This window comes from Leucoraja erinacea, chromosome 12, assembly GCF_028641065.1.
Source record: "Leucoraja erinacea ecotype New England chromosome 12, Leri_hhj_1, whole genome shotgun sequence".
Classification (NCBI taxonomy): Eukaryota; Metazoa; Chordata; class Chondrichthyes; order Rajiformes; family Rajidae; genus Leucoraja; species Leucoraja erinaceus.
Genome location: NC_073388.1, coordinates 21,622,795 through 21,694,883, shown reverse-complemented (window position 1 = coordinate 21,694,883; position 72,089 = coordinate 21,622,795). Strand labels below are relative to the sequence as shown.

At 40.8% G+C, this 72,089-nt stretch overlaps 3 protein-coding genes across 5 annotated transcripts in view; 1 reads left to right on the top strand and 2 right to left on the bottom strand.

Annotated features, from left to right (window-relative positions):
* Positions 1-22,940: 22,940 nt before the first annotated feature.
* LOC129702157 (BTB/POZ domain-containing protein KCTD8-like) lies at positions 22,941-50,026 on the bottom strand. Of its 3 annotated transcripts, XM_055643772.1 has the most exons (4): positions 49,972-50,026; positions 35,949-36,002; positions 26,429-26,701; positions 22,941-24,002 (listed from the first exon to the last, which is right to left on the bottom strand). In XM_055643772.1, the coding sequence occupies exons 2-4, from the start codon at positions 35,977-35,979 to the stop codon at positions 23,542-23,544; spliced, it is 765 nt and encodes a 254-aa protein (XP_055499747.1). In that variant the 5' UTR covers positions 35,980-36,002; positions 49,972-50,026; the 3' UTR covers positions 22,941-23,541. The 3 variants fall into 3 exon arrangements, with proteins under 3 accessions (XP_055499747.1, XP_055499746.1, XP_055499745.1); XM_055643771.1 differs by lacking the exon at positions 49,972-50,026 and having other exon boundaries at positions 35,949-36,145; XM_055643770.1 differs by lacking the exons at positions 35,949-36,002; positions 49,972-50,026 and having other exon boundaries at positions 26,429-31,216.
* On the bottom strand, positions 42,329-44,967 carry LOC129702156 (BTB/POZ domain-containing protein KCTD8-like). Its single transcript, XM_055643769.1, has one exon. It carries the CDS (start codon positions 44,073-44,075, stop codon positions 43,227-43,229), a length of 849 nt encoding a protein of 282 aa, XP_055499744.1. The 5' UTR covers positions 44,076-44,967; the 3' UTR covers positions 42,329-43,226.
* An 8,885-nt stretch (positions 50,027-58,911) lies between the features above and the next one.
* The window catches only part of LOC129702153 (exocyst complex component 1-like), a 41,882-nt gene continuing 28,704 nt past the window's right edge, over positions 58,912-72,089 (top strand). The window contains exons 1-3 of the mRNA XM_055643766.1: positions 58,912-59,367; positions 69,050-69,180; positions 70,297-70,456. Coding sequence (XP_055499741.1) covers positions 59,244-59,367; positions 69,050-69,180; positions 70,297-70,456 — 415 coding nt within the window. The 5' untranslated portion in view covers positions 58,912-59,243. The remainder of the gene's footprint in view (positions 59,368-69,049; positions 69,181-70,296; positions 70,457-72,089) is intronic.

Sequence of the window (72,089 nt, the reverse complement as noted above, 5' to 3'; positions counted from 1 at the left end):
ATACATAGAGATAAAACAATATTCAATATTCCACTCTTTTTTTGATTTCTGTAAATATTTTTTACTTAGTTTGGAATTTTTATTCTGCCATACATATGAAGAAATTTTGGAGTCAATAATATCAAAGAAAGATTTAGCAATAAAAATTGGTATCATCTGAAATAAAAACAAAAAATTAGGTAAGATAAACATTTTAATAGCATTGATTCGGCCTATTAAAGATAAAGACATTGGTGACCATTTAGTGAACTGTTGTTTGATATGGTCAATTAGAGGCGTAAAATTGGCTTTAAATAAATGTGTTTCTTGGCAATCTTAATGCATAAATAAGTAAAACATTCGGGAGTCAATCTAAATGGAAACTGTCCATAATTCGAAACTAGATTGTTTAATGGAAAAAGCTCACTCTTACTAAGATTTAGTTATAACCAGAAAAACTACTAAATTGATTAAGTAGTGCTACTATTGCCGGAATAGATTTCTCAGGGTTAGAGATGAATAATAACAGATCATCTGCATAAAGAGATAGCTTATGTGTCATATAGCCACAGACAATACAAAAAATATTAGGGGATTCCCTAATAGCGGTGGCCAAAGGTTCCAAAGCGATATCAAACAGTGAAGGACTTAAATGACAGCCCTGTCTAGTACCTCAAAAGAGCCTGAAAAAAGGGGATCTCTGATTATTGGTAAGTAAAGAAGCCTGAGGTATATGAGATATCAGCGTGATCCAAGAAATACATTTCGCACCAATCTTAAATTTTTCAAGTGTATTGAATAAGTATTCCCTTACTACTCTATCAAACGCCTTCTCAGCATCAAGTGAAATGACACATTCTGAAGTTTTATTTGACGCTGTATATACGATATTCATTAATCTCCTAACGTTAAAGTATGAGTAACGATTTTTAATAAAACCTGTCTGATCTTCAGAAATAATTTGCGGTAAAATATTTTCCAATCTCATAGCTAATATTTTGGAAAGAATTTTGGAATCTACATTTAACAGTGATATAGGTCTATATGATGTCTCTTCAGTAGGCCTCATCAGCAACAATGATGAGTCGGCCTATAGGGAGGAGGTTCAGCTCCTAGCAGCATGGTGCCGTGACAACAACATGGCCCTTAACTCCAAGAAGACCAAGGAGATCATTGTAGACTTCAGAAAGTCTAGGGGCGGCACGCACACCCCCATCCACATCAATGGGACGGAGGTGGAACGTGTTTCCAGCTTCAGGTTCCTGGGGGTCAACATCTCCGATGACCTCTCTTGGACCCACAATACCTCTACTCTGATCAAGAAGGCTCACCAGCGTCTCTTCTTCCTGAGGAGACTGAAGAAGGTCCATCTGTCTCCTCAGATTCTGGTGAACTTCTACCGCTGCACAATCGAGAGCATCCTTACCAACTGCATCACAGTATGGTATGGCAACTGCTCTGTCTCCGACCAGAAAGCACTACAGAGGGTGGTGAAAATTGCCCAACGCATCACCGGTTCCTCGCTCCCCTCCATTGAGTCTGTCCAAAGCAAGTGTCTGCGAAGGGCGTTCAGCACCGCCATGGACTGCTCTCACCCCAACCATGGACTGTTTACCCTCCTACCATCCGGGAAGCGCTATAGGTCTCTCTGTTGCCGGACCAGCAGGTCCAGGAACAGCTTCTTCCCTGCGGCTGTCACACTACTCAACGATGTACCTCGGTGACTGCCAATCACCCACCCCCCCCCCCCGGACACTCCTCCCACAGGGAAAACACTATGACTGTATGCATGTGAATAGATTTATTTATTGAAATCATATCCTATGTCGCTCTCCAGGGAGATGCTAAATGCATTTCGTTGTCTCTGTACTGTACACTGACAATGACAATTAAAGTTGAATCTGAATCTGAATCTGAATCTGAGGATCTTTATCTTTTTTAAGAATTAAAAAAATAGATGCTTCATAAAAGGATTGTGCTAATCTATTCATTAAAAAGGCTTCTTTAAAAACCTTGCATAGCCAGGGAGACAGTAAACTTGAGAAATACTTTTAAAATTCCACTGTAAACCCATCTAAACCAGGAGCTTTACCAGAATTCATCGAAAGGATTGCTTTCTGTATTTCTTCCTCCGTGATGGGTTCATCTAACAACAGAGACTCATTATGTGGTAAATTTGGAAAATTCAGTTTCTTTAAAAACTCATGCATTATATTGGTATCAGTAGGAAATTCTGATTGGTATAGGGAGGTATAAAATTCCTGAAAGGATTTATTAATTTCATCATGGTCTACAGTCAATATACCATCCCGTTTACTTACTTTAGAAATCTGACGTTTGGCTGACACAGCTTTCAACTGATTGGCGAGTAATTTACCAGATTTATCGCCATGTATATAAAATTGACCTTTGGTTGTAAGTAACTGATTCTCAATCGGTGATACTAATAACAAATCATGTCTCAATTGAAGTTCAACTCTATTCTTATAGAGCTCTAGACTATGAGCTTTTGAATATTTTTTTATCAATTTCTTTAATCTCATCAGAGAATATACTTATTTCATTTTGAGTTTGTTTTTTTAATCCCACGGAGTATGAAATAATTTGTCCACGAATATATGCCTTAAAAGCATCCCAGACTACACCATTGGATATTTCTTCAGTTGAATTTGTTAAGAAGAAAAAAGCAATCTGATCTTTAATAAAATTAACAAAATTTAGATCTTGAAGCAAAGTAGTATTAAATCGCTATTGTTTAGCACTAAACTTGGAATCAGGTAGTTTAATTAATAGTTTCAATGGTGAACGATCAGAAATAGCAATTGCATCATACTCACACGCAGTGACCGATGAAACTAGCCGAGAATCTATTATAAATAGTCAATCCTAGAGTAACTATGATATACATGAGAGAAAATAGAAAATTATTTGTCATTTGGGTGTAAGAATATCCAAACTTCTAACATTCCAGAATCAAATAAAAAATAATTGATAAAACTAGCTGATTTATTTGGAAGCACATGATCAAATGCAGATCTGTCCATCGAGGGAACAGCAGTTAAAATCTCCACCCATTATCAAAAGATGTTCATTTAAATTAGGAAAGGATGCGATTAACTGTTTAAAAAACTCAAGGTGATCAATATTAGGTGCATAAACATTCACCATAACAACTTTTTGGTTATGAAGAACACCAGTAATCATTAAAAATCTACCATATGGATCGTAAATTGTTTCATAATGAACAACAAAATTGAGGAGTCAATAAAAATAGAGACTCCTTTCACCTTAGCCTGTGAATTTGAATGAAACTGCTGTCCTCTCCAAAACTTAAAACATTTTTGATAGTCGTCTTTCCTTACATGAGTTTCATGAACAAAGGTAATCTGAGCATTTAGTCTTCGAAGAACTTTTAAAAAAAATTCCTCTTAATGGGATGGTTCAAACCATTCACATTCCATGAAAGGAAGTTAATAACTTTATCCATATTGTTTGTAAAAATCATGTGGAATGTAAAGGGTTAATTTCTTAAAGCATAACAGTTCATGATACTGGAAGGAAAAGAATCTAAGGTGGAGCCAGAAGTGACGACATTTCAGACATTCAGTTCAAATTCTGCCCAGATAGAAAAAACTAAGCTAAAAGAAAAATATCCCCCCCCCCCCCCCCACCTATGCAAAGCCCAAAACTGACCAGTAGGCTGTCAGTACTCTACCTAATCCCTTCCCTACTCCCATCTCTCCTAATGACAGCACCCAACGTAAAAATAAGGCATATTTACCACTCAATAGCCAAAACAAAATTAATGTTATGGTTAAAAACTGCATGTTAACTGTGGAAGACAAGAACTACTTCATATTATTTATCCAAGGTCAAAATATGATAAACAAGAACTGCTTCACTTTGTCTGTCCAAAGACAGGGAAAAAACTCCTTTGATGGATATTTTAAAAATAGAAAAGCTAACAAAGAAGATCTTAAAAGTTAATATATAATACCATTACATGAAATTAACAGTATCTTAGAGAAGATAAATGTTGTTTGATACCATCATACTAAATTCTAAAAAGTAATTAAAGAACAACTCATCCAATTAAATTCTTAATCATTTACAAAATGATACATTGTCAAAATAGGAACAATAAATCTCCAATTGTAACTTAATCAACTATCAGTAGCTCCCCGTCACGGCTTCACCCCCATAAGCCTCCAGAAAGCTGGAAGCGTCTTGAGGATTGTTAAAAAATCGGTTGTTACCATTAAAGAGTCGTATACGCAGTCTAGCTGGATAAAGCAAGGCGGGGCGCAACTGTTTCTCAAACAACTCAGACATTCCATTATGGAAAGACTTTCTCAATTCCAAAAGCTCACAGCTGTAATCAGGACCAAACCAAAACTTGCATCCTTCATATTCAACCATGCCCAACTTTTTTGCTGCTTGGAGAATATTCTCCTTCATCTGCAAGAAGTGAAACCGAATGATCAAATGTCTCGGTTTATCTTGGAGATCAGATTTCTTCCCAATCCGGTGTGCGTTATCCAAAATTGGAAGATTTTCATAGTGCTCAGTGTTGAAAGTCTCCTTTATCATTTTAGAGGCATATTTTATAACATTATCCCCTTCTTGACCTTCAGGCAAATCAACAATTCGCAAATTCAGTCGACGGCTTCTGTTTTCCAGAACCATATTTTTAATCTTGTTTTGCTGGAGTGCCCGAGTACTTTCATTCATTTTCTATTCCAGTTTTTCAATCTTCAAATCTCTTTCCTGGCCCGAGGTTCGCAAGTTATCAATTTGTTCCTTCTGTTCACAAAATTCATCTTGTAACATAATCAGCTTGTCTTGAACTTCTTGAATTTGCTAGAAATTCCTTTCATCATTTTTTCCAAACTGCAAAATCTTGTTTTCATGATACCAGAGATATCGGAGTCAGAAGCTGTGCCTTCCCCACGCTCCTTGGAGAAGCTTTCACTCTTGTCTCCATCCTTTAGACGATTGAAGTGTATAAAAGTGTTATCAACACTTTAAGAAAGGTTAGACTGTGCCTTGAAATCGAGTAATAACAAGTAACAATGAAAGAGTGGTAAGCAAGAAGTTAAAAGCAAACAAAGTTACAACCTTTACAGCATGCTGCCACTAGGAAAGTGTGTGACAACTATTGACTGTAAAATGAGGGAATCCTTTATGATGGATGTGAAATGAGGTAAAATGAGAGGAATCTATCAGCCATGATTGAATGGTGGTGTAGACTCGATGGGCCGAATGGCCTAATTCTATTCCAGTAACTTGTGAACTTGTAAGTCAGCATAATTTTACAATGGAGAAATACAGAACACCTGGTCAGAGCACTCCAAAAAGTTGTTACCTTGGAAGGCAAAGATTTATGCTACCATGTTAAAATGTATAGAGGCTTCATTAAAAGGGAGAAACCAAGGAGGAGGAATAACCAGATAATTTTCAAATACTTGGACTAGAATAAATAGAGTTTCAATTTCCCCGGTGAATTTCTTATTGTACGATGGGGATCAGAATTGGACTCTCTTATTCACAATGTATAGCAATGTTCTAAGGCCTGATGATAATCCAAAGGTGTGAGGTCAGGTTAAATACATGACCATGAATATGGCAGAAGGAGTATAATGTAGATTATTTGTAAAAATCCAACCTTTGGTTGATAAAAATTAATAAAGAGGCTACTCTTTAAATAGTGAGAAACTAGTAAATGTTGGTGTGCAAAGTGATGTGGATGTGCTGATTCATCAGACACAAAAAGTCTGTGAAATTAGAAGGGAAATAGTTTTCTTGCTTTTACTGGAAAAGGGCTTGGTGTATACAAGTAAGAAAGGCTGGCTGAGATTACACAAAGCTTTGGTAAAGCCTCATTTTGAAGCTTGTGCATAGATTTGGTCTCTCCACTTAACAAAAATATATACTTGTCTTGGAGCCATTGCAGCAGAGGCTTGTTAAATCCATATCAGGGAAGACAATCTTATCCAATGAAGGGAGGGTGAGATGATTGACCTGTAGTCATAATGTTCAGAAGAATGAGAGGCGATCGCACAAAGACATGCAGGATTCTGAGAGATTGCTCTTCGGATAAGGAGCTAACTGTTTTATAAAGATATCTCATAAAGATGAAACATTTTATTAATCTGAAGGTTGTAAATCTCAACCTCAGGTGATTATGGCTGTCCTGTGACTGAGAATTTTCAATGCTGAGGGTGGGAGATATTTGGACACAAATGAGTTGTGATAATGGAGAATGAGTGGGGGAAATGTACTTGAGCGGTTTGATCGACCATAAATGTGAAGGGAGGCTCAAGTGACCAAAGGGCCTACTCCTGCTTCATTCCCCAGGTTCTCATACATTTACTGAATTTGTAATCATGACTAAAATGAATCTTAACTTTGCAGGTGAAGTTTAGTTTAGTTTTTAGTTTGGTTTAGAGATACAGCACAGAAACAGACCCTTTGGCCCATCGAATCTGTGCCGATCAGCGATCCTAGCACTATCCTGCACACTAGGGACAATTTACGATTTATTTTACCGAAGCCAATTAAACCACAAATCAGTACATTTTGGATTGTGGGAGGAAACCAGAGCTCCTGGAGAAAGCCCACGTGGTCACGGGGAGAATATACAAACTCCGTATAGACAGCACACATAGTCAGGATCAAAGCCGGGTCTCTGGCGCTGCAAGGCAGCAACTCTACCGCTGCATCACCATGCCACCATGCCATTATTAAAGTCACTTTACTTTAATAGCTTTTAAAATATTTTGTAATTTACTATTAAATAGTAATAATTATTAAAAGCAATAACAACCATTTTTAAGCATCAAAAGTAAATCAAATATCTTTTGAGTACTGTATAGCAAGTCTAGGCATGGTGGAGCAGCATTTAACTTCAGCCAGTGTATGCTGCATAATATTACAAGATAAAATCGACGCAATCTAATTCTGAGAGTCAGACAGAAACTCTACTGCGTCATGCAGAAATCTAATATTTTGTGTCTTACAGTATATTGAAGTGATCTGAATGAGAAGTAGTGGAAACCCTCCAGAGACATTACAAATTAGAAATACAGGAATCTTTCCTGACTTACAGGACATGACTGAAGAAAAATTTGTTCAACGTTGAATGGAATGATTTGGTGACTTAAGAGCTAATTTGTAAGATATTATGGTTTATAGAGAGAGTAAATTGAAAGCACTTCTTCATATTGTGGTGTGAACAAGAGTAAAGCAGATGCAAGGATTATATCAAATGGCTCATCTTCGGGGAAATAGATAGCTCAAACGATAGACTGTTTCTAAAAGCAATTAGATCATGTGATGTGTCAGAAAAGTGTTTTTGATTTTATCTTTAAAACTTCTGTTAATTGCCTAAGGGAAAGAGAGTTTTTGTTAGTTGGTCATATGAGGTCTCAAGACAAGACACGGGACTGAGTCAGCAGTGATACAAATACTACATCTATTAGAACAACAATGTCTATCTCTGTTGATAGGACATTGCTGAAATGTTTACAAAGACTATTAAGGGTGATGAAATTTGGAGCCTAAAGAAAAACTGATAACAAATTGAATGTACATTGCATCAGCAGCTTGGTTGTTGGCAGTTTCGCTAATGGTTAATGTTGATGTAAATCCATCATAACTTCTTCACAAGTAATATTCACACTGGATCTTAATTGGAAAATGAAACCTTTCAGCTCTCTTGCAGCAGGTGTCAAAGATCAAATACTTGACATAAATGTTGAGGACCTGCCTTGCAGGCTTGAAGCATCCCAAACACCACTGAACAGTATCAGAGCCACAAGAGACACAATAAGGAAGCCCTGTCCTCAGCTTTGACAATCATCAAAATTGTGAAGATAATTCAATGTTAAATGTCGCTGACATTCAAGGAATTTTTAAAGCTGTCATTCCTTTTTTTCAAAAACAGTTTAAAATATTATTTAATGAATCAATTTAACATTCTACCTATCATTACAAAACTCAGATCTCTGAGGAAGGGTCTTGACCCGAAACGTCACCAATTCCTTCTCTCCAGAGATGCCGCCTGTCCTGCTGAGCTACTCCAGCATTTTGTGGCTATCTTCGGGATTGATGGCTGAGGCAGATATGATAGTGGTATTTAAGAGACTTTTGGTTAGGTATAGGGATATGCAGAGAATGGAGGGATATGGATTATATGCAGGTGGATGGGAGATGGCATCATGCTCGGTACAGACATTGTGGACTGAAGGGCCTGTTGTTGCACTATATTATTCAATGTTCGATGTAGAGTAAATGTTGTTTCCCTCCCCCTGTCATAGAATCCATCACCCGCATCTCCTCTAGTTCTGCTCTCACTCCCCTTCCTCCTGGATGGTCTCTACATCTGGGCTTGGATGGTATGAGATGCATGGGGTGTGATTATAATGACAGTCCAAGTCCAGCATGATTTGACCCATCAGTCATATGAAAGGAAGATTTTATGAACAGCATTTAATTAGGATGAAGTAATTGGAAACCTTCCACTGTTTATATACAGACCTGCATGAGAGACTTAAGGACAATCACTTTCCCCTTCCAAGTCTCAACTCTGTGGAAAGGTATGGAATGTTAAGAATATGTAACCTAATTACCTCAACAGTTGGAATAGCTTAGAAACAAATGAATCTATATTAGGTTGTGATATTCTGAAATTGTGATTCGTGCTTTCTGAAAGACTTAAAGACATGTTGATCAGACAATCATTTTAATGTTGCACAGTCAAGCATTATTTGTACAAATTCAAATAGTGGGACTTTTATAGTTCATTATCATAGAAAAAACAGAGTATGTGTGTGACTTGTGGATAAATATATTGAAATCATGATGGACAAAATTGTACTCTGCTTCTCCAAAATACTGATCTTGCAGCAATCAATTTGAATTTGACCAAAGACTGTCGATGTATTTTGTTCACAATGACCTGCTCTTCATCTTAAGGATGATCATGAGCAAATTCCAGATGAGGATGGTTTGTTGGTGTACCTTAATTCACTTATTAGAGAAACACTAAGATTCCCAAATGCAGCATCCGATGATATTTTAAATAATGTTTTTTTTTTAATTCCTTGAATTCATTGGGAAATTTATCTTGATCTTTTCATCCATCCTACCCTCATTCTCACTCCACCTCTGTCTCAATCTGAGGGCATATGTTCTTCAATGTCCTGTCCTGCAATGTGAGATTGGGATGTTTGTGTCTGTGCTGCTCCCTCATTCTCCATGTCTCATCCCTTCTCTCTCACTTTCTCCATTTGAGTCTACATATATCTCTTTTCGTTTTGTGCCATTTCCCTTCTGTTTCTTCTCCCTTCCTACTTCCATTCTTGTTCTCTCTCTCTATCTTCCTCACATGTCCACACCACCAATAACTTCCCACTTTCCTTTGCTGTCCCATTCTCCTGCGTATGATTTTGCATTTGTCATTTCATCTCTTTATTTCCCTCTCTGTCTTTCAGCTTTTTGTCTGCTTGGATAGGCAATACAAACATTTAGTGTACATTTCATAACTTTTAATGGCCGTATGTTACCGATATTGCAACCAATGGCAGATACAAATTAAAATGGCTGAAGGAAGATGAATAAAATTGGCAAAAAATAGCAATAGATTTGACAATTGGGAGGATCTGGAAATGTGCAAACTACAGGATAAATATGATTTAACCAATTTCATACAAAAAAATAATAGTTCTAATGGTATGTATAATATAGATTAGCAAAAGTAATTACAGACCCTCTGGAAGTTAAAATGGAAAAATCATAAGGGGAAGCTAGAAATAGAAAAATTAAATGCCTTCAATACCTCCTCGACCATGATCCTGACTGCCCTTGTGACACTTCCATTGACTGCCCCAGGTTCCACATCCTCATGTTTACTTGTTATGTTTATCTTATTTGTGTGCTGGTGTTTATTTTTATCTTGGTGTATGTGAAAATAAATGTCCTTTGTCCTTTGACCTTTGTCATGTCTTTCTCCACAGTAAAAACAGAGGAGCTCATTAGGACTTTGACCATCCCCTGTGGCTTCACACAGAGATGACTGCTTTGATTCTTGAGGAGCCCCATTCTTTCTGTTTACTCTTTTTCCCTTAATGTACATAAAATCTATTGAGATTATCCTCAATATTATCTGCCAGAGCTAACTTCTGTCCCCTTTTTGCCCTCATTTTCTTTTTTAGTATTCTCCTCACTTCCCAAAACTCCTCCAGGGATACACTTGATCCCAGCTGTCCCATACCTGCCTATGCCTACCCCATGCCTACTTCTTATTCTTGACCAGAGCCTCAATTTATTTTCTCATCCAAGCTTCCTCTGCCCACCTGCCCTGTCCTTCACTCTATGAGGAACATGTATGTCCTGGACTCTTGTCAACACACTTTTAAAAACATCAATTTTACAGACATACATTTTCCTTCAAACACCTGCTCCAGACAACTTGACCAAGTTGCTGTCTCATACCTTCAAAGTTGGCCTTGACCCAATTTCGAGTCTTAACTCATGGGCCTGCCCTGTTTCTATCCATAATTATCTTAAACCTCAAAGAACAGTCATGCATAGGATTTCTCCCCACTATCAATCGAGTTTAAGCCCAACCGCTTACCACCAGCGAACCTGCCTGCCAGCATTCTAAAAATCCTGTGATCTCCAATCGCCTGCACAGCCTCCAACCTTATAAATTCCTAACTCCCCATTGCTCGCCCATTTTTATCTCCTTCCCAAAATCCTCAAGGAGGACTGTGCAGACCCGTGCTTCTGCCTGCTCCTGTCTCATGGAACTAATCACCAAATAATTCGATTTCATTTTGTCCCTCCTTGTCCAGTCCCTTTCGACCTACATATGTAACAAGTCACACACTCTTCACCACTTTAATAACTTTCTATACCGAGGCCACCATCACCTCATCTTTACCATGTACGTCTAGTCCCTTTACACTTCCATCTCCCACGAGGAATTCTTCAGGACTCTTCAGTTCTCTTCAGTTCTTCCTTGAACAAGGACCCAATCATTTCTAATTCTAACTAACACTCTCCCCATCTCATGAAACTTTTCCTCCCCTTCAATAACTTGTCTTTTGATTCCTCTCACTTTCTTCAAGTCAAAGTAAACTAAACTAAAATCTCTAAATTAAAAGATGCAGTCATGGGTATTTTTGTTGGTTATGTTCCAAATGTACCCGGGCACCATTTACCAACTCATTCTCCACCACATCAACACCTGCATCGGAGCTTCCTCCTACACCCGTGCATTACTCATTGATTTAATCAACTTTACAACTAACGTCCACCATGGCCTCAAATTCACTTGGACCATCTCTTACACCTCGATCCCCTTTCTCAATCTCTCCGTCTCTATCACTGGGGACAGATTAGTGACTGATGGCTATTACATAACCACTGACTTCCACAGCTACCTTGACTACACGTCCTCCCACACTGCCACTTGCAAATACGTCATCCCTTAATTTCTCCAACCCTATCGCATCTACTCCCAAGATGAGGCTTTCCCCTCTTGGACATCCAAGATGTGTTTTCCCATCTGCTGGTGTAGATGGAGCCTCACCCATATCTCCTATATAAACCACATGCTGGTAACCCTCCTCTACGCCCTTTCCAAAACCTCCACATCGTTTTTTTGTAATGGGGCCACCAGAACTGCATGCAATACTCCAAATGTGGTCTAACCAAAGTCCTATAAAACGGCATCCTGGCTTCCAAACTCTTATACTCAATGCCCCGGCTTATGAAAGCAAGCATACCCTATGCCTTCATTACCACTCTATCTACAAGTGTTGGCATTTTTAGAAACTTATGAACTTGGACTCCAAGATCCCTCTGTAAATCAGTGCTGTTAAGGGTCATGCCATTAATTGTATAATTTCCACTTACATTTGGCCTCCCAAGGTGCAACACATCACACTTCCTGTGATTAAACGTCATCTGCCATTTCTCCTCCCATTTCTGCAGCTGATCTATATCCTGCTGTATACCTTGATAGCCTTCCTCAGTCTGTCCCCAGCGATCTTGGTGTCAAATGCAAATTTACCAACCAACCCGTTTACTTCCAAGTAATACATATATATCACTATTAGCAGAGGTCCCAGCTAGATTCTTGCAACACTCCACTGGTCAAAGACCTCTAGCCTGAATGTTGTCCTTCCACCACAACCCTCCGTTTTCTGTCAGTAAGCCAGTTCTGAATCTGAAACTCACGCTGAGCCCCTAATTAGCCCTTCCAAATGGAAGTAAATCCTATCACAATGAATCCTCTCAATTAGCTTCCCTAACACTGACGTGAGGCTCACCAGTCTGTAATGAATTGGATTCTCTCTACTTCCCTTCTTAAATAAAAGAACATTAGCTACTCTCTAGTCATCTGGGACATCACCTGTGGCTGGTGAAGATGCAAAGATCTTTATTAAACCTCCTGCAATCTCCTCTTTTGCCTCTCTACTTAACCTGGGATAAATACCTGAGAATGTATCCTCCTTAATGCTCTTCAAGAGCCCCAACACCTCTTCCTTCTAATCTGAAATCCCATTGCATATTAGTATTCTCCTCACTGATCTCACTCTCCTTTTTGTCCTTCTCCTTGGTGAAACAGATGCAAAGTACTTGTTTAGTACCTCACCTTCATACCCAGACTCCAAGCACAAAATCCCTTATTGATCATTCATCAGTCCTTCTTGTTCCCTGGTTACCCTCCTGTTTTTAATATAGGTATAAAAAGCTTTGGAATTTTCTTTAACGACTTGCCAAAGCCATTTCATGATCCATCTTTGGCCCTTCTAATCACCAGCTAGAGTTCTTTCTTTCTTTCTTTCTTGATATTCCTCAAAGGCCCTGTCTGATGTCATCCTCTTAACCCTTGTATGCGCTCCCTTTTTCTTTTCGACCAAATTTAACATAACAATAACTGATAATTTAAATTTTACTTTAGTCTTACGATCCAGTGTGGAAACAGTCCATTCGGCTAACCAAGTCTGCGCCGACCCAGCAATCACCCCGTACACTAGCACTATTATATACGCACTAAGGACAATTTACAATTTTACAGGCTTATTAACCAACAAGCCTGTACGTCTTTGCAGTGTGGGAGGAAACCGGAGCACCCAAGGAAAACCCATGCAGTCACACGGAAAAGATACAAACTCTGTACAGGCAGCACCCATAGTGAGGATCAAACCCAGGTCTCCGGCGCTGTAAGACGGTAACTCTGCAGATCCACAACGGTGCTGTCCAAGCTTTTCAGAAGTTTATATCCATTCCCTTCAGATTTTAAAAAGATTGTATCCATCTCTCCTGGATCTCTGCAGTACCCGCGATTATTCTATCAGCCTTAACAGTCTGTGGAAGTCCAAATGTTTGCATGCCCCTCACACATTCCAGAAAATCCACCTATCTCACCATTCCACCTATTTTTCCAGCTCAGTCAGAAACCAGATCTGAGGAGATAATGGGATGGTCAGCATTTTGGGTCAAGACCCTGCATCAGGATCCTCCCCCATCCTGATGCCGTCTCAAACCAAAACATCAACTATATATTTGCCTCCACAGATGCTACTTTACCCACTGAGTTCCTCTCACAGTTTTATTTTGCTCCTGATTCCAGCATCTGCAGTCCCTGGTGTCTCCAGTACTGGGAAATCTGATGCCTGAATGACTGAGCTGTTTTGAATTTGAGATGAGTACAAAGAATGATGGAATTTCCTTAAGATACAGGGAGGAATCTAATGGATTTGAAGAGAGGCATCTGGACCTTCTTTCTGGCAGAGGCATTATGTTTCCCAGCCAGACGTGGCAGGGAGGTGTTGGATATGATGGCTCCATGCCAATAAGTTATTCCCCTGCTGCCCTTGGAATTTCTGCTCATGTCAGTGCAGAAGGATTAATGTGCACAATGCCTCAAATCACAAAGTGCAGATTTTTATTTGAAGTCGTCATTGAGTTTCTCTCAAGGAAATAAAAAATCGTTCTTAAAATGAAATTAAATATGTTCTTGAAGTTTAAGTAAAGCCAAAACAAAACTACGATTGGGATCAGATTTTTTTGCAAAGTCAAAGTGCAGAATTGGAGATGAGCCATATTACTATCTGCTGCCAAGGATAAACAAAGGAATTATCAAATTTATTTCAAAAGTTTGACAAATAAAAAAATATTTTACTTTTACTTCATGTGAGGCATTCACTTGGTTTCCATTCGCCCTGGTTATCTAGTTTTGTATCTACTACTTGGTAAATATAACCATTGGTTTATTAGACCTCTGAGATTAAGTATGTTAGTTGGATCTGATAATGAATGCAATCTCATATTAATTGTGTTTTCATAAGTGATTGTGTCTGACATCTATCAATAAGCACATAAAAGATTAATATGCTACTATCCGTGTTGCTGCCGTGATGTCAACATCAATACAAACAAAAGAAAAGAGCAATAGGCCAAGTAGCTCATTATCCCTGCTCCACTTTTTGGCAAGGTCCCGACTAGCTTTTTACATTTCACTTTGTTGTTCTAGCCCCAATCCCCATATTTATTGATTTGCTTGGTGTCAAAATCTATCAGTCACATTCTTGAATATATTGAATGAGGAAGCATCCATATCCACTAAGGTAGAGAATTTTAAACGTGGTCCTCTTCATAGAAACGTTTCTCTTCCTCTGTCAAAACAGGCCAATAATGGGACAATGTTGTCCAATTTAAGATGTTCCATGTAAGTCCCGTACTATCTATTATATATATCCAGCTCTGAAAACCTAAAAATTAATCCCCAGTGGGTAATGCCAAATGTACTATACATTTATATTAACACGTTACATTCTACAACATTCAATTGACTTTTGATCCCATTCACACAGAATAAGTTGAAGTAATCTTCAGGATTGCCTTACCTTAATTATTCAATGTTTAAAATCTTTCAGTGTGATCCTCTCTTAATTGTCCTTCTTGTTACTGTCGGGTGATCACTTTTTTCTTTCCACGTTTCTCATGTCCTTTGTACAGGAGATCTGTCGTATCTCTTCTCCTTTGCTGATAATATTCTGATGATTTTCTGCTGCAGTTATCAAATAGGAGCTGTAATATTCATGTATTCCAATCAGTGTATTGTAAACTCAACGTTGTTTAACATAACTGCTGTCGGGAAAATACTGGAATCCATTTTTAAGGAGATAAGAGCAGAACATTCAAAAATCACAATGCAATCAAGCAGAGTCAATGTGGTTCAATGAAAGAAAATCCCGCGACAAATTTGCTAGATCTCTTTGAGGATGAAAAGAATACTGTGGTGGAGCCAGTTGATGTAAATTACTGGGATTTCTAGAGGGCATTTGATAATGTGTTATGTAATAAGGCCAATGCAAAGATATGAGTGCCTGGGGTTGGAACTAATATATTGGCATGGATGGGAGATTAGCCAACAGTAAACAGTATTGAGATTAATTAGTCATTTTCCAACTGGCAATAGTAGCTAGGGAAGTGCCATAGGGTTCAGTAATGGACCCTCAACAACCAAAATTCTATATTAATGATTTAGATAAAAGAACCAATTTCATTGTTGCTAAATTTGCTGATGAAACAAAGTTAACGATTTGTGAGGAGGGTTGAACTAGCCTGCAATGGGATAGAAATACATTGGATAAGTTGGAAAGAAGTTAGCAGATAGAATATAATATGGAAAATATGAGATACCCACTGTGGAAGGAAGTTTTTAAAAACAATTGTTGTTTAAATGAAATGCGACCACAAAAAGCTGTGGTTCTAAAGGTATCTAGAAGTCCTAATATGTGAAACAAAAAAGGCTGGCATATAGGAATAGCAAGTAAATAGGAAATGATTGGAATGGTCACCTTTTTGGTAAGGGGTTTAGAGTATATAAGCTGGGAGGTTCTAGTGCAACTTTACAGGATGATTGACATACTGCAGGTGGAGAACTGAATACAGCATTTGTGGTACATTTAAGGAAGGATATTCTTGCATTGCAGGCAGTACAGATAAGGTTTATTAAGCTGTTAAGCTGTTTCCCGGAAGTTGACAATATGAAGATAGGTTGAGCAAGTTAAGCCCACACTTGCAGAAGTTTAAAGGAATGAGAGGTGATTGGATTGAAATAAATACAATTCGTAGTGAGTTTGATAGGATTTTGCTTCATGTGTCAAACATAATTTTTCTAGGCCTCAATACTCCTTACAAATACAACCCTATTATATTTGTGCTAATTGTGTACAAGCTGTTAATATTCTGTAAAATTATTTCTCAGTATTATCATTCATCTGCAAATTCTCTTTAATATTTTAGCAGATATAGTTACAGCATTTAGGAGATATTTGGACAGGTACATAGATAGGAAGCTAAAAGGATACAGACCTTTACGGCCAAATAGGATTCACTTAGAAATATATCAACATCGGGATCGACAAAATGAGCCAAAAAGGCAGTTTCTGTGCTGCATTCATTTCTTGATTCTATTGCTTCTCCTTCTTAATATGTCAACAGATATAAGAAATTTACACGTGGCATTGATGTACAGCTGATCAGTAACAACACCAGAAACAAGATGAGTCTAAAGCATTACTATAAATGGGGAAGCTGTCATATTTTAGTAAATTGATTTGAACCATGCACTTCATTGAACATTTAGCCTTTCATGGTCTCCCTTGAAGCTAAATTCTGCATTCAACTAAATATAACTTTTAATCTCTCAAACTGAAGGGGACGTAAGCAGAACCATATTTAACAGAGTTCATTGAAAAAATGAGTGACCTGATATAATGCGGTTTTGAAGCAGCAGTATTTTTGTTGCTTTATTTTATTGATACGCCGTAAGACAATTGTTTCATTTACTTACATTTATTTTGTCTTTGATGATTGTCAGAACATTTTCAGTATGGTCTAAACTCTGAAGAAAAAATGCTCAAACTGACATGTATTTCAGCCTCAATTCCTAAAAGTTGACAAAATCATGGATTGATCATTTCAAGATGCAGCATTTTCTAGAACTATGGGGCCCTTGTGAATGAATCCGCTTTTTCACTGCACCTCAGTACATATGATAATAATAATAATAATAAACCTAAACTTTAAAGTGCCCTTGGGAGTAGTTGGGAAGCCAAGTGCACTGAAGTGACAATGTTGAGGGTGCAGCCTCTATCTAGATCATTGGTTTGCACTTCTCACTGAACTACATATGGCTGCGCTCCCCTTATATTGTCATGGAGTCATACAGCATGGAAACAGGCCCATCGGCCCAATTTGCCCATACTGACCAAGATGTCCCATCTGCATTAGTCCCACATGCCTACTTTTGGCCCATTTCGTTCTAAATCGTTCCTATCCATTTACCTGCCCAAATGACTTTTAAATGTTGTGATAGCACCTGACCCAATGACTTCCTCTGGCACCTCATTCCATTTACTCACCAAGCATTGGGTGAAATAGTTGCCCTTCAGGTTCCTGTTAAATCTTTTCTCTATCACCTTAAAACTATGTACTCTGGTTCTTGATTCTCCTACTCTGGGTAAAAGACTCTGGGCATTTACCCTCTCTATTCTCCTCATGATTTTACATGATCTTATAAGATCACCCCTCACCCTCTGCACCCCAAGGAATAATATCCTAGTCTGCTCAACCTCCGCCTATAGCTCAGGCCCTGGAGTCCTGACAACATCCTCGTAAATCTTCTCTGTATCCTTTCCAGCTTAACAACATATATGGTGGATAAATGGGGAAGATTTGTTAATGGTGACTGTAAAGGAGAGGCATGGAATTGTGCAAGAATATGGTGAGAAGGAATATCAGCACGTTTTTGAAAAGGGGAACATGACAAGCCAGATGGAGAGAGGGAGATGAGATGATCTACAGATTGATGAGTTGATAGAAGAGTGGTGTGATGCAGAAGAGCTAAATGAGGAAATTATGGGGGCTTGAGGAAATTACGCAACACAGTATAGATGCGTGTACCACTGAACTTCCCTTTCTTGATGAAATTAGATCATTAAACTGCTTTTGGCATCTCCAGACATGAGAGTTCACATACCTGCTGTTCATTTCTGTGGCACCTTTTGCCAGCCTTTCCCACATTGAAATGCGCCTGTCCAAACAACCACCATATTTACCTACCCATCCCCTTCTGCACCATGTCAACAGGGGAGATGATCTTCCTATGTCCCCTTACAGAACCCAGCATGATGTGCAGAAATGGTCATTAAACCAAGTATCAACCATTGCTTGTGTTTGTCTTTTTTGTGCCGAATGAGATGGATAACTAACGACTACCAAATCACTTGTTTCAGTATCCTTTAAATATTGGAGATAGATGGGTATGGACACCATCATCTTGATGATACAACTTAATTGGTTAAGAAATCTAAAACTAATCTGTTAATGCAATGGCTGGTTGAAAAAATGCAACTCTCATTCACACTTGAGACTTATGGATTTCCATTCCACTTGCTACTATTCACCAATCTCTTACTCCACTCAAATTATCTCTGAACACAACAAGACTTGCGTCAATAGTTTCTTCCGCTGCCCCCACTGTTTGCCAGCCACAAGTATAACCCAAATCAGATTCATCCTTGTGGAAACAAGGAACTGCAGATGCTTGTTTATACAAAATGACTCAAAGAGCTGGAGTAACTCAGCGGGTCAATAGTATTTCTGGAAAAGCCATGAATCATCAATTTATTTACACGTGTACCGAGGTACAGTAAAAACCTTTGGTTTATCCATAAAACATGACATTTCGGGTCGGGACCTTTCTTAGAAACAGAAACATCGAAAAATAGATGCAGGAGCAGGCCATTCGGCCTTTCGAGCCAGCACCGCCATTCATTATGATCATGGCTGATAATCCAAAATCAGTACCCCGTTCCTGCTTTCTCCCCATACCTCTTGATTCCTTTAGCCCTAAGAGCTAAATCTAACTCCATCTTGAAAGCATCCAGTGAATTGGCCTCCACTGCCTTCTGTGGCAGAGATTCACAACTCTCTGGGAGAAGACATTTTTCCTCATCACAGTCCTAAATGGCCTACGCTTTAATCTTAAACTGTGACCCTTGGTTCTGGACTCCCCCAACATCGGGAACATATTTTCTGCATCTAGCCTGTCCAATCCTTTACGAATATTATATGTTTCTTTAAAATCCCTGCTCATCCTTCTAAATTCCAGTGAATACAAGCCCAGTCGACCCATTCTTTCATATGTCAGTCCTGCCATCCCGGGAATTAGCCAGATGAACCTACGCTGCACTCCCTCAATAGTAATAATGTCCCTCCTCAAATCAGGAGACCAAAATTACTCACAATACTCCAGGTGCAGTCTCACCAGGGCCCTGTACAACTGCAGAAGGACCTCTTTACTCCTATACTCAAATCCTCTCACAATGAAGGCCAACATGCCATTAGCTTTCTTCACTGCCTGCTGTACCTGCATGCTTACTTTCAGTGACTGATGCACAAGTACATCCAGGTCTCGTTGCAACTCCCCTTTTCCTAATCTGACACCATTCAGATAATAATCTGCCTTCCTGTTCTTGCCACCAAAGTGGATAACCTCACATTTATCCTCATTATACTGCATCAGCCATGCATCTGCCCACTCACCCAACCTATCCAAGTCACCCTGCAGCCTCATAGCATCCTCATCACAGCTCACACTGCCACCAAGCTTTGTGTCATCCGCAAACTTGGAGACGTCACATTTAATTCCCTTGTCTAAATCGTTAAAATATATATTGTAAATAACTGAGTTCCCAGCACCGAGCCTTGTGGCACCCCACTAGTTACTGCATGCCATTCTGAAAAGGACCCATTAAATTCCCACTCTTTGCTTCCTGTCTGCCAACCAGTTCTCGATCCATGTTAATATCCAACTCCCAATACCATGTGTTCTAATTTTGCACACTAATGTCTTGTGTGGGACCTTGTCAAAGCTTTTTGAAAGTCCAGATACACCAAATCCACTGGCTCTCCCTGATCCATTCTATTTGGTACATCCTCAAAAAGTCCCTGAAATCAGGCATGATTTCCCCTTCATAAATCTATGCTGACTTTGACTGATCCTGTCACTGCTCCAAATGTGCTGCTATAACATCTTTAATAATAGACTCAAGTATCTCTCCCACTACCGATGTAAGGCTAACTGGCCTATAATTCCCCGTTTTCTCTCTCCACTCTTTCTTAAAAAGTAGAGTAAGGTAAAGTAAAGTAAAAATTGGCTACCCTCCAGTCCATAGGAAGTGATTCAGAGTCGAGAGAGCATTGGAAAATGATCACCAATGCATCGACAATTTCTAGGGCCACCTCCTTGAGTACTCAGGGATGCAGACCATCAGGCCCTGGGGATTTTATCGGCCTTCAGTCCTAACAGTTTACCTAACACCATTTCCTGACTAATGTGGATTCCATTCAGTTCCTCCCTTCCACTAGATCCTCCGTCCCCTAGTATTTCTTGGAGATTGTTTGTGTCTTCCCGAGTGAAGACAGAACCAAAGTACTCATTTAACTGTTCTTCCATTTTCTTATTTCCCATTATAAATTCACCTGCCTCCAATTGTAAGAGACCTACATTTGTCTTCACTAATCTTTTTCTTTTTACATATCTAAAGAAGCATTTAGAAATGTTCTTCAGACCGAGTCCAACACGTCACCTATCTGTGTTCTCCACAGATGCTGTTTGATTCATTAAGTTACTCCATCACTTTGTCTCCTTTTCTGATCATTCCTTCATCTGTAATGTACAGTGATTTAAAAAAATGCATTTTCTGCTGACTCTAGAAGACAAATAAAACTACAGATGTTGGAATCTGAAACAATAGCAGAAATGCTAAAATAACTCAGCAAGTCAAATAGCTTCTGTGGAAAGAGGAAGCAGTCAATGTTTCAGACCAGTGACCCTTCTCAGAACTTGGGGGAGGGTGATGGGTTTAAAATGTAAAAGTGGATCTTGGAAGAAAAGAGAGGTGTAAGACAAAAAGCCTGTAGAGAGAAATGTTAAGACAGATCAGGTGGCAAGGTGCATGAGTGCTAACCATGAATAGGGAATTGTAAAGAAAAGGAGTAAAGAAATGACAAAAGCATGATAATGAGAAAGATGAGGCATCAGATGGATCAGAGAGGTGGATTAAGGATTAAAATACTCTGGACCAAATGCAAGTGCTCCAGAAAGTGATCATCCAATCTGTGCTCAGTTTCTCCACTGCAGAGCAGATCACCGAATACACGACATTGGATGAACTTCAATTGAATTGCTGATTCACCTGGAATGGTTGTTTGCGGCCTCTAATGATGGGAAAGGGAAAGGTGAATGGACGGGTGCTTCATCTCATCTGGTTATATGAAAAGGTGCCATGGAATGGAAAGAAGTAGGTGGGTTCAGAAAGGCAGACCAGGGAATCAAAATGTGAGCAGTCCCTGTGAAATGCAGAAAAGGGAGGAGAGGCAAAGTTGTGGCTGGTGATGGGATAATGTTGCAATTTTTTTAATTTTCATGATTTTGTTCCATTTTGTTTTGCATTTCTTGAGATTTTCTTTAGGTTAACAATTTGAACATTGTTTTCAAGCCAACGGTAATTGAACTTGGAGTATAATTTAAATTTGTACAAATGCTGCATTTAGATTAAACATGGTTTTTAAAACTAATTGGCATATTTCATGCATCATTAAGCAATTTTCAGTGAAACCAATTGGCAATGACATCTTTATGATTCTTTGACAAGTCAAACAAAACAACTTTTATTTATATAGCACCAAGAGTGTCTCAAAAACCTTCCGAGGCAATTTCCAAGAGGGTCATTAGTAAAAATGACATATTAAGTAACAATGGTTGGTAAAAAGGACAGAGTTGGAGAGAATTTCCAAGTTCATGCTCTGGTATTTGAAGGGCAGTGTTGCAGAGATGGCAGAGTAATTACAATCAAGGATGCTCATACAAACAGTATCAGATATCTAAGAGGACTAGTGAAGATTACAGATGTAAAGAGGGGCGAGGTCATGGAGAAATCTGAAAAGTGGAATAATAATTTTAATGGATCGATTGAAAGATACAGTAGGAAAACAAGCCATTCGACCAACCATATGCACACCGACCACTGATCACCCATTCACACTCGTTCTGTTATTCCACTTTTGCATCCATTCCCTGGACACTAGGGGAAATTTACAGAGGCCATATAGCCTACCAACTGGTACATCTTTGGAATGTGAGAGGAAACCAGAGCACCTGAGCAAAAGCCACATGGTCACAGGGAAAAGTGCAAAATCCACATGGACAACGTTGAAAGTCAAGATCTAACCAGGGTCCCTGGTACCAAGAGGCAGCAGGTCTATCAGCTGCACTATGTATTTCTTAAGATACAAAATATGGCAGTGAGTAAAGAAGAGATTGTTATACAAGATGCTTTGGACAGGAGCCCCAGACTTTTGACTGATCTTAAATATGGATAGGATGGAAGATCACTCTGTGCATTAATGCTGTTCATAAGATCATAAGTGATAGTAGAATTAGGCCATTCGGCCCATCAAGTCTACTACGCCATTCAATCATGGCTGATCTATCTCTCCCTCCTAACCCCGTTCTACTGCCTTCTCCCCATAACCTCTGACACCTGTACTAATCAAGAATCTATCTATCTCTGCCTTAAATATACTGTAAGCACTGACGTGGCCTCCACCACCTTCTGTGGCAAATAATTCCACAGATTCACCACCCTCTGTAATGGGTCATGCCTTTAATAGTATATTTTCCCCACACATTTGACCTTTCAAAATGCAACACACACACTTGCTTGGATGAAACACCATCTGCAATTTATCTGCCCATTTATGTAGCTGATGTACAGTGAACAAAATCAAAATTTCTGTTCGATAAAACTATAGACAAAAAATAATTTTGGAATGTCACTTTATTTCAGCTATTTATTCATTCAAAAAAGATATCACCAAATTTAATCAAAGTTGTATCTATACCCTCAAAAAAATTAATGGGCCTCATTTGGGTATCACAGGCCTGATTAAAAAAACGCTTGGAAACACAAACAAATCTTACAAAATTATACACGTGATTTCAAGTAATTGTTCTTTGAGTATATTTAAGTATATTAACTGATTTTGTTTTGTTTTGGGTTCAAACTCCATGTCTTAAAAGAAATAAAGTTGATGCTCATGGTCATAATAAAATCACAAATTCCAACTTGTTGTTGATTGCCCAGCAAACTGGACATAATAGTACATTCCATACAACAGTGCATAATACAATTCTTTAATGGCTATTGCCAGTAAGAAACAGAAAGTTTGAAAACAAATAAATTGATTTTCATGGAAAATGTAGCCCAGTTCAGAATGTGTGAAAACTATGATAAATAATAATTTAACATTTTATATAGGTTCTGTGCAGCTACTTTGATGGATATTGACATAGGACCATGTGTGTAATTATTTTATTCACATTTTACTTCACAATTCTACCAAGAGAAAGCTCACAAATGAATTGGGATAAGTATTGTAATTATTCTTTTTTAACCTTAATACATAGAATTACATATCATACTTCTTTAATAATTCATTTTGCCAGTGTCTCTGTTTCTTTAAGAATGTAGATGGTATTTTAATTTTTTTCAAATCCTCTACGCATTTCTGCAGCTCTGCTTCCAATGTCTGTTTCTCTTCATTACTTTTGTTTCGATCCAAATCAGTGGCTTTGTCAAAACTGCCTTGATTTGTGTTTGTTCGTTTGCTGATTTTCTGCTGATGCAGGATTTTATCTTCATGTTGTATTCTTTGAACATCTTCGAGTTCCAGGGTGGTTGCTCGCTGTGGAGGCTCCGGGAGACTTTTGGTCATGATTTCTGACCCAGAGTTTATAATCGAACAACTTTCTGTGTTGGAAGTGGCAATATCATTACAACTTGTTACATCCTCTGTATTATTGCTGGGTTCAATTACTTTATTGTTCTGTTCTTCTGCAACGCCAGCTAAATCTACTGATATGCTTTCATCTACAGTGAACACAAAAACAAATATTACATTGTAGAAGAGGTCATGAGTTATCAAACATTCAGAAAGTAAACTATATAAATTATGTTCAATTATCTATTTTTTTAAAATATGAACTTGACAGGTATCAACTATACATAAAGCTCCATGTTGGCCCGATTTCCTTCCCAGAAGAACATTAGAAAACCAAATGTGGTGATACAGCAGTTCAGTGGCATTGTGGTTACGATAACTCACATTTTTAATTGTTTTTAAGAACTTGTTCTTTTGCAGTCTTTTTGACGAAGGTACTTCCACAATGTAGTTTGATGAGTGCTTATATGATTTTAACCCAATATCGACAAAGGAATTATGGTAAATTTCAAAAATAGATGGTGTGTGACCTAGAGAGACTTGGCCTCAAACGACTCTTGGTAACAGATATTGAAGTCCCCTTCGTAAAAAGCATACTTTGTTCTCTTGTTACCTTCAGTGTGCCGACCAAGTTGAATTCAACATGGAATAGGACTGATTTACAACTGATGAATTCTGTTTATGGTAGTCAATAGATTTCCTTACTCACATTTGATCTGATGGCATGAGATTTCTTGAGTTCTTCAGGATACCTGGGGATATTTCCTTCTCAGGTACAAGCTCCTCTCCTAATTCTAGCACGTCCGCAAATGTTAGAAAATGGAATTTATGCAATTGACTGGGCTGGATGCATTTTCATTGTTAATATTTCAATGATTGATGTTGACCAGCCTGTCATTCTAATTATTATAAAGCATTGATACAACAAAATGAGTTACCAGACTATTCAAGAGTCACTTAAGAGTTAACTATGTTTAGGGGCTGTCCCACTTGGGTGACCTAATTGGCGAATTTAGAAGAGTTTGAAAAAATGACATGTTGAAGACCTCCTTCGACTATGTTGAAGACTAGCTATGACTAACTTTGGGAAAATTGGACACCGAATAGTGGAGAATGAAGACTTTCATAGCAAAAGGATTTGAGTATAGGAGCAGGGAGGTTCTACTGCAGTTGTACAGGGTCTTGGTGAGGCCACACCTGGAGTATTGCATACAGTTTTGGTCTCCAAATCTGAGGAAGGACATTATTGCCATAGAGGGAGTGCAGAGAAGGTTCACCAGACTGATTCCTGGGATGTCAGGACTGTCTTATGAAGAAAGATTGGATAGACTTGGTTTATACTCTCTAGAATTTAGGAGATTGAGAGGGGATCTTATAGAAACTTACAAAATTCTTAAAGGGTTGGACAGGCTAGATGCAGGAAGATTTTGGACAGGCTAGATGCAGGAAGATGTTGGGGAAGTCCAGGACAAGGGATCACAGCTTAAGGATAAGGGGGAAATTCTTTAAAACAGAGATGAGAAGAACTTTTGTCACGCAGAGAGTGGTGAATCTCTGGAACTCTCTGCAAAAGAGGGTAGTCGATGCCAGTTCATTGGCTATATTTAAGAGGGAGTTAGATGTGGCCCTTGTGGCTAAGGGGATCAGGGGGTATGGAGAGAAGGCAGGTACGGGATACTGAGTTGGATGATCAGCCATGATCATATTGAATGGCAGTGCAGGCTCGAAGGGCCGAATGGCCTACTCCTGCACCTAATTTCTATGTTTCTAAGACGACCTCCTTCAATCTCCTTCGACCTCTCTTTAACTATGATGAAGACTATTTATGACTACCCTCTACCTTCAACTCCCCTCGATTACTCACGACTAACATGCCGACCTACTACGACAACTACAACCATGATTTTTTTTTCCATGGCGACCTTTTTTTACTCGCAGGCATTTTTTAACATATTGAAAAAACCGCTGCGACCTAGCTGAGGCCTCAATTACGCGGAGACCACTCTCGAGCTTAAAGGAGAGTTACGAAGGCCTCCTACCACCTTGTGTCGACCATGCTGCGAGTATGAGTCAAGGGCAAACTCGCCATAACTCACGGATTGGTTGCCCAAGTGGGACAGGCCCTTTACTGAGAGTCTGGAGTCACATAAAAGTTGGGGCAGTACAGTGGCGCAATGATAGAGTTACTGAGACTTGGGTTTGATTCCGACTACAGGTTCAGTCTGTACAGAGTTTGTATGTTCACCCCGTGACCGCATGGGTTTTCTCTGGGTGCTCTGGTTTCCTCCCACACTGCGGACTCAGTAGGCCGAAGGGCCTGTCTACACACTGTATCTCTAAACTAAAGTAAGTTAGATAAAGGACAATATATGTTCTTCCCTGAAGAGAATCAGTGAACCAACTGGATTTTCACAGTAGTCTATTCATTTCATGGGCACTGTTACTGCTTCGGATTTTCATTCCAGATTTATTTAAGTAAGTTCTTAGCCCTTTGGGATAGCACTAATGTTGCTGATAACAGGCTTGGTTGATCTAGCATTTTATTTTAATTCACTTCAATTCCTCATATCCTCACCTTTGTCAGAGTGATGAGAATGGTTCATGAAATCTTTGTCCTCAGCTTTTAGTAGATCTTGCACAGAATCCTGTTCTGGCAGAGATGATTGATGTAATAGCTCATGGGAATTTTCATTCAGAGGCTTTGATCCAGTATTAGCCTCAGAACAGCAGTCCAGGCTAGATGTGGATACATCATGGCAACTCACATTGTCCTCAGCATCCTTAATAGTTTCATTGACTGCACTATGTTCTTCTGTGAATATAGTCACGTCAGGTGCTGTTTCTTCCACTATGGTAAAATACAAATATAAATACTGTAATACAGAAGGAATTACTAGACCTTTATGTTGAATGATTGTTCTACTTTGCATCACAATCATATATAAATAAATCATCTGATTTTTCTCTATATTTTGCAAGTTCTGAATATATTAAACTTCAATTGCAAATTTGTAAATATTTATCTGAAATATGCAGTTCTGAAAATAGCTTTTATTAGAATCCAACTGAACCGGAAGTTGCTTTAAAGTAAAGGGTAATCTAGGCTTTGGCCATTACTGCTCTCAATCAAAACTATGCATTAAAAAAATTCAAATTACTTAAAATTTTAACTTCACAAGAATAAAAGTGATAGTGGAGATGTTCCCATATTTGTGATATTGTTTATGCAGCAGCAATGCAATTTAGCTTTTTTCCCCATTTATAATGCCTTATTTTGTAATTTATATTTCATGGTATCAGTGAACTAAGTAAGCTTAACCTGATTGCTGGGATCAACAAATCCATAATAACATTTTGCCTCCTAAATCACCTTGAGATATATTTTCAGTCATTGGTATAAAATTGATAGTGGTGAAAAACAAAAATGTGAAGTACTGTTGTCTGGTGTTGCACAATTATCTGTTTTACTCTGCCGCCAACGACAAGTTTGCTTCTTGTTTTCAGCAGGCAATAGCAGTCATTTGATACCACACCAGAGTTGTCCAGTTCCACCTGTTCAATTAAATCATATTTATCTTATTGTTACCTGTAACATTTGAGTATTTAATGGACACTGGTTTGGGGGAAAATTAAACAGAACATGTTAATAAGGTATTATTAACGCAATGCAAATTATTACTTTTGGTTCCAACTGTATAACTATTTTGTTAACATATTGACCATGTTTCCCCGATCCCCGTCCTCATTTCCACCTCTCGGTCTTTCACCTCCTTCCTCCGCACAGGACATAAAATGGGTTTTGAATCGATACATTTCCATCAATCTTTGCTGCTTAGACAAAGGCGAGTAGATTCTAGGTTCAGAAATACATGGAACCCAACTGTCTATGCACCCGATGCAATCAGATTAACTTATCTGAGAATCTGCAGCAGGGAAGAAGGTGCAGGGGACTAGAAGGGAACATCATCGTTCCTGGACAGAAGTTACGATTTTTTCCTGGCTTTCAATATTTAGTTTCATCACCACATCTTCCTTCTTACAGAGGGTGGTGAACCTTGAATTCTCCATCCCAGAGGGTTGTGGAGTCTAACTCACTGGGGGTATTCCAAGACATTATAAAATAAAAAATAAAAATAAATAAAAAAAAGAGCATAGCAAGCTAAGGACAACTAGCACATAAAGAAATTAGGTCTGGGATAGATCACCTTTGGTCATATTGAGCATGGGGAAAGGCTTGATGGCCGGGTTGCGTACTCCAGTTCATCTTTTCTTTGTTCTTGTACACAGCTAGCTTCTTTCAGATACAGAACATTTCTTGCTATTCATGCATCTTCAAAAACCTTTCCAATTATGCACAGAGCATTTGTTGCAATCAAAATCTTACTTCAGTATATGTGCATGCCTGGTCATTCTAATTACCAAAATAATCATTGTGTGTTGGCGTGAGCCTCCTGGAACTAAAAGAACTCTTGCCTTATTGCAAATAAGAATTATGATGTATTGCTACAGTGACTTTCCTTCTCTCGTGAGATGACCTGTGCAGCTGCAAGGATGGGTTTCTCATAAACCTTCAGCCACATGTCCGGGAAGAATAACTGGCTAGTGTATGTAAACCAGACCCAAGGAGAACAGTATCTCCTGGACCCATTCTTTCGCTGCCGCTTTGTGATCAACAAGCTGGGAAAGTAGAACCACCAGGAACAACATAATCAGCAAAATCCCATGACTACCACATCAGCAATTTTTTATCATAGTCAAATACACAACTTTCCTATCTGCTCTTTTCTGCAAGTGTATGAATTACAGATCAAATTACATATATCAAATGTCTTCACATTTTTAAAGTCTGCTGACATTTTGCTTTTAGTTTTCATTTGTATTGTGCTATATCTGTATTATCAACCAGCAGAATTAGAAGTAATTCCTTCTGGATTACAGATATCTTATTAAAAGAATTAATGGGACATCAATAAGCTATTCAGACTTTTTGAGTTTGCCTCCAAATTTAATTGGATACAGTATCTAATCCGGCAAATAGTTTTAAAAGCACTCAGAGATTTTGAATGAAGATTGCATTGCATCTATCCAAGCAATCAAAATATATCCAATGTGCTACATTAATTACTGGTTTCTATGCACTTCATTTTGGATTGGGAGAAGGAAATACTAGCCATAGCTTTTAAGGATAATTTTATCTTCAGATGATTATTGTAAATCTGATAAAAGAAACAACTGTTTGTATTTAGTGATCCTCTTCACCTGGGTACCGAAAGAGACTGAATTAAAGGAATAATCCTGATAGTAATAGATTTTTTACTGCAATTTAGACTGATATTGAAGGTTTCTGATAACAAATATGATATTAATGAATCAAAAGCAAATTAAGTTCCAAGGCAGAGGAAATAAGGAAGAAGAATTAAATTTTACTGGGGCTGGCAACAGAGTTTGAGTAAGTTTAGTTTATCCAGATATCAACACATTCCATGTGATGTGACACACCATCTGCCATGTGTTTTACCAATTTTGAAGCAATTTCCATTTCTTGCAGTAGATTTTGCAACTGAGCTGAATGTAACTGTTACACTTTAATAGTTGATGCTGTTTTGAATGAATTTACTTTAATTTAAAAGTTCAATGTAAGAGGTTAAACGCTTTTTAGAAAATATTGTAAATATACAAGTCGAGTTTTGAGTTTGCGCTTTGTTTATTGTCACATATACCAAGGTACAGTGAAAAGCTTTTGCTGCGAGCTAACCAGTCAGCGGAATGACAATACATGATTACAATCGAGCCATCCCCAGTGTACAAATATGATAATGGGAATAACGTTTAGTGCAAGATAAGTCCAGTAAAGCCCGATCAAAGATAGTCTGGGGGGGGGGGGGGTCTCCAATTAGGTATATAGTAGCTCAGGACTGCGCTCTAGTTATTGGTAGGATGGTTTGGAGAAAGAAAAAAAAAAGACAGAGAAATTGAGGTTGTCAGAAGCTAATCACTAAAAACATGAAACCAATGTGGATTTCAAATTGTATAATTCATAATCCACAAAAAAAATTAAGTTATTAAAATACAGGATTCAAAAGAAGAATCATCATCTAAGGATGGACCTGGAATAGAGACAATACCATCATAACAATTCAGGTTCCTATCGAGGCAAAGGTATATTTATTCCAGAATGATGAGCAAGATTAGCAAAGATGCTTGTGCTCAACCCCAAGCTAATCACAGACTGCCTTGGAGCATGTCCCACTCTCCTGGAGTGCAACTTTAACAAATTGTAGCTACAAGTGACTATATGCTGGAATCTGGAGTAATAATTTGCTCGAGGAGATTAGCAGGTCGGGCAACTCCTATGGAGGGTAATCGACAGTCAGGACACGACCTTTCAACTGGACTGAAAGAGTAGGAGTTGGGTGGGGGGGGGGGGGGGAGAGTTAGCCAATATAAAGCAGTAAGGAGGAGAACTGGCAAATGATGGGTAGATCCAGATGAGGAGTGGTTGAGTAGCAAATAGATTCTGGTGGAGGTGGGAAGGGTGGAAATAGCGATAGAAGCTGGGAAGTGATAGATGGAGGCAATGGGGGCTATGGATGGAAAACTGCTATGCAAATGCAGATAACTTATTGTGATGACTTGGAGTTACATTATGGCAAGTTATTCTTGATATTGAATGTTGGACTGATGCATGCAGCCATTGACTAGCATGGCGAGCAATGGTTGCATGCAGGCATGGTTCAAAGGAGAAGGCAGCACACTTTAACATGAACAGAGGATTATTCAGTATCATGTTCCCATATTAATTTTGGAGATTAGCCAATTAATTCACTTGCCCCTCTCCCGCACTAGCCTCCAGCCCCTCATTTGCTAAATTCTGAAAAGTTACGTCAGGCCACCTTGAAATTGTAAAGTGTAGCCAGAAATGTTATTGTGTTTACTTTTTCCATGGTTAAATTAACATAAAGTCCAGGAAATAACAAGGCTGTATAAACATTAGTAAGACCACATGGAGCCCTGTGTAACTCTACTTACAAGTAATATAATCATTGGATCAATTCCAGGAACGACAATAAAGGTGACTCCTTTACTGAATTAGAAACACAAGCTAAGGAATAGAGACCGAGGATGCCAAGTTTGTTGTCATTGGGAAAGCACCTTAATAGAAATATTATCCAAATGTTTCAGAAAATGTATACAACATGTGCCGTTGATCTTAGAAATCTTCTTATTTAAGGGAAATATATTGGCTTTCAGCTCTCTACATTGGTGTGGAACTTTACTTTGCTGCCAAGAAAGGTCATTTCATTTCAAACTATGACATTTTTGAAAATGAAGAATTTCGCAAAGATGAATTATTTATAATTCTCTAAACAAAAAGCAATATTAAAAAGATGGAGAAAAATGTCAGGAAGAAAGGGGGGGGGGGGGGGGAAAGGGAAAATCAGGGATGTGCTGGGAGATTTGAGGGTTCTGGGTCACATAATGTTAAAGGCTGTTTCCAGTTTGAAAAAGACAACAAAAACCATGGAGATATATATTTTTTTTTTAACATGAAAGGGAATATCAGGTTCAATGTATATTGGTGTATCTACATAAGAATATGATCATTGAAATTGTGTATTTTAGGTTTCATAATTTCAAAAATGGATGAAACAAAGGATGTGCACAACATGATATTGCAGAGTATAACTAAATACCAATGCTTTTAAATTGGGCATAATAAAATAGAATACTATAAATTATGTAATAAATTCTTTTGAAATTAGGAAAGGACTGAAACAGATAAATATAAATATTCTGCTCTCAATGTCTACATAATCTAAAATAATAATAGACAAGATATTAAATGTGAGTATTTAGGAAAAAAAGCAAAGGAACACTTTCGTGATTGCCATTCTTAATGAAATTGAAAGCCAGTTGGTCTCAATTCTTTATTTAAAAGGATTTTACGTATTTCACAATTAACTCTTGAACTAATGCAAATAGTTTATTATTATGATACACCAAGCTTGCCTCTGCACTTTTCTCATTTCCCCTTATTCCTTTCCTTTATAAGCTGTTTTTATTGAATTTGTCTTAATTATAAATATCAGAGATTAAGATTTACTTTGTAAAGTTAAAATACCCTTCATCTATCATTGTGCTCATCTAAACAATTTATATTTCCTGCCTGATGTATCTGAAATATTTTGACATTGAACTGATGATAAATTGATTACATGTTCAATAACATTAAGACTTTCTAGAATGTAACATTCCGCACGCTTATATAAGGAATACCTCAGAGGAATATATTCTTGTTTAAAATGTTAGACACTTTTAAAGAAAAGAATTACACTTTACAATATTTTGCTTTGATAATATAGAAAATGCTCCAAACATCACATTTGCTGTTCAATTTGCTGTCCTAATGTCTGTATTATGCAATGGAAAGTAGTAAATTGGCACTGGAAACGGATTTAACTTTTAAATATCCCAGGAAGAGCTTTTATGACATGCAAAGTTTGCATCTTTCTTTTTTACTTTAAAGATGTTTGGAAAGGACCCTGCCACTTTCTGCATTTTTGTTAATACAGACTCCATAATGCTCAGTGAAACATGGACAGGAAAAGGATTTGTGGTAGATCTGAAGATTGATGTGGAGTGAAGAAAACATTCAAAATGTTTGTGGATTTTCAAGCTGAGTATGTTTATGGATTTATGATTTGCTTTGGTGACATTTTTTATGATTCTGTTATTGCCAGAACACAAGTTTTCATTAGTGTTTGGATTAGTTCCCAGTTTTCCTCTTTCCAAGCTAATCCTAATAGCATCAGAATGATTGATAATACAGTCCAAATGAGCCGAGAAAAGGTTCTGGAGAAATGTTGTGCAATCAATATGCCATATGCACTTCTCCTTCGGCTGCAGAATTAACAACTGGTAAAAGGATGAGAAGGTCTGATGGTGAGTTGATCAGAAGGCTCTCAATGACATTACTTTGGGGTGTGAATAACCAATGAGCCATTACGCAAGAAGATTGCAATCCTTTACGTGATAAAGTTTCCAGGATCCATCATTGCCTTTTTAAATACTAACCATTTTTAAAAGTCTTGGAAATCATCTCTGAAAATACAATGGCAACCTGCCAATTCAGGTTCCAGGGCGAGGTGGATGCCTAGCCACCGTATCACTCCTTCTTAGGGCATTTTAGCTTTGATGCTGTGCAGTCTACTGCGTACCACATATCCATATCCTACACTCTACACGTGGCTTTCCCTTTTCTTTCACCCTGGCTAATTGGGTTTAATACCCTCATAGACGAGCTTTGGTTAAAACTGCTGCTGGGTTGGGATGGTCTTAATATTCTGTGGAAGCCTTGACATTTTGTCCCTCTGCTTAATGGATTCACTTTTAAATCTCCATAACAACTTAACTTTAATTTGAAATCATTTTTTCTTCTCTATTACCAGTTGTGGAAGTCAAAAAGCCAGTTTGCACCTGGCATTCTGACTAATTATTCAAATTAGGTGGACCAGAAAATTGAATACGAATACACTGGAGATTTTAAGCAGATTTTAAGTCAATGGAACGCAATTTGTATTGACCTGAAGATAAAAAATGGATTTGACACATCTCATTCGTTCAAAAAGATTTTAGCTGGATTTTCTTTTGTGGAATCACTGATGCATGGAGTGTTCGATGTAATTTTGCGACTTCAAATTGAGTTGGAAGCCACAACAAAGACATCAAACCCCATGAGAGCAAAATGCGGGTTAAACATGCAAATTTCCAAACTTATAACAGAGTTACTTTAGAGTGAGCACATCATCTTCTGTTCAACTCTGTTATTACCTCCTCTGTGCAGGAATTTTACCCCCTCTTTCTCTCGTTCTCGGTCTCAAATTCTAAGTGAAACCTGGGTCAGCATTTACCTTTCATGACAGGGTGGAATTTCCACTATCTCCCTTCACATTACCCAGGATCAAGGCAAAGAAGTAATGGGAGTTCCCTATTCAACCAAAGGAAGGTTCGGAAGCCAAGAAAATGTGCCTCTGATTGACCTTTAACCCAAAGAGAATATATTTTTGTTAAGAACTTGTTCAAGATCAATCCTTCAACGGCTGCTGGCTTTGGACCAGGAGATTGCAACCTCTACAAGGGGGGGGTTCAAAACTAGTGTCGCTGCTTCCCAGCAGTCAACTGGCTCCTTTGTCCACAATGGCCTCGGGAAATCGTAGTATGTAGACAGATGAGTGAAGCATCTTTTGAGCCGCTGCTCGTTATCACTTAGTAGATGGACAAAAGGAAATGTTGGCAGGAAATTGAAGCCACAAGGACTTATGAAGAAGCCACAAGGTCCGAAGAAGGGTCTCAACACGAAACGTCACCCATTCCTTCTTTCCAGAGCTGCTGCCTGTCCCACTGAGTTATTCCAGACTTTGTCTACCTTCGATTTAAACCAGCATCTACAGTTCGATCCTCTACAAGGACACTAGTGTTTCCCTGGAACAGTGATAAGCTACAATGCCAGACTCTTTTGTCAACAAATATGTCGCAATTTACCAGCCTAGACATCCACGATCTTTGTCAAGATCAAAACAACATCCTGGGCACCATTACGGCATTGCCAAACTAAGGGGTGGATTTTCAAGGATGCAAGTTCTGCCTGTCCATTAAAACAATTAGCAGAGTTTCCCTATGTCTGTTGCTAATGTATGATTGGCCTAAGCATCTATCAAATTTGTGGCAATTGTGATCATAAGGTGGGTGCAGTCCCAACTAATAAACACGTAGATATTTGGGCACCAGTGCGGTGCTGTTTGAAGAACCCCAGTTTGAAAGGACTGTAGAGAAAGCATGTTTTTTTTTTCTCAGGGAGATCTATACCAACTTTACAGCCTACATTTCTATACTTGTACTAATAATAGTTCCCAAGCTATGCCATGAGTGGACTACCACTGACATTAGTGGCATCACCATGACCTGTGAACCTCTAAAGGTTGGGGCATCCAAAATACTTGATCATGTTACAGCAGGGTAACAGGGCCTTTGCCAACCAAGATACCCAATCCAAAGTGGAATAATTTTCCCACACCTGGCCTACATCCCTCCAAAACCTTTCCTATCCATATGTCTTTCAATGTTGCCTCAACTACTTAGTCTGGCAGCTCATTCCATATACCCACTACCCTCTGTGTGAAAAGGTTTCCCATGAGGTTAAAATTTTCCATCTCGCCTTAAATCAATGCCATCTAGTTCTTGTGTAGGAATGAACTGCAGATGCTGGTTTAAACGTCACCCATTCCTTCTCTCCAGAAATGCTGTCTGTCCCGCTGAGTTACTCCAGCATTTTGTGTCTGCCCTCTAGTTCTTGATTCCTACTCTGGGAAAATGACCACGCATTCACCTTATCTATCCCCCCCTCCTAATTTTATACACCTCTGTAAGATCACCCCTCAGCCTCCTGTGCTCCAAGGGAAAAAGGCATAGCCTGCCCAACCTCTCAAGTCCTGGCATAATCCTTGCAAATTTTTGTTGCACTCTTTCCAGTTTATGGGTTTAATGATCAGGTAAATCTAGGATGTGGCTTAGCTAGCTGTCAATAGTTGCTATCAGCTGTTGTTGAATTATGGTTTGTTCTTCTCCATCTAATTATAATGATACAATGTGTATTACACAAGACCCTACCATACTGTAGGTCCTCTTAACTTTGGATTGGAACAGATTCAGGCACCAGGTTTGATCCAGCTTAAAACTTGTTTTCTCATTAACCTTTCCCTGTTCTGTTGAAATGTCAACAGAATTTTTGTCTCCACAGATGCTGCCCGACTTATTTCCAGCATTGAGTTTTTATTTAAAACACAAATGCGTCATTGAATGAGCTTTATTTTTCCAATTGTCATACAGGAACCATGCTGAGTCAGCTAGGGAGAAACCGGGAATAAGTCAATATCGATCAACGAAAAATGACTTTTAAAAGTCACACACGAGAAGCAACATTTGAAAGAAGAACATTCTATTTTAAGCTGCTATAAAGAGTTTATACTAAATAATTAACACAACAAATTGAACAAGTTAATCAACGACAGTTTTGTTTCACAGTTGCATTTGCTTACCTGCGCTGCTGAGATGATTGGTGATACACATTTGACTCCAGGAGCCGGATGAACCTATTCAGAGAAAACCAGGAACAGCTTGACAGTAAGTATTATTTTCTTCATCTGCAGCTACTGCAGTAAATAAAATGCACCAATATCAAACTCTCATTCCCATTTGTATTATATTACATTTCAGACATGGTAAGCAATAACAATCATATCTTTCATATTTTTAGGAAGCACATATCAGGATATTTGGCACCCAATCAGGAAAAACGTACCCACATTTTAAAAAATATTTCTAATAATTAAAAAAATCCTTGCGAATCATTGAATGAACTAGTTGCAACATCAATGATTGATTATCAATTTCCATTATCCATGCAGGTATAGGATTCCCTATTCAATTATTTTTAGATATAATACAAGGCATGGATAGAAAAAGTAAAGGGGCTTCCCACTGCAGCGACCTAATTGGCAAGTTTAGAAGAGTTTGAAAAAGTGTCATGTTGAAGACCTCCTTCGACGATGTAGAAGACTAGCTTCGGGAAAATTGGACACTGAATAGTGGAGTGAAGACGACCTCCTTCGATCTCCCTTCGAGTATATGGAGGACTATCTACAACTATCTTCGACTACATTAGACTACCCTCGATTACCTACGAATAACATGCCGACCTACTACGACTAAACCTACAAGTAAAAAAAATATCGATTTTTTCCACGGCAACCTTTTTTTTTTTACTCGCGGGTATTTTTCAGCATGTTGAAAAAATACGTCGCGACCTAGCTGAGGCCTTGAGTATGTGGGGACTACTCTCGAGCATGGAGGAGAGTTACAAAGACCTCCTAGGACCTTGTGTCGACCATGCTGCGAGTATGAGTCGAGGGCAAACTCTCGTAAACTTGCCAATTAGGTCGCCACAGTGGGACAGCCTCTTAACTTTTCAACTCAATGGATTCATTCTGCTAAGAACACAGTAAACTCTGCAAGTTATATGGAATTAAGTTCACTTTGACCTATCAGGCCATAACAGATGCTAATATTCAAACAATTCAAAGAATTCTAAGATCCAAACTGAGCATTTTAAATGCCATTATCAGTTTCCATTAATATTAATTGAAGACATCTTCCATGATTTTTTCCTCTATTCAGCATGTGTTTTTTTTCCTCTATTCAGCAATTCTCACACAATTAGTTTGATTCCTCTATTTGTACCAAATGAACGGAAAGTAAAATTGGGTGGGGTAAAACTACCTTCAATCCTATCCTGTCAGTTTCTTGCCAACCAAGTAGGGTGAACATTTATTTCATAATGTCTAAAATTGCTATTGAGGACAATGTCATTGTCAGACCTGGTAGCATTCATTGTGGCTTATCCAATTTGTCACTTAGCACATTTTGCACAATATCAGGTTTCAATGCTGTTCTATATTAATATTTGGGAGTTCAACCAAAATTATGATGGGATGTGAAGTGGATCCATCTTAAAAGGCACTCAACTTTCACTTAAATCAATTTCTAAAACTAAAAATACCTGAGCAATGTTATTTATAACAATAATACTGTTGGTACAATATCAGCTATAGATTAGTTGGCGCCATTTTCAACCACTGTGACCATGATACTACACATTTGGGCAAGAAACTATACCATGCTGACTAGGAAGACAGAAATTACAATATTTAAATCTAAATTTATGTGGCTAAACATGCTGTATTGATCTTAAAATGACTTTAATCCAGATTATTATTTTGATCAAATGTATCTCGGACATTAAGTTGTACCTTTACAAAGCAACTGCCAGAAGGTGTTCACTCCAGGTGACATACATGGATTTAACTTTCAGCGAGGAGTTTATGATTACCAGTGATGCAATAGCCTTACAAAATGCACTACATTTTTTAACCAGACATAATTGTTACTTTTTTAACCTTGAAGGTTACGTCGATGAAACAGTGGCAGAAATTATGGACACCACATACTGTTGTAGTGCTAGCTGAATTAATGTTTCCATGGTTAAAGCAGGCTCTAAAATGAAATCTGTACAAAATAATAATCTGTCCTGATCTACATTCAAACATTTTTAATGATGTAATTCCATGTTTCGTTTCAAATCTGCTATTTCCATGTCCACACCATGGACCCAGCCATTCTAGGAGTTCTCCCTTTTTCCATAGCGTTTCTAACCATTTCCTCACGTTCCTTGCCATCCACGTCCATCATTATCCTCCAAGAAGGAATTCCGTGCAAGAAATAACACTCCTAAGTTACATACAACTACATTTTCCAGCTCAAGCCAGCCAGCTTTTGGTCCCTTATTTACCACAATATTTATTTTGCTCTCTTCAGCGTTAGTCATCCCTCTTGATATGGTCCCTTACTCCATTCCAAGCACAAAGGGACAGTTTTTAACATATCTGATGCACCATTGGCTTTGCCTTTAATGGTTGATGGAGATGGATCTGCATACTGGGGCATAATAAAGGGAATGGTGCCTTTGTTTAAGGAAAAGGGGAAGAAAAGATGTGTGTGGTGCTGCAATTGCAGTGAAGGTGGTGGAAATTGCAAAGGATGATCTATTGAAGATCATCCTTTGCAACATGTTATGGGTGGTAAGTGAGAACATGGAGCTCTATCCTTGCTTTAACCAGCAGAAATAGTGAGAGCAGGATGTAGAAAAATTGACAAGATGCATTCAAGATCGCCATCAACAACAGTTGAGGGGCACATTATTCAGCAAGAAGGAGAACATTTCAGAGGCATCTGAAATCACAAAGCAGATGGCAATGATTCGGGTGAATTGGGAGAATGGATGGAGTCCTTGAAGGAAGGACAGGAGCAGGTACAGGCCATCATCGATTTTCCGAAAACTGGTGGTCCAGCAGCTCCTTTAGTTCACGTGAATACTTGAACCTCCCTCCCAGTTGAGGCAGCCAATCTCTAACTCATCAGGACTTCCAGGGCCGATCGGCAGGATGAAATTTGCCCCCTGTGGCTGGGGCTCAGAAACTCCAGCCTTTTCACACCACTGGTCAGGCCACTTTACTCGTGTACTTAGCATCAAACTCTCAAAACAGACTGACTATTCAGAGCTCTATCCTGTGACGGGATGACCAGGTGGATGGAGGAAAACATTGAAGAATGTTCTAAAGGCCTCCTTGAAGGGATTCAATATCCCCAACTGTGAATCTGCTCAAAGCAGAGGAGCATTTTAAATTATCTGGAGAATCTTGTGTCCAAGCATTGGAAAAAAGTAGATGCTCAGCGTAGAGAGCCTGTCCTACGAGCATGCGACTCCATGTGGCAAGCGTGACCTAACGTGGTCGCTTGAGCCGTACGGCCTCACGGGGCCGGTCCCACTTCGATCGCCGGAGTTGTGCGGAGCTGGTCCCGACATTGCGCGGGGCTCTGAAAAACTGCCTCGTTCAACTGTTCAAATGTTCCGCGCTGCAACGGCCTGCCGGCCCGCAGCCGCCTCAACGCATTACGCACCGCCTCGACGGGCGTGCGCAGCGTCTCAACGCCGTACGCAGCATCTTAACGCCTTACATCACGCATGGACTTCACTCGAACTTCACGTCACTCACTGGACCTCCGCGCAGCGCGCTTCCGGTTTGGTCGCGTTCGCCGCATGCAGGCGCATGCTGGTGGGACCTGCCCTGTACGGGGATAACTCAACCTCCACGCGGCCCCCGCTTCCGGTTTGGTCGTGCTTGCCGCATGCAGGTCGCATGCTCGTGGGACAGGCAGTAGAATTGAGTTGACCAGACGTCCCACCCACCACCTGAGAAACAGTACATATTTCCCACTGAGTGTGACTGTCAATCATCTCAGAACCTACCAACCCAGAGTGGAACTGAATTATACCTGATACCACATAAGAATAGAAGGCAACAGAACCAGTATGTTCTACCTGCTGATTATAATCATTGCAGACTTTCCACATTGAAACAGAATCATAAGTGTTCAAATGAATGAGTTTCAATGAGAGTGAGATGGGTTGTCCAATTTATTTTAAATTATACAGTTCTGGAGAAAAATTCTTGATTCAACAAAATTTCTCACATAATTTCTGATATTTTTCGTGTCAATTACATCTACATGCTAGTCATCACCATCACAGCAGGAATTTACTGTTATAGCATCTTTGATGTACAAAAGGTGGGAATTTAAATATAATTCTTTGCACTGCTTCTCTTCAAAAGGCTGCTCCAACAGAGACTCCCTTAGAAGATAATAAAATTCCTATGTCTTGTGATGGTTTCTGCTTCCCAGACCATGCACCTTCTGCCAAGTTCAATCTTCAAGGTTTAATTAATCAAATAATTAATAACAATACATCAATATGAAATGGTCCAGATGACTACATTTTCGATAGCAAAATATAGTGAATGCACTTCTATTAACGTATCTTGCCATTTGTCTGTACAGAAATTGTCAATGTTTCTTTTCACGGTAACAGAATGCCTCAGACTTCCTATTAACTGCATTAACACTGGAAATAGATCCAGTAATACATTAATGTGCTCACCATATAACCATACATCAATTACAGCACGGAAACAGGCCATCTCTGCCCTTCTAATCCATGCCGAACACTTAACTCTCACCTCAGATCCAACCTTACGTTTGACTGCACGTCCTTATTCTCATCTCTCCACCCATTGGAAAGTACATATTGCTACTTACAGGTCTCGGCTATAAAACTTCATATTTCTTTCAAAAAGCCTTTATGAAATAATGTTCATAAATTCAGTTCGTCCCAAAATGTTTTACAGTAGTGTATTTTAGAATTGTGGTCACAATTGCAATGTAGAGACCACAAAAAACAAATTTGTGATATTAGCACAGCACTGTGATATTACCCGAGTAGTCTAGTTTTCTTATCCTGATTAAGGCTATCCTGATCAGTTATTAGAATAGTCAGATTATTTATTTTTTTTTTTTAAACACACAGGCACAAGTAAAATGAGCCTTAGTTTAATGTATTTGTTCAGTAATGTTGCACTACCTCATTACTACCAAGCGTCAACTTAGATTTTGTGCTCTAGTTGCTGAAGTGCCACATGAACCCACAGGCAATGATGTTACCAACTGGGTCACAGCTTCCATACAAAATGGTCTTTGAAGGATAAAAGGGAAATTTACAATTTATTATTGTCATACAAATATGAATGCAGCTTCCATAAACATCTTTGAAAGGCAAGTTTGAAGAACTAATGATAAAGTTCAGGGTTAAGCAATTACAGCCGGGTCAATTAATAATTTTCTCTGGTACTAGAATTTATTTAAATATACCAGAACAGTGAATATACTAGAACATGTCAGTATGAGATTGTAAAACCTTTAGCACACTTTCTATCTCAGGGAATGTTTTATTTGCAATTCTTTTAACATTCAATGATCATTTTATCTTTAATACTCAATGTAATGCACAGTAAAACTGCTCCAAACTATCCTCAAGGCAGGAGGAAACAGAATCTACTAGCAAGTGCGTCAGTGATGGGTCAAATGGCTACTTCACTTCATAACACAAGTACAGTGCTTGAATCTGTTCAAATCCATTATTTAATGTTTATATTGAAATTCAAGCCTGAGTTTAGGCTTTACATATGCTATGCATTTGTACATGCATGTATGTTTGTATTTTGAACACTATAACCCACACCAAAAGACAGAACATCAATTTAAACTTCCACTACAAACCTTTGTAAATGGAAATCACAGGTGTTCAAAAGGGCTGTGTAATTAAGTATTGACAGCAGAGAAATAAAACTGAAATTGTTTTCAAAGATTTGTTTCAAAAGAGGCTTAAAGATAAGCTTTTTTGTAAAGACAATGACGACCGTCTTGAAAGCAATGAAAATCACTTATTCTGCACTGTCGCCTATAGCTGCAAGTGCACAATGCAATGAACATTTATGCCTGTTCATCAGGAGTTTTAAGCTTATATGACTAAATGTTACATGCAAATATCTTGCCAATATAACAACATAGAAACATAGAAAATAGGTGCAGGAGTAGGCCATTCGAGTCTGCACCGCCATTCAATATGATCATGGCTGATTATCCAACTCAGTATCCTGTACCTGCCTTCTCTCCATACCTTAGCCACAAGGGCCACATCTAACTCCCTCTTAAATATAACATGAACTGAAATTATGACGTTTCCATGATTTATTAGACCATAGTGACATATCTATTCCTCTGACAATGTAGAAGTTGTGTACCCACTTTGCTAAACGTTTGTGAATCATCAGATTCAGAATGCTCTCATTTCAAAAGTGTTCACCAACCTGCTATTGAAACTTACAAATAGAATTTGCTACTGGAATTCAGGTTATAAAATCATGTAACAAAAATAACTTAGATTTAAGTAAAGGTACAAATTAAACTGTCAAGACTGGCTTTTGTTCTAATCACAAAATAGCTTTATTTTTATACAATACCACATATGCATATCATAAGAAACATCAATTTTGGGGGAGAAATCTGCATAAATATCTTAGCAGAGACTTATGCAGTGTCATCCAAATTTTTGACAACAATAATTTCACTATGAAATTGTAATTCATTTATCATATTTAAAGGCTACGCGTTATTTTGGCAAACATATTTTAAGATACAAACCGCACTTCGTAGAACTTAGTACACCTGCGCTGTCAAAAAATGGCATTCGTCTTCAAATTCACTATTTGGCATCAGCGTGTCGATGTAAAGAGAAACACTGTCTCACCATCTCCGATTAACCTTCCCATAAGATATTCTTTGGGAAGAAGCACACACGCAGTTTGCTGTTCATAAAATAATGTTAGTTCAAAAACTCCCCACCAGAAGTATCCAAAATCAGTTTTTTTTCGATACTATCGTTCACTTCCTCGTCGGTTTCTCTGCCACTGACCATTAGCATTAATTACTTCATTTTATTTTCCAATTATTTTCACGTCAAAGGGGATTAACTAAGCTGCTGAAGGCACCTGCACACGTGCCAACACCCAGTGTGCACCACATTCAGACACACGCACACACAACCAAACTTTGTGCTCGGTTACAAACTATATGCACCAGTTTAATAAAACAGCGTCGTGTCCTTAAAATACGAAAACATACACTTTTTAAAAAAAGTTCATCCATCCAAATGTATCAGAGAGCGTGGTAAACTAGGTGAGGCAGCAATGGCACATGGAGATTGAAAGCTGGAGGAACAAGGGTTTCTGTTCTAGGGGTGGTGGGGGTTGGGTTTAGGTCTAATCGCTTTGGGGGTCATTGTGCAGATGTTTGTGATGGGCAGATCACTCACGGTAGAAAACATATTCCGTGTAGCTGGTCCATATCTTGTCGTCGGTCTGGTCGTGAGCGAAGGCACAGGTGCCCGTCGAATTACACGACACCATGTGGAAGCCGGCTTCGGCCAACTTGTCAAACGCCTGTTCCAGGAAAGTAAACTTGAGGTAGTAGCGGGACGTGTAGCGCTCGGGGGGCCGGTCGGGGTCCCTGCTCTCGTTCAGCGTCTCCCCGAACACCTCCTTGGCCAGCGCCGTCTTGCCACACACCATGATCCTGGCCACTCTTCGGAACTTGGCGTCCGTCTGGCTGTCCCTGCCCAGCGTGTATGAGCCCCGGTAGCCGATGGTGATGAAGCCCATTCTCCTGTCGCTGCTCCCTCCGCCGACTCCGCTGGCCGTGGCCGCGACCGCGACCAGACTGCGCGCCACGTCCGTGCTGGGAGAGCCGTCCTCGGGGTCGCTGGGGCAGGCGTCTTCGTTGATGGAGTTCTGCTTGCTGAGTTTGGGACTGAGTGTTTTGACCAGTTCGGGCAGAGCGAAGTACTCAGCCTCCCGCTGGAGGCGGCTCCGCTCGGGGAAGTGGTCGGGCAGCACCAGCTGCTGGTCCCGCATGTAATCCAGGATGTAGCGGAAGAGAAAGCCGTCGCGGTCGATGAAGAAGCGCCCCTTGCCGTCCCTCGCCAGCCCCAGGCTGTTCTTGCGCCCGAACATCTGCGACAGCAGGGAGTCAGGCACGCTGAGCAGGGTGGAGTAGCGGGTGATGTACACCTGGCCGCCCACATTCAGCTCCACGATTTCGGGGAAAGGCGTCTCCTCGCTGGCCATGGTGCAGCTGGCGTTATCCGGCAGAGCCATCACCGCGCACTGCTGCAGGCACTTGCCGGCCCCGCTGAGCAGAGCAGAGCTGCGAGCGGTGAGGCGAGGAGGAACGAGCTCTCTCGCCCGCCAGCCAGCCCCGCGTGTTCTCTCCTCTACCCGCTCGCCCTCCAAGCCAATTTTAAAGCGAGCAACGCGAGTCCGCCCTCGCCGTCAGGCTGTGGGAGGGGCGGTAGCGCCTTGCGCGGATTCCCAGGGAACGCGTCGTTATCTTCGCCACTTGCACCCGGCGCATCAAGGAATAGTCCTGTCAACTTTCACTTTGCGCCCACGTTGAGCTTTAATGGTTCTCATCAATGGACGCCACTCCATACGCTTCAGTGTGCAAGAGGTCTTAGTTGTTGATCACTGCTGAATCGAAGATGAACGCGTGTCAACAAAAAAGACTCAGAACTGCGATATCCAAATATCTGCATGCACTCTGCACATAAATAAAGTAAATTACAGTGTTTGTAATTGCTAATCAGTGTAAAATATTTAAATCCAAAGTCCAAGGATGCATTCTACAGTGTCGTTCAAAGATCTGCTGCTCGCTGTAGACGTTCGTGATGGCTGACTGAATACCAATTACTTTCGGGAAGCAATAAATAAACATTTTTTTCCAGATATTGAGTTCCACAATCGGGAGTTGGCATTACTATTTTGATTCCGCTATTAAGTGGTACTTTAAGTGGGAATATTGCATCTTAAGACATCAACGCACACATAAAACGATTCAATATTTCTGGGTTTTCTTTGTCTACTGTATATCAGATAGCCATAATTAGAAGGGTCTCGATCCGAAACGTCACCTATTCCTTCTCTCCAGTGATGCTGCCTGTCCCACTGAGTTACTTCAGCATTTTGTGTCTACCCACGTTAATTATGTTTTCATCTTTATTTCTTGAAATGCATTATTACATTCATCTTACCATATTTTATGTTAGCCGGTTTTAAGTAGCAGTTGGAACTTTCTATTATCCTATCTCTAGGATAAATGTTCTTCTTTATTCTTGTTTTTTTAATTTGATTAAACATTTTCGTAATAAATGCAGAATGATATTACTAATTTGGCTCGGTTCCTCTTTTAAAATATATTGTAACAAACCGTTCGTTTCAGCTCCCAATAAGGCGCAGGGTGTGCCTGGTCATGCCGATTACAAAATTACTTCCTCTGCAATATTGTCACATGTCCTGTGATTAGTTGCCCATGAAAATTTTGACAGTATCAGTAAACAAAATTGTAACATAAATAAATAAATGCAGCTTTGAATTGATACAGAGCAACTATGTTTTCCTTTAAAACAATAGTTTTGAGATGACGGTTTACAGAAGAACATTAAAAAATGGACCATTGACAATATATCTCTTGTAAGAGTTTTAAAGTCTCAATGTTATCTGCAGGGCTTCCCTTCTGACCATTTTAGCAATACAGATAATGGGGGAGGGTCTGAAGTAGGGTTTCGGCCCGAAACGTTGCCTATTTCCTTCGCTCCATAGATGCTGCTGCACCCGCTGAGTTTCTCCAGCTTTTTTGTGTACCTTCGATTCTCCAGCATCTGCAGTTCCTTCTTAAACTCAGATAATGGAGGAGTTGCCTGTATGAATTGAGGTTTCCCAAGCAGATGTACCAGAGCAGTTTACAGTATGGTGTACAGTATATCATCTGATGAAAGGGCATCACAGTTAAACGTTAATTCTTTTTTCTCCCTCCGAAAATTCTGCATGACCTGATGTAAATTTACAAATTGATCTGATTTACCTCATGTTTTCAACAGTTGTAGTTTTTTTTTTGCGTTTCGCTGTTGTGGACAGTCCTACTTGGGCAATTTTTCAGGCGACTGTCGGCAACTGTCAAGCTGCTGGCAGCCTGAAAAACCCGTAACTGGAACGGCGACTGTCAGAGTGGAACACACACACACACACACATCGCTTCCTTCACCAGCCCGTTATTCAGGTGGGGGACACGGCAAGTGGGGGAGCGCTGTCTGAGTGAAATTCACATGGCGCAAAGCTAAGATGATACAGACACACACCACGATGAACAGGAAGGTTTGCGCTGTATTTAAGACTGTCAAAGCACAGTGTGCGGTAAGTCCTTTAAAAGGGGGGGGCGGAGGAAGAAGGAGTGGAGACAACTTTTAAGAAGCCAGAGATACACGGCTGTGAAGCTCAGCGAACATTTTACGAGAACCTACGAGAACCTTCGACCGCCTGGCAACCTACTCGGACCTCCTGGCGACCCACGTACGGCACAAGAATTCTCACTACTCTCCATGGGCTGCTTCATTTTGGTCGCCGCTAGTTTTTCAATTAATGAGGCCGCGACAAGTTCACAGGATGCGGGAACTGCTCACGACCATGAAGGCGACTCCCCGGTAACCACCCGCGAACATGTGGACCGCATGGTCTCCTGCAGTCGCCTAAAAAGTCGCCTAAGTGGGACAGGCTCATTTTTCAACAAGTAATTGATTCCAGTCTAAATGTTTTGTGTGAACAGATTACAAGAGAAAGGGTGGGCTGATAATGAATTATGGAGGTAATGTATGCAAAGTCAGAATTATGATCAAAGTAATAGTTGCACGGTGGTGCAGCGGTAGAGTTGCTGCCACAGCGCCGGAGACCAGAGTTCGATCCTGACTACGGGTACTGTCTGAACGGAGTTTGTACGTTCTCCCCTTGACCTGCGTGGGTTTTCTCTGGGTGCTCTGGTTTCCTTCTACACTTCAAAGATGTGCAGGTTTGAAGGTTAATTGGCTTTGTTTTAAAAAAAGTGTAAATTGTCCCAAGTGCGTGTAGGATAGTGTAAGGATGCAGGGATCGCTGGTCGGAGCGGATTCGGTGGGCTGAAGGGTCTGTTTCCACTCTGCATCTCTAAACTAAGCTAAAAAGTTATATAATTCTTTACAAAAGAAAATAATGCTTGCAAAATTTAAACAAGGGGAGTGGTTATGGAGATAGTGAATGGAATGAAAATTGATAGGATGGGTCAAAATAACATCTATCCTTAATTCATGAGGATTTTGAGTAGAGATTGCAGAAGATCTTAATATAATTTCCAATTTTGGAATTATGCCAGGATACAAAAATGGCAAATCTTTTTGAAAAATAAATATTTGAAATATATTTTTAAGTTTACTAGCAATTCCCAGAAACCTTTAAGCAGTTCTATTAACATGGGTTGTAGATACAGATATTAGGGAAAGTATTGAGAAAGGTTTGTGTCAACAAGGCAGTGCCAGCACAGATTTGTCAACGGTAAACCATATTCAACAAACCAGATTTAATTTTTTTGCAGCAGATTTAATAGAGAAGATGGATAATGCACATGATTTACTGAGTGTAAACAATTCTGAGTAAAACATCAAATGTGAAAAAGAGAGATCTGGGTGATTATGCATGAAAATCTTTGAAAGTGCCAGTGCATAGGTCATGAGCATTGGTGCAAAGGAAGATCCATATCTGTGCTGGCGATATCTTGAAGGGCTGTTATCTTGGAGCAAGTTATAGAGGTAGGGAGAGTTTAGATCATGGAAAGTACTGTAAATAAAGGTGAGAATGATTTAGAAAATACAGAAGCTATTCTTGCAGTGACAAGGAAAAACACATTTCCCATCTTAGTAAGGTGATCTAAAATAAAAATGAAACAGTTGCACGTTGGTACAGCGGTGGAGTTGAATCACTAAGAACTGAATCACTAGAATTGAATCACTATAAACAATATATCTGCTCTATCAAGTGTAAAGACTAAAATACATTGATTTCTAATTCTACGAGTTGAATCAATTTTAATCACTACATTGAGTGAAGAATTGTAACGTACTTTCACTTATCGTTACGCAAATTTAGTAGCCATGGTTTGCATATTCAATTAAAAAGTGTCATAACTTTTACTAATACTTAAACTATGTAATCAGATGGTGCCCTCTACTGGTGGTGTGGAGTAAACTTTTCATGGAAACAACAGAAAACTGCAATTAGGAGCAAATAAAACGTTCTAAAGATAACTAGAGAGGTTTTGATAGGGAAATATGTCCCTAATATTATATATTATCTCTACTTTGGAAGGTCAAAAATGTTGGGATTAACCTGTACATGGCAAATGATTACATTTGAACTGTATGAGACTGTGATTAGAATGACAATATTTGCAGAACTCAATTTCTCCATTAAATATTCACACTGAATGATCTGTGATAGAAAGTTAGGGCAGGCCATTTTTCCTAAAAGAGAACACAAGAAGAACTTTGCATATGAAAACACGAGCCAGGCATTTCAGGGGTGGGTGATAATATATTAAACTCTCTCCTGTAGCACCAATTGATCCTTGGCCACATGAATTTTAAACCTGAGAATAATGGATTTAGATTAACCAAATTTATAACAGGATTTGGATAAAGGTGCAGTTCGATCACAGGTTTACCATCATCCCATTCAATGGAGTTGTGGGTTCATCGTAGAAGGTCTACCTTGGACATTTTCAACCTGTCACTACTGAGGTCTGAGGTTCCCACCTGCTTCAAAAGGGCATCAATTATTCCAGTGCCCAAGAAGAGCAAGGTGACGTGCCTCAATGACTACCGACCTGTGGCACTAACGCCTGTGTTGATGAAGTGCTTCGAGAGGTTGACCATGGCGAAAATCAACTCCTACCTCGACAAAAACCTGGACCCACTGCAGTTTGCTTACTGCCACAACAGATCAACGGTGGATGCGATCTCGCTGGCCCTCCACTCCACACCACCTGGACAGCAAAAACTCATATGTCAGGCTATTATTCATTGATTACAGCTCGGCATTTAATACTATCATCCCCTCCAAGCTGGTTACCAAACTCGCAGAACTGGGTCTCTGTGCATCCCTCTGCAATTGGATCCTCGACTTCCTCATCCACAGACCACAGTCTGTTCATATTGGTGGAAATGTGTCAGACTCGATAACAATCAGCGCGGGAGCATCTCAAGGCTGCGTGCTCAGCCCCCTGCTGTACTCCCTCTATACTCATGACTGCGTAGCCGGTCATAATGCGAACTCCATCATCAAGTTCGCTGACGACACCACTGTCGTGGGACGTATCACTGATGGGAATGAGTCAGAGTATAGAAGAGAGATTGAGCAACTGTCCATATGGTGCAAGCGCAATAACCTGGCCCTCAACACCAGCAAAACCAAGGAACTCATTGTGGACTTTGGAAGGAGTAGGATGGGGACCCACAGTCCCGTTTATATCAACGGGTCAATGGTTGAAAGGGTCAAGAGCTTCAAACTCCTGGGCGTGCACATCTCTGAAGATCTTTCCTGGTCCGAGAACGTTGATGCAATTATCAAGAAAACACATCAGCGCCTCTACTTCCTGAGAAGATTACGGAGAGTCGGTTTGTCAAGGAGAACTCTCTCTAACTTCTACAGGTGCACAGTAGAGAGCATGCTGACTGGTTGCATCGTGGCTTGGTTCGGCAACTTGAGTGCCCTGGACAGGAAGAGACTACAAAAAGTAGTAAACACTGCCCAGTCCATCATCGGCTCTGACCTTCCTTCCATCGAGGGGATTTATCTAAGTCGCTGCCTCAAAAAGGCTGGCAGTATCATCAAAGACCCACACCATCCTGGCCACACACTCATCTTCCTGCTACCTTCAGGTAGAAGGTACAGGAACCTGAAGGCTGCAACAACCAGGTTCAGGAATAGCTACTTCCCCACAGCCATCAGGCTATTAAACCTGGCTCGGACAAAACTCTGAACATTAATAACCCATTATCTGTCATTTTGCACTTTATCAGTTTATTTATTCATGTGTTTTGTAGTCAATGCCTATTATGTTCTGTGTGCTGAAGCAAAGCAAGAGTTTCATTGTCCTATCAGGGACACATGACAATGAACTTGAACTTGAACTTACCCCTTCGTCCATTTACCGAACGTTGTTAAAGGAACTGGATATATTTTGGGTTTTACAAGATACAAGATACAAGATACATTTAATTGTCATTTGGACCCCTTGAGGTCCAAACGAAATGCCGTTTCTGCAGCCATACATTACAAACAAATAGACCCAAGACACAACATAATTTACATAAACATCCATCTTGCAATGAAAGGATGGTAACTGTGAAAAGATATATTAAAGGTGTGAAATAAGAGGAATAGCTTTCATTTTGCTTTCACAACAAAACTATATTGGAAATAAATAGTGGATATGACCAGAGAAGCAATGTACTGATTGATTTCCACCAGTTTCACTTTTCAAGAAAAAAAAAACACCAAAGGCAGCTAGACAATTGTTGGCAAGATTGTTTAGCACATTAACAAGAAATTAGAATTGAATTATATATTTATAAGATGAATATCAGATTCAAGTATGGTAAACTGGTGTGTGGGTGGGTGTGGATGGGTGGGGGGTTGTGGGGGGGAGAGGGGTGTGTGGGCGGGGGAAGTGAGCTCCGAGAAAAGACGGGGGACGAGCCATGGGGGAGAGGGTGGCATCACGGGAGAGGGGGGGAGGAGCCAGCGAGGGGGACCAGAGGGGTAGTGGCTGGAATTGGCGGTGCAATGGGGATTCACAGTGGCCGCTGGTCATTCTCCTCCGCTGGGATCAGAGTCTCCGCTTTCGGTTTCGCGACATCTCCGACGCTGGGCTGGGTCTCTGACTCTGGGCTATGCTGAGCCTCCTACTCGGGCTGGGCCTCCGATGCTGGGCTGCTGCTTGGGGCTGGGCTGCTGCTGGGGGGGGGGGGGGGGGGGCTGCACGGCTTCGGGTGGGGCTGGGCTGCTGGTCCCTCCGAAAATCCAGTAAGAAACCTCCGCCGGCCGCCCTCAGCTCCAGTAAAGACGCGATGGCACAGGAAGGAGAACATCCCGGGGAGTAACCTGCGTGGCGTTGACTGGCAGGAAAAGAGATTGATCTGCGCACGCGAGATTTTTCAGATTTTTAAACCTCGTCAACCGATCGGAACAAAACTTGGTGCACTCGCACCACAGGAGAACGGTGAGTGAACTGGCGAAAAATCGTAGCGCTATCACAAACCGTTTTTGCACAAATAGAAAGACTGCCAAACCGGAAGATAACAAGATCAGAGTTTTAGTTATGTATTGATTGATACATGAGGATCTTTTTAAGATACAATTAGAATAAGTGGGATCCGTTGGGTCCCAGCATCACAAGGGAGGGCTGGTCGCCCAACGCAATATTCCACCTCTCCACCAATTCCACTATTGGTGGCCGGGGGGTGGGAGGGCTTTCTAGGGCGCTAGTATGGGTGTTGTGGGCTGAAGGGACTGGTTTCCAGAGGGATAGTATGGACATTGTGGGCAGAATGGATTCTTGGGCTGGCAGCTCAGTTACTCAAACCTATTGTGCTGGCAGCTCACTCACTCACAGCTGGTGGGCTGGCAGTTGACTCACGGCTATTCCTTGAAATTCCATTTCAAGCAGGGTGCAAGGCCACCAAATTCAAGTGCAGTTTCTTACCACTTCAAGCAGGATGCAAGCCCACCAAATTCAAGTGCAGTTTCATACTATTTCAAGCAGGGTGCAAGGCCACTAAAGACAGCGAGTTGTGATCTCTCCCTCCTCCATCTTGCAGAAACTGAGCCACGCCCACACTTCTGGGTTTTATAGTCCCTCCCTTTCCCACCAGAAGGGGGTGGCCTTCATGGTGTGATTGACAGGAGAGAATCTCAACATTTTTTAAACACTAAGAACTTTTTTATTTTTCATCGATGGGAAAAATCCTCAGCACCTGATGTGCGTAGGGGGACTCTGAGAAAGATGGCCAAAAATCATGGCCGTACGTGGTAGCGTTTTGTCTAAAATCAATATAAAGCGCAAACAGGAAGTGGTCAAGATTAGACTTTTAATTATATAGAAGGCAAGGCAACTTTAATTAGGCAAGGCAACTTTAATTAGGCAACACAGCTTTAGCATTTCCAAATCAAAGACAACACAGCTTTAGCATTTCCAAACCAAAGGCAACACAGCTTTAGCATTTCCAATCCAAAGGCAACACAGCTTTAGCATTTCCAAACCAAAGGCAACATAGCTTTAGCATTTCCAAACCAAAGGCAAAACAGCTTTAGCATTTCCAAACTAAAGGCAACACAGCTTTAGCATTTCCAAACTATATTTTCAAACCACATTAAGGGCACTGAGAGGTCAGTAAAACCACTCACTGTTTAGTAGACATGTGTTCAGTGTTATTCACAGCTCAGACTGAGAGACATGACCCTCTCACTTCCCCCATCTTGCAGAAACTGACTGACGCACTCAACACTTCCGGGTTTTATAATCCCTCCGGAAGGGGCGTGTGCTTCAGGAGAGAGAATCTCAACATTTTTTAAACACTAATAACTCTTATTTTTCATCTATGGGAAAAATCCTCTTTTCCTGCGCAGCGGAGGTGGACTCTGAGTAATTTGGCCCAAAATTACAGCCGTAAGTGGCAGCGTTTTGTCTAAAATAAATAAACAGAACAACAGGAAGTGGTCAAGATCAGACTTTTAGTAATATAGATAGCAAAAATGAAATAACACACGTGAGGAAACATGTAAATAACCACTGACAAGGAAAATTGATGATTCTTCATTTACAAGATTGGTTCTCAAATGAGGCTGGCAATCAAAGTTAGTAAAGATACAAAAAAAACTTTTTTGAGTACATTAAGAATGATCAACAGTGGATCTCCAACTCCTTGGTAGTAATGTACCTTGGATTTTCAGATGATAGATTCTGAAAAGGAAAAATCGATAGATTTTTAGACTTTAAAGGAATCAAACACAATGTGCTTAAAGCAGGAAAGTGGAGCTGAGATAAAAGACTATTCAGATCTTACTAAATGGTGAGCCAGGCATGAGGCCAAATGCCAAACTCCTAAATCTATTCCTCATGTTCTTGTTTTCACTTGCACATCCACGTCAAGGCTGCTTGCACAAAGCCCTCAATGACAGGAAAACCAAGGAAACACATTTTTTCAGATGTGCTAAGATTCTGATGATTAAAATCTATTTTCCACTTATATGGTCAGTTCAACGTACTTAATTTAAAAGTTTCCAACTTCAATAAACATATTTTCACACAATGACCACTCATCATTCTGCAGGTATGCTGGTATGAAAGGTGCATTTGAACAATTTGACATCTATTAAATCCAGCCCACTCTCTTAAGTGCTGGAAGTTGGCAGTTACTTGATAGTTTATTACCTACTTGGAAATAGCTCTGGTTATAATGGGGCCATCCTGGGACTAAATGCCATTTCAATTCTTTGAACCTGCAATAAACAACATTCTGTCATGTGTTTCGTCATTTGAGCGAAAAAAAAATCAATTAGGAAGCAGGAGAGTCCTTTATATAGTTCCATCAAGTGGAAGTATGGATTCAGAAATACTCTGTCACTTAATGTTAGAAAGTTTTACTTTTCAATAGTTTAGATACTATTTTCTGGTAAAACAATTGTTATTGTTAACAAAGACAGGATGGGGTAAGATAACAGGAGCTGCACAGATGGAGATACACAGATGGATATACTGTGTGGTGCTCATCAATAATGCCTTAGGCAGCAGACAGATTTGGAAACCACAAGTAGTTATCAGCCGTTGATCATTGCACTAATCTCCCTGACTGCTCATTAACATCCCCTGCTTCTGCTCATTGTACATTTTTCAGTCATTCTGCTGCATTCTCACTCTATTTGGTATTAAAAAGCTGATTATTTTGAGATGGAAACATAGAAAAAATAGGTGCAGGAATAGGCCATTTGGCCTTTCGAGCCAGCACCACCATTCAATATGATCATGTCTGATCATCTAAAATGAGTACCCCGTTCCTGCTTTCCCCCCCCCTGTCCCTTGATTCCTTTTCCCTTAAGAGCTAAATCTAACTCTCTTGAAAACATCCAGTGAATTGGCCTCCATTGCCTTTTGTGGCAGAGAATTCCACACATTCACACCTCTCTGGGTGAAGAAGTTTTTCCTCAACTCAGTCCGAAATGGTCTACCCCTTATACTTAAACTGTGACACCTGGTTCTGGACTCCACCAACATCGGGAACATTTTTCCTGCAAGAATGAAATCTTTTAAGAATTTTATATGTTGCGATAAGATCCCCACCCATCTTTCTAAATTCCAGTGAATTTAGTCGAACAATCGACCAGTCGACCAATTCTGTCATCATATGTCAGTCCCGCATTGCCGGTATTTAACCTGGTGACCCTACGCTGCACTCCCTCAGTAGCAATAATGTCCTTCCTCAAATTAGGATACCAAAATTGCACACAATACTCCAGGTGCAGTCTCACCTAGGCCCTGTACAACTGCAGTGGGACCTCCTTGCTCCTAAACTCAAATCCTCTCGCAATGAAGGCCAACATGCCATCAGCTTTCTTCACTGCCTGCTGTACCTGCATGATTACTTTCAGTGACTGATGTACAAGCACACCCAGGTCTCGTTGCACATCCCCTTTTCCTAATCTAACACAATTCAGATAATAATCTGCTTTCCTGTTCTTGCCACCAAAGTGAATAACCTCACATTTATCCACATTACCAGACTGTGGGACCCAGTCACTTGGGCCCTAGTCCCACGGGAAGGGGGGGGGGGGGGAGGGGGGTGGGGGGGGGGGGGGGGGGGGTGGGGGGGGGGGGGGGGGGGGTGGGGGGGGGGGGGGGGGGGGGGGGGGGGGGGGGGGGGGGGGGGGGGGGGGGGGGGGGGGGGCTGGGGGGGGGGGGGGGGGAGGGGGGGAGTAAAGAGGGGGGGGGGGGTGTGAGGAGGGGGGGGTGTGTGTGAGGGGAGGGGGGGGGTGGGGGGGAGGAGGGGGGTAAGGGGGGTGTGGGGTGTGAGGGGGGGGGGGGTGTGGGGGGGGAGGGACTCCACTCAGCGGCCACGGCACCACACAGCACCTCCTGACTCCACACAGCGCTTACTCAACTCCACACAGTGGCTTTCACACAGCTTTCGGCTTTCACAGGGCTTTTTCACAAAGTGGCTTTCACACGACTTTTATCCGACTCCACACAGCGGCTTTCCCGACTCCACACAGCGGCTTTCCCAACTCCACACAGCGGCTTTCCCGACTCCACACAGCGGCTTTTCCACACCGCTTTCCCAACTCCACACAGCGGCTTTCCCGACTTCACTCTTGCGGTCTCAATCAGCATGGCTTATTTACTCAGCCCCACCTCCGGGGTGTTATTCTCCAGTGGGTGCCGGAAGGGGCCTTATCTTCATGATGAAGATACCCTTCTTCAGACCGATAAGTAGCAGATAAGTGATTAGTTGATGAGTATTAAGGCATCAGTCTGAAGAAGGGTTACGACCCGAAAAGTTGCCTATTTCCTTCGCTCCATAGATGCTGCCTCACCCGCTGAATTTCTCCAGCATTTTTGTATACCTTCAATAATATTCACATTATTTTCATCTCTTAGCAGCGAATTGACACCCGGTTTGGAGTTTATGTGAGGAACTGGTGCATTGTGCAACCAAAGGTTCTGAGTCCTACTTCTGCAGAGTATGAAACGGGATTTTGATAAGCATAGGAATTAGCAAGAAAAAAAGCACTAGACTTGAATCTTAGATAGCAGATCAGTGATTAGCTGTTGAGTATTAAGGCGTCTTTTTCATTTAAGTTAGACTACAGGAAACTATAATGTAATGTTATAGATTAAACTGGATCATTTAAATTTAACAAAACTTTAAGTAAAGGGTTTATCTAACTGAATAAATAAAAAATAATCCAAGATATGAATAGGAAAGGTTGTGTCTCTGGAATGCAAAATGAGAGAGATCATAGATGACAAGACTATCTGCAGCAAAGATGTTGTAGATGCCACTGGGTCAAATCTTTCTAGCTCAGAATCAGTCATAGTCTGTGATCTGGAGACATTCAACACACAAGATTTGGAAATAATTTTGGAATACTTTTATCCAGAAGAAAACACAGGTTCAGGAAGGATATTACCAATAGGGAAGTTAGGTAATTGAATGTTCTATGTATAATGAACCTGTCCAGCAGGTACAATGTACTCAGTATCCTTAAGGGCACAAAGAAAGACCGAAGGGTGGAGAGGTACAAAATACACCAATTCACCATGTCTCAGAAGGCTGATCAAGAAAAGGAGAATAGGGCTGGTGAGGAGGAGAAGACAAATGAAACAAAATGTGGCAGCGATATAAGATTCAAAGATTACAAGGGACAGATAGTGTAAAACACCAATCAGTGTAAATAACAATCAGCATTTGCTCCCAAGCCAACATTTCCAACACTGAATAATTAATTATGTTCTGTTGGCTACATTAGATAAACTTCTCTTTTAATAGGGGGTTGCACGTAAGGTCACTGGGTCATAGGGCTTGACGCAAGGAGCCGCTCAATCCATCTGGAGGACATCCGTAACTTCCGGTATATGTTATTAATGCAAGGAACGCGTACTTTCCTACCTGTTAAAAACCGCCAAAATGTTGAATTTTTGCGCTGTAAAAAATTGTAGAAGTCGGGGTAAGCGTGAAAGACATGTACCCAACTTCAGAATTCAAAACGTGAAGCGAAATGAAGGTTAAGAGAAGCGAGAGCTGAAGGGATAAAAACAGCTAAAGTGCTTGCTGAACATTGGCCGTGCAGATATCAGAATTGAAAATATTGGGAATTATCGCGTTTGCTCACTGCATTTCATCAACAGTAAGGCATTATTTGTGGTTTTTTCTTGATTCCTTTGGTATCTAAAAAGTCTCAGAAGTGATAAATCTGGCTGTAAATTTTGCTTCAGAGGCGTTTTCTTTTTGTATGTAAAAACCCATTTGAGAACCATGGGCAATTTAAAAAATTTACAACCAGATTTATCACTTCTGAAACTTTTTAGATGCCAATGGAATCAAGAAAAAACACAAATAATGCCTTACTGGTGATGAAATGCAGTGAGCAAACGGCCAATGTTCGCCAAGCACTCTGGCTGTTATTGTCCCTTCAGCTCTCGCTTCTATCTACCGTCATTTCTCCTCACTTTTGGAATTCTGAAGTAGGCTAAATGTCTCTCACGCTTATCCCGATTTCCATCATTATTTACAACGCCATTTACAAATTGACCATTTCGGCGGGTTTTAACGGGCCCGCCACGCTGGAAACAATGGTAAGTGCTCACCTGCAGTTCATCGCGTGTACTCCGGTTGGAGAAGCGTAGCAACAGTACGGGTCATTGGTCGTGACCCGACTGCCATGCAACCTCCCTATACCACGCTCTATAGACACTCTATTCCAGATTTTTTATAGAATAAATTGCCAGAGCTAAGAGCCTTCGGAGGGAAGAAAAAATCACCAGCTGGGAATCCCTGGCTCAAAATCATCAAGGTGGAAAACATCATACAAGATGGTTCTAAGAACCTCTAGTCTAGTCATTGGGAACAGCCAGCGCCCTGTGTAAAGGGCAGAATGTGATCACCTTTTCACAAACTAACCACCAACCCATCACCTTCTGCCCCATCCATAGATAAGTTAGAGCTCCGTACATCGGCTTCATGAAGTGAAGCCACTCAAAACACAGCAAGCTGGAGTAAAAGCAAGTTATTCTAGTCCGAAAAGAAGAAAGCTCGTCCTTAGATGAAGGAACACAAGAGTGTGGAACACAACCCCGGCACTAACCATTTGGGCCAGTTGATGGCCCAATAAACTGGGACCATCAACCACATATCCTCGAACTGGAGCTGTGGAGGTCAAGTCAATGGATATTTTTATGACGGAGATTGTCAGATTCTTGATTAGTAAGGGTGGCAGGCGTTTTGGGGAGAAGGCAGGAGTTGAGAGGGAAAGATAGATCAGCCATGATTGAATGGCGAGTATAATTAATGGGCCGAATGCCCTAATGCTGCTCCTAGATCTTATGAACTTATGAAACACATACCCAACATGAAGTGCCTCGAAAAGGGGACGGTGGGCCGAACTGATGGAGCATGCACATTTCCCTGTCGAATAGACAGATGGAGCATGCACACTTCCCTGCAAAGATCTTTGCTTCCCTGTGTTCAAGAAGGAACTGCAGATGCGGGAAAATCGAAGGTACACAAAAATGTAGGGGAGGAGACAGCAAGGGCTAACAAAATTCTCCCAGGTAGGTATGTTGCAAAACTTACCTTCAGTGGCGCTGCAGTTCTGTCCCTGCCCGTGTGCGCAACTTTGACGTCTTTGAGAGATATTTCAATTGTTGGATCATTTAATTGCTATATTAAATTAAAAATCCGACACCGACAATGGAACGGATCTCACGTAGGGGACAAGGCAAGGTAGGCTGTTTATTTTTACATTTAAAAGTGCTTCTTAAGACCCCTTTTGTTTCAGAATGCTTCAATCTATAACAACTGAAAATATATTTCAGTTTTCTTACTTTTTAAGAAAGTTATGGGCTTTTGACTGTCCTCGATCACAGCTTTTGTGTTAAGTCAATGGAATAGCAATAGGGAACAAGATGCTATTTTCCGAGTATGAAAATGGCCATAACTTTTTTAATACTGAAGATATGAAAGTGAATTAGGTGTCAAATTAAACTTATTTTTATGCTTTATCTGATGGGATAAATTGCAGACTTGATTTTTTTAAATCGCAAAATTTTGTAACATTGCTACTTGCTGTCTCCTCCCATCCCCCAGCCCACGGGCTCCTTCTCCTCCTTTTTCCATTCTTCTCCCCCCCACCATCAGTCTGAAGAAGGGTTTCGGCCCGAAACGTTACCTATTTCCTTCGTTCCATAGATGCTGCTGCACCCGCTGAGTTTCTCCAGCATTTTTGTGTACCTTCCCTGCCTCTGCGTTGCCCCGCCCACCGGCTCGCATGTCAGTTGGTCAGGGCGGAGCCGACAGCCTCGACTCAGTCAGGAGGCCGAGCTGCACGCGCGGGATTTCCCTCGCGCTCCTGTCGGCAGCGAACGCCTGTCAGTTGGTGAAGGTCGAGGCCGGATGTGTGAACAGGAACCCGCTCTTGTGCAGCAGTACACGGTTTATTTCTGTATTGTACCATCAACAACGACACAAAAAAACAAAACATATATTGAGTTTTATTTTTTAATTCTCCGCGCTGGTTGCACTCTCATTGAACACTCTGCTATGAACAGTTATCTCGTCCTCTGAGAGTTCCTGAGTTGGTTTCAAGTGAAAGCGAACCCGGACACGTTGTTTTTCTGTCTTCTCTGCATCTGCCATGATCGCCGTTAGGAACCAGTTGCAGAGGGATTTTTTCACACCGCAGGAAGAAAGGCTGCTGGGCTTGGTGTATGCATGGAAAGCTGGAAAGAAGAGGAAAAATTGCATATTGTGTGCCGCAGGTGCGTGAGCTGTGCGATTCTGAGCTGGATAGTTTGCAAGGAGGTCCTTAGCAGCGAATTGCCATTCTGTTTGAAGTTTATTCGAGGAACATGGTGCATTGCGCGTTCTAAAGTTTTAGTCGGAGACATACGGCACTACAGATGCTGGAATGCTGAGCAAAATACAAAGTGCTGGAGAAACTAAGTAAGTCAAGCACCATTCGTGGAGGGAAGTTTCGGGCCGTGACTCTTTTTCAGACCGATAGAAGTCCGAAGAAGGGTCCCGAACCAAAATGTCTGTCCATTTCCTCTACAGATGCTGCCTGAACCGCTGAGTTACTCCAGCATTTTATGTTTTGCAAAAGTTTTAGTCTCCGGTGGAGATGTTCCCAAACCAGGCTGTGATGTATACTGATAAAATGCTTTCTAGTCAAGAGAGTTTTATTGTCATGTGTCCCAGATAGGACAATGAAATTCTTACTTGCAGCACAACAGAATATGTAAACATAAATCAAAACGGAAGATAAAAGTTATGTGTGTCTATAGACCATAGGCCATATATACAGAATAAATAAACATAGTATAATAATAATATATTATTATTAATTATTGTTATTGTTCAGAACTTAATTGATGTTGTGTTTAATGGCTGTGGGGAAGAATCTGTTCCTGAACCTGGATGTTGCAGATTTCAGGCTCCTGTACCTTTTCCCGATGGCAACGGTGAAATGAGTGTGACCAGGATGGTGTGGGTCTTTGATGATGTTGGCAGCCTTTTTGAGGCAGCGATTGCGATAGATCCCTTCGACGGTGGGGAGGTCAGAGCAGTGATCATTACTTCCTGAGGTCTTTTCAGCTCCTGGACTTTCAATTTGCCAAACCATGCCACGTACAGCCAGCCAGTATGGTCTTACTGTGCACCTGTAGAAGTTTGAGAGAATCCTCCTTGACATTTCGACTCTCCGTAATCTTCTCAAGAAGTAGAGCCGCTGATGTGCCTTCTTTATAATTGCATCAGTGTGCTGGGACCAGGAAAGATCTTCGGATATATGCACGCCCAGGAATTTGAAGTTTTATTACCCCTTCCACCATATAAACGGGATTGTGGGTCCCTATCCTACCCCTTCCAAAGTCCACAATCAGTTCCTTGCTTTTACTGGTGTTGAGAGCCAGGTTGTTGTGCTGGCACGATTTGGTCAATCAGTCGATCTCACTTTGTGACATCTGTGATTCGTCCCACAACAGTGGTGTCGTCGGCGAGTTCGCACTATGTCCGGTTACACAGTCATGAGTATAGAGTGAGTATAGCAGGGGGCTGAGCATGCAGGCTTGAGGTGCTCCCGTGCTGATTGTTATCGAGGATGGTCATTCAATCCAGTGAGCCAGGCTCATTCTTGTTATTTTCCTGTAATTTACCCTCGTAATGCCCTGTAATTAGGTATGTTGCAAAACGTACCTGAAGCATCGCTGAAAATCTGTCCCAGCCCGTGTGCGAGATTTTGGTGCCGTTTAGAGGAGGGCGGGTTTAAAACGCGATTTTCCCTAAGCTGTTCAAATCGAGGTTTTTCAGCCTAGTTAATTTATTAACGAAAAATCGCTGGAAGATTCCCTCGCTTGAGCTATTATTAGTTTTAAGGGCTTTATTTAATTGTTATAGTAGGTTAAAAATTAACCTCTAAACCCCCGACCACCGACAACGGGCCAGATCTCATACAGGGGAAAACGGAGGGTAGGCTGTTTATTTTTACGTTAAAAAGGGCTTCTTAAGATCCCTTTATACAAAGTTTAATGTTGCGAGTAGCTAATTTTGGGCCCATTATATCCCGCAGTATTTTTCTGGGCATTTGAGGGCACAAATCTACCGCAATGTGGACGTTCTAAACCAGCGCGTTCACAGGATCCCACTAGAAAGCTGATTTAAATGGACTTTAATTTACAGCAATTAAACACTAAATTCCTAACATTTGGCCTATAAATTAATGTAAATTAGATTTTAAAATCATGTTTTATTGTGAATTGTTTGTGAATATTATTTGGACACTTAGGCTATTTAAAAATGTTAATCATTTATTAAGAAATGGATAGATGTTTAGATCTAGTAATTGAAGTTTGGAATTAGCTACAATTAGGTAACTAACTAATGATATGCTTTAAATTCAGGTCATCCAAGTAAGATTATTTTATATTTGTTTCAGAATGCTTCAATCTATGATAACTGAAAATTTCATTCAGTTCTCTTAATTTTTTAAGGAAGTTATGGGCTTTTGACTGTCCACGATCACAGCTTTTTTGTTATGTCCATAGAAAATCAATAGGGAACAAGATGCCAATTTCCGAGTATGAAAATGGCCATAACTTTTTAAATACTTGAGATATGAAAATGAATTAGGTGTCAAAATAAACTTTTTTGTATGCTTTATCTGATGGGATAAATTGCAGACTTGATTTTTAAAATCTCAAAATTTTGTAACATTGCTGTAATAGGTCCAATCCTCCTTGTGCCCAACTGCAATTGAAGCAATTACGCTACTTTCCAGATGTTTATTGAATATAGGAGGGAAACTTGAATCATCCTCGCAGGGAGAACCTGTAAGCGTGACACAAAAAACACTGGAGGTCTGAATCAAATCTGGGCTGCTAGAGCTGAGACAGTTGCACAACCTGCAGTGGCACGTGCAGGCCAAAACATAACTTGTGAACGTTTTTGGGAGAGTGGGTGGCAACTGTTACTAAGTTATAACCAAAGCTTTTCAATAGGCTTTTTTTAAAACCACTTTAACTTCATGCTGGAACCAATGCATTAAAAACTTATGCCAATTCAAATAAATTCCCTTAATTGCAGTTGAAGTGTAATGAAGGCATGCTGAATCACTTACGGAGCCTGACATTCATGTGAATTTGTATAGGGGGGTTGCACGAAAGGTCACTGGGTCATAGGGCTCGACACACGGAGCCGCTAAATCCAACTGGAAGACATCCGTCACTTCAGGTATATGTTATTAATGCTAGAAACGCGTACTTTCCTACCTGTTAAAAAACGCCAAAATGTTGAATTTTTGCGCTGAAAGAAATTGTGGGAGTCGGGGTAAATGTGAGAGACATGTACCCAACTTTAGACTTCCAAACGTGAAGCGAAATGAAGGTATAGAGAAGCGAGAACTGAAGGGACTACAGCAGCTAAAGTGCTTGGTAAACATTGAAAATATTGGGAATTATCGCGTTTGCTCACTGCATTTCATCAAGTAAGGCATTATTTGTGTTTTTTCTTGATTCCTTTGGTATCTAAAAATTCTCAGAAGTGATAAATCTGGCTGTAAATTTTCTACAGATGCATTTTCATTTTGTATGTAAAAACCCACGAGAACCATGGGCAATTAAAAAAAATTACAGCCAGATTTATCACCTGAAACTTTTTAGATGCCAAAGGAATCAAGAAAAAACACAAATAATGCCTTTCTGTTGATGAAATGTAGTGAGCAAACGGCCAATGTTCGCCAAGCATTCTGGCTGTTGTTGTCCCTTCAGCTCTCGCTTCTATCTACCGTCATTTCTCCTCACTTTTGGAATTCTGAAGTATGCTAAATGTCTCTCACGCTTATCCCGATTTCCATAATTATTTACAGCGCAAAAATTTACAATTTCAGCGGGTTTTAACGGGCCCGCTACGCTGGAAACAATGGTAAGTGCCTACCCTCAGTTCATCGCGTGTTATCCATTTGGAGTAGCGTAGCAACAGTACGGGTCATGGGTCATGACCCAACTGCCGTGACACCTCCCTATATGCATAGAAATCCCCATTCTTTTCAGTTCTCCGTATTGGTGGCAAATGCTGTCTGCTTTAAAATGATCCCTGCTCCAACAACTAAGTAATTGCCCTAAGGTACACAAAAATGTTGGAGAAACTTAGCGGGTGCAGCAGCATCTATGGAGCGAAGTTTCTTCCAATTCCTTCAGTTGCTGTTTCCGTAACATATTTCTTTTACGAGACAGGGTTGTTAGCCCTGTGCTCAACCTCCAACCCGGAGGACCAGTGGATCGCTCTTCGTCTCGCCTCTACCCTTCGCCCTGTCCAGCATGGGAGACCCTAACAGGAGACATAGCTCTAGGGGTCACTGAGACGCACAAGCTCCCTGACCAGGACAAGGTTGTAATCCAACGGGGAGGAATAATTAATTAGCACATTGTGGCGGCTCCTAAGGGTCGTGCCATTATACTGCCGAACCCCTCGGCACAGGAGTGGTGCAGTCCGGAGGCGGCCCTCAGCCGGAGGGTTTAAAAGGCAGGGTTTGGGTGCCATCTTCCTCTGGTTTCGTCTTCCCTTCAACCGGGAGGAATACAATAAAGGTGCTTCTCAAACACTGGACTCCGTGCCTCCTTTTGAGACCCACGCACCACAACATAAATATTTGCCATTTGGGAACCCTGACAGAAAATGCTTCCAAGCTGTATGCGTCTTGCATGCGTTGATGTGATTGGTCTATAGATGAAGTAATCAATAGACAATAGGAGCAGGAGTAGGCCATTCGGCCCTTCGAGCGGTATTTATGCTCCTAAAGCTTACCCCGTTAGTCTAATTCAGTCAAGCACTGGATCAACTAAACTTCTTTATTCTCAATCACAAACAAACTTCCAATACGATACCTTAACCCACACTGCGGGTCCGATCCTTGTCTCTACTCGTCCAAGCCCTTCATCCTCGTGCGAATAGACACTTCCAGACGGTCAGCACGGCCCCTAGTGCTACCCTAGAAGTTCGACTTTGACCCATGTGGTGTCCCCTCTTTTATACAGTATCGGACCCGTGGCGCAAAATACATGATGGGGGGGGGGGGGGGGGCAACCCCTACAAGCCAATCACAAATAAAAATCATATAATACATTTATTGACAGCTCCTTAACCCAATCACAAAATACCTCATTACATTGTTTCCACAGAAGGTTCTAGGTGGAAGAGAGTTCACCACTGTAAAGAAACATTTCCCCAGGTAACATAAACAATTCAAGCAAGGCTCCATGCTTTAACCAATCACAAAATGCAAAGACCTGGCAACATAGTTAACAATACTTTTACACCACCCCATTCTGTAACTAATCCTGGTCATGCATTTGCAGCCAGGCTCAGCTCTTTCTGCAAAACCCTCATACATATTAACAATTGAGGGGACATCTGGACATCACCCTGTGCTTGACCTCCTCCCAGGGTCCAGCCACTTGAGCCATGAGCCTCATGGCTTTGCAGCTTTTTGCAGAAAGATGACAGGCAGGCTTTGCAAAGGCAGAGGTCCTCCATTTTGTCACATACTAAATTGGCCAATAGTATCAGAGCCAGCACACCGCTATTCAATATGATCATGGCTGATCATCCACAATCAGTACCCCGTTCCTGCCTTCTCGCCATATCCCCTGACTGCTATCTTTAAGAGCTCTATCTAACTCTTTTGAAAGCATCCAGAGAATTGGCCTCCACTGCCTTCTGAGGCAGAGAATTCCACAGATTCATAACTCTCTGGGTGAAAATGTTTTTCCTCATATCCGTTCTAAATGCCCAACCCCTAATTCGTAAACCGTGGACCCAGGTTCTGGATTCCCCCAACATCGGGAACATGTTTCCTGCCTCTAGCGTGTCTAATCCCATAATAATCTTATGTTTCAATAAGATTCCCTCTCATCCTAAATTCCGGAGTATACAAGCCCAGCTGCTCCATTTGACATATGACTGTCCCGCCATCCCAGGAATTAACCTTGTGAACCTACGCTGCACTCCCTCTATAGCAAGAATGTCATTCCTCAAATTTGGAGATTAAAACTGCACACAATACTCAGGTATGGTTTTACTAGGGCCCTGCAGAACTGCAAAAAGACCTCAACTTCTCTTGTTATGAAGGCCAACATGCCATTAACTTTCTTCACTGCCTGCTGTACCTGCACGCTTACTTTCAGTGACTGGTGAACAAGGACCCCCAGATCTCATTGTACTACACCTTTTCCCAACTTGACACCATTCAGATAGTAATCTGCCTTCCTGTTTTTTGCCACCAAAGTGGATAACCTCACATTTATCCACATTAAACTGCATCTGCCCACTCACCCAACCTGTCCAAGTCGCCCTGCATCCTCATAGCATCCTCCTTTGGGGTGGGTGATTGCAACCTTCACGTGGTCCGCCCTGTTTCGACGAATGCAATCAAACCGGTGTGCACAATCAAATAAGATCAAATAGAACAAGTTGTTCTACAACTTTAGGCTGTGCACGCCATACACAAGAAGAAGACGCATTCTCCACACACTTCACACTGCCACCCAGCTTTGTGTCATCTGCAAATTTGCTAATGATACTTTTAATCCCTTCGTCTAAATCATTAATGTATATTGTAAATAGCTGCGGTCCCAGCACTGAACCTTGCGGTATCCCACTAGTCACTGCCTGCCATTCTGAAAGGGACCTGTTAATCCTTACTCTTTGTTTCCTGTCTGCCAACCAATTTTCTATCCATGTCAGTACCGTACCCCCAATACCATGTGCTTTAATTTTGCCCACTTATCTCCTATGTGGAACCTTATCAAATGCTTTCTGAAAGTCCAGGTAGACTACATCCACTGGCTCTCCCTTGCCCATTCTCCTTGTTACATCCTCAAAAAATTCCGGAAGATTAGTCAAGCATGATTTCCCCTTCGTAAATCGATGCTGACTCAGACCGATCCTGTTACTGCTATCCAAATGTGCCGCTATTTCATCTTTTATAATTGACTCCAGCATCTTACCCACTACTGATGTCAGGCTAACTGGTCTATGATTCCCTGTTTTCTCTCTCCCGCCTTTCTTAAATCGTGGGATAACATTAGCTTCCCTCCAATCCACAGGAACTGATACTGAATCTATAGAACATTGGAAAATGATCACCAATGCATCCACGATTTCCAGAGCCACTTCCTTAAGTACCCTGGGAAACAGACCATCAGGCCCTGGGGATTTATCAGCCTTCAGTCCCATCGGTCTACCCAACAACATTTCCTGCCTAATGCGAATTTCCCTCAGTTCTTCCGTCACCCGAAGTACTCTGGCCACAAGTACATCTGGGAGATTGTGTGTGTCTTTCTGAGTGAACACAGATCCAAAGTACCTGTTCAACTTGTCTGCCATTTCCTTGTTCCCCATAATAATTTCACCTGTTTCTGTCTTCAAGGGACTCATGTTTGTTTTAACTCATGTTTTCCTCTTCACATACCTAAAGAAGCTTTTTCTATCCTCCTTTATATTCTTGGCTAGATGACCTTCATACCTCATCTTTTCTCCCGTATTGTCTTTTTAGTTTTCTTCTGTTGCTCTTTAAAAGTTTCCCAATCCTCTAGCTTCCTGCTCATCTTTGCTATGTTGCACTTCTCTTTTATTTTTACACTGTCCTTGACTTCCCTTGTCAGCCACGGCCGCCTCTTACTCTCCTTAGAATCTTTCTTCCTCTTTGGAATTCTTCTGTATTGTTCCCAGAAATACCTGCCATTGGTGTTCCACTGTCATCCCTGATAGGGTCTCTTTCCAGTCAACTTTGGTCAGCTCCTCCCTCATGCCACCATAGTCCCCTTTCCACAACTATAATACTGACACTTCTAATCTTGGAAACTTTATTGTCATTCAGACCTTTCGGTCTGAACACAATTTCGTGGCCTTGCATGTCATACATATAATAAAATAACACGGTTACTGTCTCCGGAAGAGACAGTAACCTTAAGACTTTTGCCTCCATCGCAGTGAGGAGGTGTCTGGTGAACTCACTGGGGTGGATGTTAATTTGTGTTTATTGTGTGTTTTGTTGTTTATTATTATATGTATGGCTGCAGGCAACGACATTTCGTTCAGAACAAAAGGTCTGAATGACAAATAAAGAATCTAATCTAAACAAAATACACAATAAACACAAATTTAACATCTACCACAGTGAGTTCACCAGACACCTCCTCACTGTGATGGAAGGCAAAAATCTTAAGTCTTTGTCTCTTCCCTCCTTGTTCTCCCTCTTCGCTGAGGCGATCCAGGCCTCTGATGTTGTGACCTCCAACGGGTGATGGTAAGTCCCGCGGCTCAACCGTGCTCTGCGAACGGGCCGGTTCAATCTCCGCGGCCCGAGGTGGTCGATGCTGCCGCCCTCCAGTCCAGCGGACGAAGCTGGTGCCGCGGGAGCTATGGAAAAACAGGTCACCAACCTGTGGCCTGCGAGCTCCCGACGATGTCGTCTACTAGTGTTGTGGGAATTACAGAGACATGGCTGCAATAGGACCAGGGCTGGGAACTGAATTTTCCCTTCTCCCTCTCAAATTGCAGATTAAAACATCATATTGTGGTCACTACCTCCTAATGGCTCCTTTACCTTGAGTTCCCTTATCAAATCCGGTTCATTACACAACACTAAATCCAGAATTGCCTTCTCCCTGGTAGGCTCCAGTACAAGCTGCTCTAAGAATCCATCTCGGAGGCACTCCACAAACTCCCTTTTTTTGGGGTCCAATACCAACCTGATTTTTCCATTCTACTTGCATGTTGAAATCTCCCATAACCACCGTAGCATTATCTTTGCTACATGCCAATTTTAACTTGCACCCTAAATCCAGGCTACTGTTTTTTTTTTGGGGGGGGGGGCTGTAGATAACTCCCATTAGGGTCTTTTTACCCATACAATTCCTCAGTTCTATCCGTACTGACTGCATCATCTGATTCTATGTCACCCCTCGCAAGGGACTGAATTTCATTCCTTATCAACAGAGCTACACCACCTCCTCTGCACACTTGTCTGTCTTTTCGATAGGACATATACCCCTGAAAATTCAGATCCCAGCCTGGTCCTCTTGCAGCTATGTCTCTGTAATTCCCACAACACCATACTTGCAAATTTCTAACTGAGCCTCAAGCTCATCCACTTTATTTATTTTACTTCGCTCATTCTTTTACAACACTTTAACTTCGGCATTCACCTCCCCTCTCACACCGGTCACTATTGGCCCTGACCCTACTCTCTAGATAAACTAGGAATGTTAATTTAAAGTATAATTAAATAGAGGGACTTGTGAATTTTCATGGTCAGAAATATTGAACTTTAATCCAATTAGGCAATGAGACCTATAAGGTGTAAGTTTTGTGAGTAACTTTTTCTTCAGCTTGTAGCAGATCCTGCTCAATATATTTACATAAATTGAGAGAATATTAAGAACAATTTTAAAAATTATTTCAAATGCTTCTCCAGGACAGGATGTTCTGACTACAACCTGACTAGCAGATTTCCAGTGACCTTCACAATTCCACAAAGGCGATCGGCTTGCAGGCCATATTAGGATTGTATTCCAACTTTTGACAGTTTTGCAGACCTAACATCTAAGATGTTATTATTGAGGCTCAAAGTACAAACAGGAAAGCAATGAAACTAGATAAGCTCCATTTTTAACCATTGAAAATGATGGGGCAGAAAATCTGAAGAGGTATTTGCAAACCAATTGCTTGCTAATTTTAATTGAATCACCCAACCTTATTTAGAACCTTATCCGTGATAGAGAAAATTTGAAAACTTTTAAGTTCACCTGAGATAACTGTTTACCCCTGCTGATCGAAATGGTTAAATTCGGATGGACGGAAATTAATCAAATATAATTTATGTTTTTTATTGTTAAAGCATCCTACCAATAGGTGTAATGATTCTACATTTATTTCCTTGTGTAGTCTCAACTGATCGTCCATATCAAGCTTCCCTTGTGAAATTTAAAAAAGCTGATAAAGGTGATGCATACAAACAGGTGGCATGGTGGTCATTTGAGGATCTACTTCTGGTTGATGGAAAAGATGCATATAAGGTAGAAGAAGAATGATTGTATTCGTTTGTCACTGGTAATCAGAATAATATGAGAACTTAAAGAACTGGTAATCAGAATAATATGAGAACTTAATATAATTGTCCACTTTAGGCAGAAAAATAGGTGCCACTCAACAATGAAGAGAAAGATCAAAAGCAGAAGGCACAAATCCAAAGTCAAGGTTACAGTAAGCGAGTTCAGTATTCCGAAAAACACGGAATCATGGAATTTGTAAAAGTTCATTCGAGAAAAAAAAGCAAGCGGGGGTGCCAGGTAGCAGGAGAGCAGGGTGTAACAGTGAGAGAGAGGGGGCAGATGCGAGTGGGTGATGGGGAGAGACTGGACTGGTGGAGAGACGGTGAGAGGTGGGGGAGAGAGAAGGGGGGTGAAAGACATGCATGTTTGCATTTTGCTCACAGGTGTGTTTAGTTTAACATTCCAAGGGGAGTGCCAGGTTTTGCACGTTGGTTGCAGAGACGGGTAATGTCCCCCAGTCCCTCCCTCCAGTCTGGGATGGGGGGTGGGGGGGGTTGGAGAGATTGTCTTAGCGCCGGGGAGTTCTTACGGAGACGGGGTGTCCGGGACCTGCAGTGAAGTCACGATAGTGAGTTCCTCTCTCCCCATCCCTCTCCCCCTCAACGGGGCAGGCAGCATCATTGGAGAAAAGGAATAGGTGACTTTTCAGGTCGAGACCCTTCTCCAGAGATGTTGCCTGTCCCAGTGAGTCCCAGCAGCATTTTATGTGTTTCCCCGTTGATGACTGGTGCTCGGCTTGCGCCAAGGGGGTTTAACCAACAGCCTCTGGATAAGGCGAGAGGTGCAGCTGACGGTCCCCGGCCCGTCGGAGAAAGGGTTTCTGGGGAGTTGGAGCAGCGCCGGAGACCCAGTTCGATCCTGACTACGGCTGAAACGCAGGTCTGTTTACATGCAGCAGCTTAGCTGGCGAGAATGTTTATCTCCAGTGACATATGACCTGGGCATGCGCAGTTGGAATACCGAACTCGCTTATTGGAGCAGCCGTGATCTTATGGAATGGCAGAGGGGTCAAGAGGCCTACTGTTGTTCAAATCTTTGTATATTTATTTACTCTTTTGATGTTCTATTTTATTTTCAAAGGATAACCCTGAATTCGATTTGCAGTTTGATAAATTATACAAGTGGATTACCAGCAATTCTGGAGACAAAAATAGTTTTATGTCCTGCCTCTTCAAGCTCAATCGACGTTATATGCATGGCAGAATTAAGTTTATAAACATCAGTTCTCAGATTTTAGAAGGTAAAATCAACAAATGTATTATTTTAACTTCCTGTTAATGAAACACTTGATAAAGATTTAAAATGGAGTGTGTTTAAAATGTGAATTATTTTTGGTTATACCATTAGAATGGGCTATAGAATTTATAGCACAGCTGTATTTCAATACCTGTATTGCGGTGATAGCTTGTGTGGCAGAGGCCCAACTCCAATATCTAACAGGTCAAGCTAAAGACTCATTTCAAAGGAGAATAGGTTCCAGGATGGACTTTAGATATTGTGGCATCAGGGACGACACCAGATTCGGCAGTGACAACACCGACACTTACAATGGGGTGAACTTACGTGATATGTTTTATTTACAGTGACAAGAACGTCCAAGATTGCATGGAGGTGCTGTCCCTCGTTGTTAGGGCAGAAGTCCGGAGGCATTAGCGACCTCCGGCTTGTCCCGGCAGCTCAGACCTAGCCTCGAAGGAGGAGACGTGGTGATCTCCGGCTTCTACCTGCAGTTCACCCTTACCGCGAGAGGAGGCACTGGCAGTCTCAGACTTATCCAGGCAGCACAGCTTTGGGCGTGAAGAGGCGGCTTAGTCTTTGCCTCTGTGTGGGTCCCTCGTCCATGGGCAGACACTACTATCACAGGCTTGCCTCGGCCACTCAGTCTAAGCCTTAGTTGAGGCACTCGGGCTTCTTCCCGGAAGTCCAGTCTTGGCCACATGGTGGCATTGGTGTTCTCGAGTTTGTACCAATGGCTCAGTCTTGTGACTGCGACGAGAACACAGCTAACAGGGGTGCTCCCCACTTTCTCCTCCCTCCCTCTGGATTCCATGGGTTAGAACAATGCATCTGCCTGTGGTTGAGAATTTAAATTCCAGAGTGTGCAAATTGTTAGGAAAGTTCTGGGACTGATAGGAAAGGTCGACTAAAACATGATGGTAGGGGAAGGACAGAAGGCTTGGAGTGTGTAGTTGGAGAGAGGTTTATGGAAGAATTTAAAAACTGGGTGATAGGTTTAAAATTAACTGCTGTCATTGGAAGCGCTGTCAAAGGTCCCAAGCACCGATGTAATGGATCAGTGGGATTTGGAGTGAACACAAAATGAGCGGAGCAGAAAAATATGTGATATCAGGATTGAGCTATTGAGAGGTATTAAGGTATGTTCGCTCATTGTCTAGGAAGTGACGGAAATAACAGGTACAGTGGAATGGATAACTACGGTTTTGGTGACAAAAATGTCAGTGTGATCCTCGCATCTTTTGTTGGAGATGATTGTGGAAATAGTGGGAAAATTGATTGTAAAAAGGTCATATGTGGTGGAGAAAGAAGATGAATGTTTTCATTCGAGGATCATCTTGGTATAATTAATTTTAGTGTTGAAAGTCATGTATAACTTCAATCAAACGGCGATGAATTGTTCAACCAATTTTGTGTCAGGAATGTTCTATTTTTAATTTTGTAGACTTGAGGGCAGAGGTGGAGGGTATATAATGGGAACAGATGCTGCCTGGCCCGCTGAGTTACTCCAGCATTTTGTGTGTACCTTGGCTTAAGACAAGCTTCTGTAATGGTGGAATTTTAGAAGGGAAGCTTTAGAAGCAGCTCAGCACCGACAAGACTAATGAGTTAGTGGTGGGCTTAGAATGCGAGGATCA

Coding starts and splice junctions, on each gene's coding strand:
- LOC129702157 (XM_055643770.1), bottom strand. CDS start 26,807: ATGATTTATTTATATATGATTGTGATGCAAAGTAGAACAATCATTCAA. Junction 24,003..26,428: donor TTCTCATCACTCTGACAAAG/GTGAGGATATGA, acceptor TGTTCACTGTAG/ATGAAAGCATATCAGTAGAT.
- LOC129702156 (XM_055643769.1), bottom strand. CDS start 44,075: ATGGCTCTGCCGGATAACGCCAGCTGCACCATGGCCAGCGAGGAGACG.